The sequence below is a fragment of the Muntiacus reevesi genome, chromosome 18, assembly GCF_963930625.1.
Source record: "Muntiacus reevesi chromosome 18, mMunRee1.1, whole genome shotgun sequence".
In the NCBI taxonomy this organism is placed as follows: Eukaryota; Metazoa; Chordata; class Mammalia; order Artiodactyla; family Cervidae; genus Muntiacus; species Muntiacus reevesi.
Genome location: NC_089266.1, coordinates 12,881 through 84,099, shown reverse-complemented (window position 1 = coordinate 84,099; position 71,219 = coordinate 12,881). Strand labels below are relative to the sequence as shown.

General features: G+C 47.2%; 1 protein-coding gene and 1 long non-coding RNA gene across 2 annotated transcripts; one reads left to right on the top strand and one right to left on the bottom strand.

Moving 5' to 3' along the window:
- Positions 1 to 41,549: 41,549 nt before the first annotated feature.
- LOC136149553 (histone-lysine N-methyltransferase PRDM9-like) lies at positions 41,550 to 55,332 on the bottom strand. Its single transcript, XM_065909906.1, has 10 exons — positions 55,264 to 55,332; positions 54,730 to 54,853; positions 54,315 to 54,422; positions 50,301 to 50,350; positions 48,297 to 48,453; positions 47,378 to 47,479; positions 46,892 to 47,163; positions 45,968 to 46,035; positions 44,706 to 44,899; positions 41,550 to 43,024 (listed from the first exon to the last, which is right to left on the bottom strand). Exons 1-10 carry the CDS (start codon positions 55,330 to 55,332, stop codon positions 41,550 to 41,552), a joined length of 2,619 nt encoding a protein of 872 aa, XP_065765978.1.
- A 1,731-nt stretch (positions 55,333 to 57,063) lies between these two features.
- LOC136150011 (uncharacterized) lies at positions 57,064 to 66,857 on the top strand. Its single transcript, XR_010659732.1, has 3 exons — positions 57,064 to 57,092; positions 63,093 to 63,152; positions 66,689 to 66,857. It is a non-coding gene; the product is annotated as an uncharacterized lncRNA (long non-coding RNA).
- Positions 66,858 to 71,219: the final 4,362 nt, after the last annotated feature.

Here is a 71,219-nt window from a genome sequence, read left to right as displayed (position 1 = left end):
GTGCTTACCGTGCAGGCTCTTCAGACCAGGAAGGTCTAGTTTAGTCCTGAATTGTCACCTTTGGGGAGGGGCAACATGAGAACAACCAGGCTGTTTCTCTCACCCTCCTAAATACACCCAATATCTGATTTTTTTTCATCCAGCATTGTGCTGGCACCCACTCCTGGGCTCTGGGCCTCCCACAAAGGCTGTCTGGTCTGTGGGTGGTCATCCAAATTGGTTTTCTTTGGGGGAATGTAGTAGAAATCTCCTGTTCACCATTTTGATGTTGCTCCTCTTCCTTGTGATATTTTTTGTTGAAAACTAGACTTTTGAGTGCAATAATGTGGTAACTCTGGAAATAAGGTTCCCCCTCTTCCACAGGGTTTGCTGTTTGTGAAAGTTACTGATACTGTTTTTGTGCTTCTAATTGTTGTGGGCAGTCTCTGAGTAGAGGTCCAACCTGAAATGTAAACTTAAGATCTCACATCTTTTCTGAATCTTTCTTTGGCTTGTGTGGTTACTTCCTATTTTCCCCTTATATACACTTGTTTTTGAGTTACTGTCCATGTCCTTTATGCAAACCAGGCCTAGTGCTAAAGAACTCTTGTTTTGCCAGCCACAGGATTCTTGGTTGACATATTTTTTCCTTCAGTGCTTTGAATAAGTCAACCCACTGTCTCCTGGTCTCCCAAGCTTTCTAATGATGAACTCGCTGATGACCTTATTGAGGTAAATATGATGAGGGTGATCTTCTTTTCAGGAAGGCCACTAACAAGAGTCAGAACTCCTTCAGCCTCCAGAGACTTTTCTTGCAAAGTCCAGAGCATCAGGGTCTTGAAAGCTCCTCCAGGTGATTGACACTGAATAAACGTTACTCCTTGTCATGGAGCATGTGAGTGGACGAGATGTGATTGACTGTTTACTGGATGGTGGCTGCCAGGCAGATGAGGCGGCCAAGGCCCATTCCAGCAGCTGGCGCCTGCTGGGCAGTGCTGCCGCCAGAAGGTGTCACCTGCAGAAGAGACTTGATGCCAGAGACCCTACATCTTGATGCTGAACTGAGTATAAGCATCACGGACTTTCCCACTCAGTCAGCACCTTCTGTGACGGCCACTCACCTGGACGCGTGGAGCCTGGGAGCGGTTCTGTACTCCTGGGGCTGGGTCCCTTCATGGGACGGGACTTCTGGGCGCTGCAGCAGCGGCTCCTGAGTGGGCAGCACCATGTTCCCACTTTATCCCTTCCTTGAGATAGAAAAGTCTCTCTGAAACACTGACAATCCTTGACCCCAACAACGAAGGGGTCACTTGAAGTGACCCATGAGGCGTCTGTGAGTGAGGGTGGGCCAGAAGGAGCCGCTTGGGCCGTCCGTGAGCTGCCCTGTGACGAGGACTCCCCGGGCGACAGGTGACGACCATGGGCTTGGGGTGCGGCCATACGAAGGACTCTGCATGTGTCCTGCTTGCAGGATATACGGGGGATAGGAGCCCCAGGTGGGGGTCGTCCTGTCACCCTGAGGCCCTCCCCTTCTGCTGACCTCAGCACCACAGGCTGAGCCTCCTCAGGCCCTGAGGTGGGGGCCCAGTTCTGTGAGGGGGAGGGGCAGCAACCTGGAGGGTCAGAGGTCCACACCCCCAGTCCCGGTGAGGCCCTGGGGCTCCCCCTCCACCAGCAGGACTAAGGCCCCAGAGGAACCGGCTGCCCTTGGTGTGTCGCCCTCCAGAAGCTCCCCCAATGCTGGGCCGCCCGAAAGTGTCCCAGCCCCACTCTAGCCACAGCCAGAGACAGTAGGGGTGGTTGGGAGATTCTAGAACTTTACTTTAAAGCACTTATGTTGCAGACTGCCCAGCCGGAATCCTCACCACAAAGTGAGCCCAGGGTAATTCCCCATGGCTAGCGAGGCAGGAAAGTCAGGCTGCATCCCCTGCATTGAATTGGAGGGCAGGAAGATGCTGAACCCTGGGCCCCTGGAGGCCAGAGCTGGGTGCACCCTGGGGGCGGTGCAGGCAGTGCACCCTGTGTGTACCCTGATGCTTAGGGAGAGAGAACACGGTCCAGGAGAACACGGGGCGGGGGGTGTTTCCTGCCCCAGATTCAAATCAGGAGGATGTCCCACACCACCGCAGCCTTCAGAAGCATCGTATCCAAAATGCCTGGCCAGCTCAGAGGATGGCCTGGCACTGTTTGGGGACAAGAAGAGAGGCTGCCCTGATGCAAGCCCACCCCTTGGTCCCATCTGGGTGGGGGCTGGACTGTCAGAGGCTGGACGACCTTTCCTGCAGCACTTCTCCCCTCCCCTGCTTCCCTGTCCTTTCTTCCAAGTGAGTGGGGGAGGGGACGGTCCTTCTAAAGCACTGGGAATAAACATGATGCCCCAGGAAGCTGTATCACAGACACTGTTTTGCGTCCCCTGTGCCTGGGACTGGGGCCGTGTATGCTCCAGTTAGACTCGTGTAGGCATGTGGTCCTTGGAGTTATCAGAGCAACTAAACGGAAAAACGATCTAAGAAAATTATCATAGTGACTCCCGACACTGTCAGTGTGGTCGTGAAGGGGAAAGGCTTGAGCCGCATTGCAGGACTGGAATACACAAAGTGTGTGCAGCTTCCTGCACTCGCGTTCCAGAACACTTCCAGAGGGACCGAGGGGATTTTCGAGGCCCTTACTAGGAGAACAGAGTCCGTGAACCCGGCGGCGTCGGCAGGCGGAGAAGGCGGCGTGCGCATGGCGGTCCCTGCGCAGCTGTCTCCTGACCATCGCCCAGGGGGCCTTTCCACGCTGAGTCCCCTGTTTACAACGGGCGGTGGAGCAGCCCCTCTGAGAGGCTGGACCAGGTGGGAGCTGCTGAGCAGCTCAGGTCCTGGGGACGCTCCTGTGAGCCCGACGTCCCAGGGGGAGGAGTCAGGAGGAGACACAGCAGACCAGAAGGGCAAGGGCCAAGGAAAGGGCCTTTAAAAAGCTAAAGTTCCAGATTCCCAGGAACCAGGTGTTTCCACTTTAGGTAGTGAGTCTGTGTGTCAGATGTCTGTCCCTGCGCTTGCACGTGGGCTCCTGGAAGCCTTGGGCCACTGCATGTGGCCCAGGGGCCCTGTGTGCCTGGCTGTCACCACGCAGTGACGCTGCCTGTGGGTCCACACTGGACCAGTCGGAGAGGACCCTCCTCCAGGCCCTGAGAGTGGGCTGGGAAGCAAGAGGACTGGGATGGGATGGGGGTCCTGCTGTACCCCTTTATCGTCCCAGTTTTGGCTTTCTTTGCGCTAAGCAGCCCAGTGTGCAGTTAACCAGTGCTCAGTTCAGTTCTGTCGCTGAGTCGTGTCCGACCCTTTGCGACCCCATGAATCGCAGCACGCCAGGCCTCCCTGTCCATCACCAACTCCCGGAGTCCACCCAAATCCATGTCCATCGAGTCGATGATGCCATCCAACAATCTCATCCTCTGTCGTCCCCTTCTCCTCCTGCCCTGTCTTTCCCAGCATCAGGGTCTTTTCCAATAAGTCAGCTCGTGGCATCAGGTGGCCAAAGTATTGGAGTTTCAGCTTCAGCATCAGTCCTTCCAATGAATACCCAGGACTGATCTCCTTTAGGATGGACTGGTTGGATCTCCTTGCAGTCCAAGGGACTCTCAAGAGTCTTCTCCAACACCACAGTTCAAAAGCATCAATTTTTTGGCACTCAACTTTCTTTATAGTCCAACTCTCACATTCATACATGACCACTGGAAAAACCATAGCCTTGACTAGACGGAGCTTTGTTGGCAAAGTAATGTCTCTGCTTTTTAATATGCTGTCTAGGTTGGTCATAACTTTCCTTCCAAGGAGTAAGAGTCTTTAAATTTCATGGCTGCAATCACCATCTGCAGTGATTTTGGAGCCCCTCAAAATAAAGTCTGGCACTGTTCCCACTGTTTCCCCATCTATTTGCCATGAAGTGATGGGACCAGATGCCATGATCTTAGTTTTCTGAATGTTGAGCTTTAAGCCAACTTTTTCACTCTCCTCTTTCACTTTCATCAAGAGGCTCTTTAGTTCCTCTTCACTTTCTGCCATAAGGGTGGTGTCATCTGCATATCTGAGGTTATTGATATTTCTCCCAGCAATCTTGAACCCAGCTTGTGATTCTTCCAGCCCAGCATTTCTCATGATGTACTCTGCATATAGTACAGAGTAACTTACTCTGCATATAAGTTAAATAAGCAGGCTGACAATATACAAACTTGAGGTACTCCTTTTCCTATTTGGAACCAGTCTGTTGTTCCATGTCCAGTTCTAACTGTTGCTTCCTGACCTGGATACAGGTTTCTCAAGAGACGGGTCAGGTTGTCTGGTATGCCCATCTCTTTCAAAGTTTTCCACAGTTTATTGTGATCCACACAGTCAAAGGCTTTGGCATAGCTGATAAAGCAGAAATAGATGTTTTTCTGGAACTCTCTTGCTTTTTCTATGATCCATAGGATGTTGGCAATTTGATCTCTGGTTCCGCTGCCTTTTCTAAAACCAGCTTGAACATCTGGAAGTTCACGGTTCACGTATTACTGAAGCCTGGCTTGGAGAATTTTAAGCATTGCTTTACTAGTGTGTGAGATAAGTGCGATTGTGCAGTAGTTTGAGCATTCTTTGGCATTGCCTTTCTTTGGGATTGGAATGAAAACTGACCTTTTCCAGTCCTGTGGCCACTGCTGAGTTTTCCATATTGGCTGGCATATTGAGTACAGCCCTTTCACAGCGTCATCTTTCAGGATTTTAAATAGCTCAAGTGGAATTCCATCACTTCCACCAGCTTTGTTCATAGTGATGCTTTCTAAGACCCACTTGTCTTCACATTCCAGGATGTCTGGCTCTAGGTGAATGATCACACCATCGTGATTATCTGGGTCATGAAGATCTTTTTTTGTACAGTTGTTCTGTGTATCCTTGCCACCTCTTCTTAATACCTTTTGCTTCTGTTAGGTCCCTACCATTTCTGTCCTTTATCAAACCCATCTTTGCTTGAAATGTTCCCTTGGTATCTCTAATTTTCTTGAAGAGATCTCTAGTCTTTCCCATTCTGTTGTTTTTTCCTCTATTTCTTTGCATTGATCGCTGAGGAAGACTTTCTTATCTCTCCTTGCTATTCTTTGGAACTCTGCATTCAAATGGGTATATCTTTCCTTTTCTCCTTTGTTTTTCACTTCCCAACTTTTCACAGCTATTTGTAAGACCTCCTCAGACAGTCATTTTGCTTTTTTGCACTTCTTTTTCTTGGGGATGGTCTTGATTCCTGTCTCTTGTACAGTGTCACGAACCTCCATCCATAGTTCGTCAGGCACTCTGTCTATCAGATCTAGTTCCTTAAATCTATTTCTCACTTCCACTGTATAGTCATAAGGGATTTGATTTAGGTCATACTTGAATGGTCTAATGGTTTTCTCTGTTTTCTTCAATTTCAATCTGGATTTGGCAATAAGGAGTTCATGATCCAAGCCACAGTCTGCTCCCAGTCTTGTTTTTGCTGACTGTATAGAACTTCTCCATCTTTGGCTAACCAGTACTGCTCTCCTTGAAATCTGGCCACAGCTCTCATCCCCTCCTCGTGAGTCCCAGCTCCTCACGGGAGTTTTGGGCCGTCTGTGGCCGGCCCCTGCAAGCCCACCGTGGAGGTCCCAGTCCAGCTGGGAAGATGAGACGGACCCACTGAAGTGCAGTCGCCGGTCCAGGAACTGGGAAGGACACAGCACAGCACGTGCTCCCCTGCAGGGCGGGGTCAGGGCAGCCGCTTGAAGGAAGTGGGTCCCCAAGCACGGGTTTGACCACAGGGGCTGGAGAACAGGCATCCGGGCGGGAGGAAGCTGGAGTGTCTGGCGCACAAGACTGAGGCTGGGGAGTGGGTGCTGGGCTGGCCCCCTCTCTTCCGGGACCACTCCAGCTAGCGCTTTGTGCTCCGTGTCTCCAAACTGAAACACCCCTCAGTTCAGTGCTGGAAGGCAGTCGCCTCCCATGACGGACACTGGGCTCAGGAGACTGGCTGCTCCCCTATGAGCCTTGGGCCGGGCTGGCTTGGCCACGGCTGCCTCGGGTCACCCTCATTGTCCCCAGCTCTGTCCCACAGGGACTGAGGGAGCATAGAAGCCCCGAGCAGGGAATGAACATGGGCGCCTTCCCCTGGACAGGACGCCTCTGGCTGTGGATGCCCACGGGGGCTGGGGAAGCCTCCAGGTTCCAGTGTCACTAAGGCAACGCTGCCAGTAATCTGCAAGCAAAATTCATGAAAGGCACCCGCCAGCCCATGATTTTCAATTGCTTCCTGAATTATGAATCACTTCATGCAATTTTTTCTCTCATAAAACATGACCTATAGGTACAGAGTGGACCAGTTGTGAAGGAACATTGGAAGCAGTGTGGCCAAGGGGTCCAAGCGGCTTCAGTAGCCTCGTGCACGTCCCAGAGCTCTGCCCGAACTTTGGCAGGTCACGTGCCTGCCCAGGACTCCAGCGCTCCCACCTCCTAGGGAGGCTGGTTGTGCAACAAAACTCTCCCTCTGTACGGGAAGGGAGTGGTTTGCACAAGCTCTAGAATCCACCCTAGGAGAGAGAAGCAGACCCTCCTCCTCCTCCCTCTGTCCTGCGCGTGGGGATGAGGCGCCTCCTCTGGGAGGAAAGGGCGTCAGGGGCAGGAGCCTCCTGGACCCGCCCTGGACTGTCTGCCTCTGGACCAAGCGGGAGGGGTGCCAACTTCCATCTGCCTCGCTGCTGTGGGGCCTTGGTTCCAGCCGCGGAGCCTTGTGCTAAGCAGGATGGCAGTGCCAGGGGATATTTCTCATGGCTTCCTTGGGTCCTGCCGCTCCCAGGAGGCAGCTGCCTGACGTTTCCAGCCCCCGCTTGCGTGGGTGACAGCCGAGTTCAGCTCCAGCTCACTACCCCTCCAGGAGGCAGTTTCCAGGCAGGCAGCTGGCAGTCCAGGCCCGCGACCCTCGGCTCCACCCAGAGCCACCTGGGATGATGTGAACCCGGATCTGCAGCCTGGGCTCCCTACATCCTCGGCTCGTTCCCTGAAACTGGCGGCCCCTGGCAGTTATTTACCCCAGTCATCCTCACCGGGAGTGCCAGCCCCAGCCTACACCAGTGCTTCCCTCTCTCCCGAGTGGAGGGCATTCCCTACACAGCGCAGGCGGGAGCCAAGGGGCCAACTGAGCCTTCACTCCTGGACCCACCGTGCCAACTGTGCGCGCACTCAGCTCCCAGCGAGGGCGGGGCTTTGGAGGGAGTGGGGTGCCACCCTCCCTTTATCCTTGTTTGGACCAAAAGAAGGGCCCGAATCAGCCTGGCAGGGGCCAAACGGCGCCCCCGCCCGCGGTAGGCCGTGCGCACCCAGAGCCCCGCTCCGGGGCGCGCAGCCCAAGCCCCGTCCGCCCCCTGGCGCGCGTCCCTGGTGCCGCGGGCCCCCTCCCGTGCGGCGGGGCGCTGAAGAGCTGGGCGCAGGGAGCCTCGCCGCTCACCCGGGCCCGCCCTCCGCCCAGGGGAGGGTGTGTGTGGGGGGGTCCGCGTGGACCCGCCGCGGTGGGACTAGGCCTCCTAACCGCCGCTCTACCCCACCCCCCAACATCAGCTTGACTTCCGACGTTTTCATCTCCCTCTCTGAGCTGCTTGCTTCAGGGTTAAATTCATTTTACTGCCTTCCATTTGTAAAGACTTACATTTCCTTCTCCAGAAAGACTGACAAGGCCCTCTAACAGATTGGAGGGCTGCGCCCAGAGGTCAAAGGGGTCACATGCTGGGAAGGGGATCAAGACAGGAGGAGGGCTGCCGAGCACAGCCACGCTCCCGTTTGCTGCGCAGACTTGCTAACTGCCAGAATCTCCTCATCTGTCTCTGGTGGGCGGCTCTGCTGGCTTCACTGTATCTGGTTCAACAGGAGCTTAGCCAGACGATTTCCCCTGAACGTCCACCAAAGGAAGTATCCGTCCTTGGTCTGAGTGGCTGTTGAATCCTGGGCAATTTTGAATGGCCCCATGAGAAAACATGCCTAGAAGGGAATCCCTCTCAAGCTACCAACAGTATTTTTCACAGAACTAGAACAACTAATTTCACAATTTGTTTGGAAACACAAAAGATCCCAAATAGCCAAAGCAATTTAAAGAAAGAAGAATGGAATTGGAGGAATCAATCTTCCTGACTTCAGACTATGCTACAAAGCTACAGTCATCAAGACAGGATGGTACTGGCACAAAGACAGAAATACAGATCACTGGAACAAAATAGAAAGTCTAGAGATAAATCCATGCACTTATGGACAGCTTATGTTACACAAAGGAGGCAAAAATATACAGTGGAGAAAAGACAAAGGTCTGTACAGTCAAAGTTATGGCTTTTCCAGTAGTCACGTATGGATATGAGAGTTGAAACATAAAGAAAGCCGAGCATCGAAGAAGTGATGCTTTTGAACTGTGGTGTTGGACAAGACTCTTGAGAGTCCTTTGGACTGCAAGGAGATCCAGCCAGTCCATCCTAAAGGAAATCAATCCTGAATATTCACTGGAAAGACTGATGCTGAAACTGAAGCTCCAAAGCTTTGGCCACCTGATGTGAAGAGCCGACTCATTAGAAAAGACCCTGATGCTGGGAAAGACTGAAGGCAGGAGGAGACCGGGATGACAGAGGACCAGTTTGTTGGATGGCATCACTGACTAAATGGACATGAGTTTTCAAAAACTCCAGGAGATGGTGAAGGACAGGCAAGCCTGAATGCTGCAGTCCATGGGGTTGCAGAGAGTTGGACATGACTGAGAGACTGAAAAACAACATGTAAAATAATGAAACCAGAACATTTTCTAACACCAAACATAAAAATAAACTCAAGATGAATTAAAGACTTAAGTGTAAGACCAGAAACTATAAAACTCTTAGAGGAAAACATTGGCAGAACCCTCTCCAACACAAAGAACAGCAAGATCCTCCATGACCCACCTCTCAGAGTAATGGAGATGAATACAAAAATAAACGAATGGGGCCTAATTAAACTTAAGAGCTTTTGCAAAATGAAGGAAACTGTAAGTAAGATGAAAAGACAGCCCTCAGAATGGGAGAAAATATTAGCAAACAAAACAATTGACAAAGAATTAATCTCCAAAATATAAAAGCAGCTTAGGCAGCTCAATACTATAAAAGTGGACAACCCAATCAAAACGTGAGCAAAAGGCCTAGACAGACATTTCTCCAAAGAAGACATATAGATGTCTAATAAACACATGAAAAGATGCTCAACTTCACTCGTTATTAGAGAAATGCAAATCAAAACCACAATGTGGCAACAGCTCACACCGGTCAGAATGCCATCATCAAAAAGTCTACAAACAATAAATGCTGGAGAGGGTGTGGAGAAAAGGGACCCCTTTTACACTGTTGGTGGGAATGCAAACTAGTACAGCCACTATGGAGAACAGTGTGCAGCTTCCTTAAAAAACTGGGAATAGAAGTGCCATATGACCCAGCAATCCCACTGCTGGACATACACCCCGAGGAAACCAGAAATGAAAGAGACATATGTACCCGAGTTTCACTGCAGTACTATTTACAATAGCTAGGACATGGAAGCAACCTAGATGTCCATAGACAAATGAATGGATAAAGAAGTTGTGGTACACATACACAATGGAAGATTACTCAGCTATAAAAAGGAACACATTTGAGTCAGTTCTAATGAGGTGGATGAACCTAGCACCTATTATACAGAGTGAAGTAAGTCAGAAAAAGAAAGGCAAATACTGTATATTTATGCATATATATGGAATTTAGAAAGAAGGTACCAATGATCCTACATGCAGGGCAGCAAAGGAGACACAGATGTAAAGAACAGGCTTTTGGACTCTCTGGGAGAAGGCGAGAGTGGGATGATATGAGAGAATAGCATTGAAGCATGTATATTTTCATACGTGAAATAGATGACCAGTGCAAACTCAGTGCATGAAGCAGGGCACCCAAAGCTGGTTCTCTGCAACAACTCAGAGGGAAGCGGGTGGGGAGGGAGGTGGGAAGGGGGTTCAGGATTGGGAGGGGCATGCGCACACCTGTGGCTGATTCAGGCTGATATATGGCAAAGCCCGTCACAGTATCGTAAAGTAATTATCCTCTAATTAAAATTAATTAATTGGGAAAAAAGAAGAACACTGGAGTGGGTAGCCGTACCCTTCTCCAGGGGTTCTTCCTGACCCGAGGTTGAACCCGGGTTCTCCACACTGCAGGCAGACCCTTTGCCATTGGGGCCCCCAGGGATGCCCGAAAGGCGCTTCCTTAGTGGTCCTGATAGCGGCTGTTACCAGTCAGAGTCCAGCAGCACCAGAGAAGCATCCCCTTTCCTTAATTCCACTCTAGCATTTCTTGTCTGCACATTTTTGGTGATGGCCTCTGCTGACATTCCTGAGGCGATGCCTCATTGTCACTTTGAAGTCTTTAATAATTCACCATATTGTGCAAATTTTTATGAGTTTTTTTTTCTTTAAACATTGTGAATTGCATTTACCTATTGATGTTTCCTTCTGACAGTTTGTGGTTTTTTCCCATCTTGGTGTGATTGTTCCTCCTGAGCGTGTTTGAGGGCACCTGTTATCACAGTCCGCAGCTGTGATTATTGTGTTAGTCACTCAGTTGTGTCCGACCTTTGTGACCCCATGTATGGGAGTCCTCCAGGCTCCTCCATCCATGGGATTCTTCAGGCAAGAATACTGGAGTGGACTGCTATTTCCTTCTCCAGGAGATCTTCCTGACCCAGGGATCGAACCCGGGTCTCCTGCATTGCTGGCAGAGTCTTTACTGTCTGAGTCAGCAGGGAAGATTATTAAGTGCCCATAAACAATTATTAAGTGATTATTAAGTGCCCATAAGCCATGATTTTCACTTTGCTGTTGCAGGAACAGTGGATTGGGTTGCCATTCCCTTCTCTAGGTGAATAATAATAAGCACACAGCATTTAGCTTTCTGGAACCTGGCGCAGAGTAGGTGCTTGCTAAGTATCAGCTCTGCTGATAGATTAAATTAAAAGGAACTTTCAGAAATAATGGGAATATCGTTACAGTAAAGTGTGTAGAAGAAAGAAACGTCTGCTGTAGCACATTTCATCAGTTCTTCAGCAAGAATAGAAGCACTGCCTACAGGCACGGTCAGTGACTAAAGAGAAATGTGCTCTAATCGCCTTTAAAATTATCTACATCATGACTTTTATGGGTCTTTACACCTGCAAATTCTGGAGAAAGAAACCTTTGAGTGGAATCAAGAGTGATGACTCATGTATTTTGATCTAGAGTCCCAAAGCTGGGAGCACTGCTGCAGTCTGCGGATTTCAAGCGCACAGGGGCTCATCAAGAGTGCTTCTTCCTGGCCTTAGGAGTCTGGCAAGTTCCTGTCTCCAGAGAGCACCCAGATGGGCATTCTAGTAACTCACTGAGACTTAGGAATGTTGCCTGCTTAAGCAATACTTTTGCTTTTATATAGCGTGATATTATTTATCTAAGTATCACTTTTGAGGTTATTGGTTCATATAGTTCATTTTCAAGATTTTCACAAATTATCAGGGTCATAGCTAATGTCAGTGGCCCCTAAGATAAGAGGGCTTTTTAAAAAAAGGAATAATTCACACATCTGCCAACAAACATGATGCAAAGGTTAGAACCCTCCTACTGTTTCTTCTGTTGAGACTATGACAATGTGTTTTAGCATCATGGCTGTAAAATAACCAGTTACATAGTCAGCAGTGTAAAGGGCTTTTGTTTCTGTTCTTTGTGGGCTTTGGAATATAACGTGTCTACTCACCAAGCAGGCAGTTCTGTAGCAGAAGTATGTGTGGGTTTCAGGTCCACAGCGCCTCACTGCCGGGGCCACTGCCAACCTGCACCACCCGGAGCTTCACCCGTCGTCTGTAACTTCTGAGCACACCTCTCCCCTGGTTGCACCACCCGGAGCCTCACCCGGCGTCTGTAACTTCTGAGCACACCTCTCCCCTGGTTGCACCAACCAGAGCTTCACCCGGCGTCTGTAACTTCTGAGCACCTCTCCCCCGGTTGCAGGTGACGAATTGACGGTGGAGCCAAAGCAAACAGGCTCCAGGGAGTGGGAGGATCCTCAGAGAGGGAGGGCTGGGTCTTCTACAAGGCTGACGGGAGGGGCGAGCTTGTGTAATGAGTAAACACAATGTGTATCTTTTAATTAAATATTAAACCAAAATTGAATGAGTGTAGAAAAGTGTCTAACATGACTTAAACCCCAGATTTCAGATGGGGAAGAGCTGCTGTGTTAATCTGAAGGAGCAGAGCCGTGGTTGAGGGGCTAGGGACTGAGGGGTGGGCTGCACTCCCAGCCCCCTTCAATTGGCACCACCAGTTTTATCTATTTTATAGATAAGGATTCTCCTCAAAAAATAATTTAAACAGCTCAATCCAATTTCCCATTTTACCAGTGAAACGTGATGAAGCCCAGAGTGGTAAACTGGTCTGGTCACAGTCATCCGGGCCTCAGTCTCCTTTCATCTACAAATGTGGAAGAGCAGGGAAACCTTCTGCAGCGACAGAGTTGGATACAGTAATAACGCTGTCTCCCACCCTCTGTCCAGACATCCCAGTCCTGTGGGGATGGCTGGGAAAGGGCTAGTAACTCAGTGGTAAACAGTACAAGCCCTGGTGTTGTCGTTTTTGTCATTTGTCGTGTGACGGCCAGCAGCACATCAGGCACCACGTGGCTTTTTCTGTCTGGCTTCTTTCACTTCTTTCACTGTTTTCAGAGTTCAGCTGTCTGATAGCATGGATCCATCCTTCATACCTTTTTACAACTGAATGATGGTCCATTATATATATGGATATATATGTGGATAAAGCATATATTACTTATGCATTCATCAATTGATAGACATCTAGGTTCTTCTTTTGGAACAGTATGACTAATACTGCTATGCACATTTGTGTACAAGATTTTGTGTGCACATGTGTTTTCAGTTTCCTTGGGTATACACATGGAAGTAGAACAGGTGGCTCAAATGTTAATTCTATGTTTGACTATTTGAGAAACTGCCAGACTGTATTCCAAAGAAGCAACACTATTTTGGATTTCATTTATATTTTCTCCTTCCTGTTTTCCTTTGTCTCTCTTTGTGGAATTCTGTTATAAACTGTGAAGATGAATCAGCAAAATAAACACAGCTTCTTCAATAAGTCAACTGTCAAAAAAAAGAGATAGGAGGATAATTGATTAATTCAGTTCAGTTCAGTTCAGTCACACAGTCGTGTCCAACTCTTTGTGACCCCATGAATCGCAGCACGCCAGGACTCCCTGTCCATCACCAACTCCCAGAGTTTACTCAAGCTCATGTCCATCGAGTTGGTGATACCATCCAGCTATCTCATCCTCTGTCGCCCCCTTCTCCTCCTGTCCCCAATCCCTCCCAGCATCAGGGTCTTTTCCAATGAGTCAATTCTTCGCATGAGGTGGCCAAAGTATTGGAGTTTCAGCTTCAGCATCAGTCCTTCCAATGAACACCCAGGACTGATCTCCTTCCTTTAGGATGGACTGGTTGGATCTCCTTGCAGTCCAAGGGACTCTCAAGAGTCTTCTCCAACACCACAGTTCAAAAGCATCAATTTTTCGGTGCTCAGCTTTCTTCACAGTCCAACTCTCACATCCATACATGACCACTGGAAAAACCATAGCCTTGACTAGACGGAGCTTTGTTGGCAAAGTAATGTCTCTGATTTTTAATATGCTGTCTAGGTTGGTCATAACTTTCCTTCCAAGGAGTAAGAGTCTTTTAATTTCATGGCTGCAATCACCATCTGCAGTGATTTTGGAGCCCCTCAAAATAAAGTCTGGCACTGTTCCCACTGTTTCCCCATCTATTTGCCATGAAGTGATGGGACCAGATGCCATGATCTTAGTTTTCTGAATGTTGAGCTTTAAGCCAACTTTTTCACTCTCCTCTTTCACTTTCATCAAGAGGCTCTTTAGTTCCTCTTCACTTTCTGCCATAAGGGTGGTGTCATCTGCATATCTGAGGTTATTGATATTTCTCCCAGCAATCTTGATCCCAGCTTGTGATTCTTCCAGCCCAGCGTTTCTCATGATGTACTCTGCATATAAGTTAAATAAGCAGGGTGACAATATACAGCCTTGACTCAGCCGCAAAGAAGGATGAAGTAATGCCATTTCCAGTTACAAGAAAGAAAGTAGAGCTGATCAAATGAAGTAAGGAAGACAGTGAAAGACTAGTATCATATGATATCACTTTCAGGTAGAATCTAATAATGGATACAAAATGAATGTCTTTACCCAACAGAGACAGATTCACAGACCTAGGAAAGAACCTTATGATTACCAAAAGAGCAAGGTGAGGGTCCAGAGGAAATAACTGGCTCATATTAACATATGCACCCTGCTATTTATATAATAATCCACAGACAGACTGTATGACACAAGGAAGCTACTCGACCCTCTGTAATAAGCTATATGGGAAAAGGACCGCTAACGGAACGTATGTCTGTCTTTGTATAACTGAATCAAGTTGCTGCATATAGGAAAGGAAAACAAACAAACACAGCAATGTAATTCACCTACAAACTTCAATTCAAATTATACTTGAAAACAAAAAAAGAAAAAAAATGCCTACTCCAGTCCTCTTCGGCACTGACGACCTGAGCTGATGTCAGCTCTCTGGAGCCCGAGCAGCCTGGGGCCGAGGCTGGGAAGCCCTGTGTCCGAGGGAGCGGAGGAGGGTATCCCGGCCCGCGTGGCCAACCATCTGCTCAGGGACCGGAGCGCCTGCGACCTCTTCACCGGCCCGCGGCCTCCAGGTCCTGCAGAGGAAGCGAGCCCACTGCGCCCCGAGTACGGAGCAGCCTCTGGGCTGGCAGAGCTCTAGGAGTCCCCGGGGGTCCCACCTCCGCCTCCTTTCTTAGGGCCACACTGCGCAGAGGATGGTTTCAAGAACTGAGATGTGTCTCAGGAATAAACTGTAAGAGGGAAGATGTCATGAGGCACAAACAAGCCTTTGGTGATTCCTCCCCGACTTTCTGCTGCTCCGGTCGCCTGAGTGAACCAGAGCCAGACATGAAGAAATGCTGCCGCCTTGTGGCGGCTTCTAGAACAACAACTTTGAAACCAGAGCTGATGGGCTCTTGGTTGTTCAGTCGCTCAGTCATGTCCGACTCTGTGACCCCATGGACTGAAGCACGCCAGGCTTCTTGGTCCTTTATTGTCTCCCAGAGTTTGCTCAAACTCACATCCATCGAGTCGGTGATGCCATGAAGCCATCTTTTCCTCCATCACCCTCTTCTCCTCCCACCTTCAATCTTTCCCAGCATCAGGGTCTTTTCCAATGAGTCAGTTCTTCACATCAAGTGGCCAAAGTGTTGGAGCTTCAGCAACAGTCCTTCCAATGAATATTCAGGACTGATTTCCTTTAGGATGGACTGGTTGGATCTCCTTGCAGTCCAAGGGACTCTTAAGAGTCTTCTTCAACGCCACAGTTCAAAAGCATCAGTTCTTCAGCACTCAACCTTCTTTATGGTCTAACTCTCATATCCATACATGGCTACTGGAAAAACCATAGCTTTGATTATATGCACCTTTGTCGACAAAGTGATGTCTCTGCTTTTCAACATGTTGTCTAGGTTTGTCACAGCTTTCCTTCCTGGGAGCAAGTGTCTTTTCATTTCGTGGCTGCAGTCACCGCGCACCCTCCCCCATTACTACGCCTGGTGTTTGCCTGGTGGGTTAGCCTGGCTACCGTCCATGGGGTCACAAAGAGTTGGACACGACTGAGCAACTAAGCACACAGCACAAGTTAGACGCATGCAACAAAGTTTCCTTTTGACTCGATTGTGTGGTTCTGAAAGCTCTCTGATAAACCAGAATACAGGTATGGTACTTAAGGGTACAAGAGTACCTGGTATAAAGACTCGGAAAACTAATCTAGTTGGAAAATACTTTGATTTGGCTAAATTCCTGTTGATAGTGACCAGTTATGTCACAGAAGGTGACACACTGCTCGGGTTTGCCCAAGACTGGCCCAAATATTTGGGATATTGGCCATCCGGAAGGGCACAGTCATTCTGAGTACAGTGTAATTAGTTGAAATGTCTTTTATGTCTATATAATTAATCTATTTGATTTAGGTCATACCTGAATGGTGTAGTGGTTTTCTTTATTATCTTCAACTTAAGTCTGAATTTTGCAATAAGGAGTTCATGATCTGAGCCACAGTCAGCTCCCGGTCTTGTTTTTGCTGACTGTATAGAGCTTCTCCATCTTTGGCTGTAAAGAATATAATCAATCTGATTTCAGTGTTGACCATCTGGTGATGTCCATGTGTAGAGTCTTCTCTTGTGTTGTTCAAAGAAGGTGTTTGCTATGACCAGTGCGTTCTCTTGGCTCTCCCGGAGTTTACTCAGACTCTGTCCATCGAGTCGGTGATGCCATCCAGCCATCTCATCGTCTGTCATCTCCTTCTCCTCCTGTCCCCAATCCCTCCCAGCATCAGGGTCTTTTTCCAATGAGTAAACTTTTCGCATGAGGTGGCCAAAGTACTGGAGTTTCAGCTTCAGCATCAGTCCTTCCAATGAACACCCAGGACTGGTCTCCTTTAGGATGAACCAGTTGGATCTAGTCCATTAGGACCAGATTAGGTCCAACCAGTTAGGTTGGATCTCCTTGTACGTATTAACATCCCAATAAAGAATGAAAGATAATTCTGTTTTCCCTATGCCCTCTGCAGGACTTATTCCTAGTAGATCTTTTTGATGCTGGTCTTCCCGATCAGTTTGAGGTGATTTGTCATTGTAGTTTTGATTTCCATTCATTTAGTGAGGTGGAGTATCTGTGCAGGTGCTTTTTTGATCTTATACAGTTTGAGTACAATTTACCAGTTGAAATTGGTTTATTGAAAGTGTGTCCTGTTTTAAATTATTTTCCAATGATTTACACAGCGACATTACTTGATGGCAGGTGTCATACACAGCCCCACAGACCCTGTGAATTCTGAGCCCGGCGGCCCTGGTTTTGAAGTTGTTGTTAAGGGAAATGGCCACAAGAGGGCAGCACTTCTTCATGCCCTTCTCTGGTTTCTAGGGCGAGCAGAGCCTTAGGGAAAACCGCGTTCATCCAGGTTTCTTGGGCTCAGGTGGGCCCTGCCCTGGAGCCCTCTTGGTCAATTACCGGGCCGATTGCATCTTTACTCTTTAAAATTAAGCAACTGTCCGGGTGGATGGCATCACCGACTCAATGGACAGGAGTTTGAGTAAGCCCCTGGAGATGGTGAAGGACAGAGAAGCCTGGCGTGCTGCAGTCCATGGGATCGCAAAGAGCCGGACACACTGAGCGACTGAACAACAACAAACTGTCCAGGTGTGTGAGAAGCTGATCTGTGTATTTGGGCTTCCCTGGTGGCTCAGCTGGTAAAGAATCCGCCTGCAATGTGGAAGACCTGGGTTCAGTCCCTGCGTTGGGAAGATCCCCTGGAGAAGGCAATGGTTGTGTATTTAGTCCCTGGTTTTCCAATGTTTAGTGACAGCATGTTACCTTGGTCACCTCTTTAAAAACCCCATCTCCAAATTCAGCCATATCCTGGTGTCCTGGGGGTTCAGAATGTGAATTTAGGGGGACATGACTGAGCCTGTAATGTCCTGCTTCGGAACGAGCTGACACGTGCCTCAGTGCCTCGTTCCCTCAAGTCCCTCCGGGGTGATGTGATGGCCGAGGGAGGGGCCACACCTGCCAGGCTTGTGTCCCAGCTGGGCAGCCCTTCTCAGCTCTCCTTGACGAGGTAGCAGCAGTGCCAGCCCTCCTTGAGGATCGGTTCTGGGGTGCGGTGCTGTGACCCTTGTCCTGTTGGGGTGAGTGGTTCAGGGTGCTGTGACCCTTGTCCTGCTGGGGTGCTCAGTGTCCAGGAAGCCAGGAGCCAGCAGCCCAGTGGGGATGCCGGGAATGCTCAGGGTCCTGGCGAATGCCTCTCCCACCAGACACCCCAGCCAAAGGGGGAAGCCTTGGGGGATCACGGGGGAGTCATGATCTCATTTGTGCTGCAGGAAGGCAACATGAGTTGGGGTGTGAGAAGCCCCCTGGGGTCAGGGAGCTTGGTTGGGGCCTGTTGGAGGGATTGGGCTTGGGCCAGGGCTGTGGGGGTGAAAGGGAATTAGTCTGGGGACTGGCCATAGGCTCTGCAGGAGGAGCTGACAGTCCCTGGAGCACAAGGAAGTGGGAGCCTGGGAGGGCCTGGGTGGGGCTCAGCAACCGGGGAGGGTGGGACCCCTTTCTAGGGGTGGGAGCAACAGGATCCCGGCCCTCTGAGGGGCCTGTTAGCCCCCAAGATGAGATGTGGGTGCAGTGGTTGGGCCAGTGCATCTGGCCTGGGAGAGGGGTCCGGGCTGGAAATGTTGCTGGAATCATCACAGGAAGAGGAAAGGCCAGGAGGGGTCAGGGGTTACAGCAGACCACGTGCAGTGACTGCAGCCCTGTTTGAACCAACTCAGAGCCCAAAGGGGTGGTTGTCAGGAGCTCAACTTCACTTTCTTATTCCTTTGTAAAACCACTATGTCAGAATTAGGGACACCATCAGGAGACTTCAGGGCTCCATGGTGCTGTGGCTTCGTCAAAGGGTCCCAGGTGGAAACAGAACCACTGCAGGCCCTGCCCGCGTCCCCACTGGGGAGGAGTCCCATCAGGGTACCGGGGCTCACAGACTTCAGGAGCTCCTGCCCTTAGGACTGGTTTCCTTCTTCCCACCAGCTGCTGGTCCGAGGCCCAGGCACCCCCATCCTGGCTCCAGCCTCCTGGACCTGGCTTCTGGGACAGCTTAGGGATAAGTAAGACCCTCACACTCCTGTGCCTGCCTGGGGGTAAGAATGTCTAAAAATCTGCACCTCGCAGACCATGGGCTGAATGTTTCCAGCAGGTATAGGGGAAAGATGGGGCGTGAGGTTCCTATGTGTGCAGGGCCTTCCCAGTGCAGAGATCTGTGCATTTTCCTGGCCAGCCAGCTCCCCACGTCATCCTCCCAGGAGGCCCAGATCCAGGGTCGCGAGGACAGAGGCTGTCCCCCTGCTTGTCTGTAACTTCTCACCCCCACGGTGAGAAGCCTGGCTCCCACTATCTGCTGTTTATCTGTGCATTGCTTCTTTCCAGATGACACATGCAGAAGTTTCAGCTTTCTTAGCTACTGCAGTCTGGAAGGAACCCCATAAAATAAGCCCACTGTTTATGAAAGGTCCATTTTGCCTTTAATCTACAGATTCTGTTAATTTCCAAAGTTGAGTCAGCACCTTTTGCCCCGTCCCTTACACTGAGGCTTCTCTATGTCGTTTCTATTATTCCAAGTCCAAGCCCACTCTGCCAGATGCACAATAGGCCAGTGAATCTGAGAGATGAGGTGCTGAGGCAAAGAAGAGATTTTAATTGGGTAGTCATCAGACCAAGAAGTTGACAAGCTAGCACCTCAAAATAACTGCCTTATTGGGGTCTGGATGCCAGGTTCTTTTATAGATCAGAGAGAAAGAAACAATGAGGAACTAAAGTAAAAATGCTGACTATAGAGGGAGAGGCAGTGGGGAAGTAAAGTGAAGGGGCCTTCAGCCTTGCAAAGTACCTCCCAGGAAATGTCCAGCCTTGGAAGGGGTGTGGGCTGGGATAAACTATCCCTCCATGAACTGAACAAAGGCACTTTAGTTTACAGTCAAGCAGAGGGGTAGGGTCCTCCAGGCAAGCCACTGAGCATGATTATAATAATAAAAACAAAAAGCAAGTCACAAGTCACAGAAATAGCTTCCAACATGGAGTCGGAGTTGGCTGTCTCCCTGCAACACTACTGCAGCTAGATGCGATGTCACAGTGTGTATTCCACTGCTACATCCAAAATAGCTAAATCTGAGTAGATTATGTTTACCCCTTGGTCCATACAAATCTGTGGGCTCAGACAAAAACATAGGGACAGGCTTTCCATCCTGCAGTTGAAGAGGAAAAGTTAAAATTTTACATAACCTCCTGCTCCTTCTGCCTCTGTAACTCAGCTTGCTTCTTGCAAAGTCTGGATCATGTAGGTCACGTAGTCTCAGAAAGTGGGGACCTACAATACTAGGAACCGGAGCTTATCTCATTCACCCTTGTCCTGCTCTTTGCAATTGCCTAGCCCCTGCAAACCTGCTTAATCATGCCTGTCCAGGTCAAGCATCCCCCTCCCCATCTTGACTGCTGTTCCCACGCACGAGAAATCCCTTAGTTTAAACCAGCCTATTAACAGCTAGTGTTGCCCACTATAGTCTCTATAGAAACTCTGTACCCCTTTTGTTTGGGGCTCAGAGCTTAGACTAACTCCTCGGGGCCTGCCGGGGTAATAAACCTGAGTTCTCCAACTCTCTAAGTGTTGTCCTTGGTTTTTTGAGTACTGGTTTCTGCAACAATATGTCAGATAAGATTTACTCTTTTCTTCCCATGGGTTAATGACTCATTCCTTTCTATTGCTGAGCAGTATTCATTGCATGTGTATGGGAGGAAAAACAATTTTCCTCTAACCTAGGTGGTTAGTTGAGACTTTCACTGTAAAAAACAAACAAACAAAAGACAGATTGTTATAGCCACGCTTTCCGGGAAACAGACTCACTCAGAAGGACAATACAGATAGTGGAGTGCAGTTTATTACACCGGCGGGCCCAAGGCAGAGTCTCCTCTTAGCCAAGGACCCCGTCCAACATTTGTGAAAATCTTTTATACCCCATGTGTACGTGTCCAAACCCACCACCTCAATTCCCTTGAGACTTACATAAACAAAGGTAGGGTAAATACAACTACAATAACCCCATCATTCACGTGTTATGTGTTCAAACAGTCAATAATCAATAAGCCCGCAGTTACATTCCAACCAGTTAATAATCGATAAGTCTGTGATTACATCATGATAGATACGAAAAAAGTTTATGACCTGTCCGGAGACAGGGGTGATTACGGTATGCTTCCTCTTAGGCAATGAGTAACCTGGATGTGATCTTCAAGATTCCCCTGTCTGGAGGGGGTCTTATCCTTCCATTGTCATTCCCACAGGCACTAAGCAGAGAGTTCAGAGTCCACTGGAGAGGCAGCTGAGCACAATCAGCACGGACAGGCCTGAGATGGAGTCCTGGCCCTATGAATTCCTTCTTCAAGATTACCAGGAGAAAAACAGAAGTTAGGGTTAGTAATAGCATGGATACCTTCTGTATATATGGAAGTTAACAAGAAAACTGAGTCATTAAATGTCTAAAGCCATCACCTCAAATGCCATCTTCAGACACAAACAAAAGACCTGGGGGTGGGGGTGGGCAGGGGGAGAGGGAAGCCAGTTATGGCAGGCTATCATGCAAAACACAGTAAAGAAGGTTATGGTTGTTTGCAGATTGAAGTCAGGATTTGTCCATTGATAAGACTTACTTGAGATTTAATCATCTGCCTATTTCTGGTGGGAAAAGGGACAGCCCTTAAATATGGAGATTTCTCTATTGTAAATGTCCTTCACAAAAGGACAGTTACTACTTAGCTTTCCAAGATTCCTTTTTAAAGAAAACATTAGACTGAAATAATCTTTATGGCAGAGAGTCGTATTTTGGAGTGGCATATTCTGCTTGCCTTAGCATAGATGTACCCCACTTTGCTTGTGTATTCATCTATTGAAGGATATCCTGATTTGTTCAGGTTTTCAGCTGTTATGAATACTGCTGCTGTGCATAATTGTATCCTTGCTTGAATTTGGAAATAGATTTTCAAAGCAGTTGACTAAATAACGAAAGCGTGATTGTTGGATCCCATAGTCTAGCTGTAGGAAAAACTGCCCAGCTGTCTTACAAGGCGGCTGTGCGTGCACACCACCAGCAGTGAGGGGGTTCCTGTCATTTCCCACCCTCCAGCAGGTGGCGCTGTCCCACACCTGGAGGTCTGGAGTCCTAGGAGGCGTGGTGTGACATCTCATGCTTTCAATTTGTAATTCCCTAGTAGTGTTGAAGAGAAAAACTTAGAATTTTGCATAACCTCCTTCTCCTTTTGCCTCTGGAACTCAGCTTTCCCCTTGCAAAGTCTAGATCACGTAGGTCATCTAGTCTCAGAAAGTGGGGACTTGCAATGCTAGTGTTGTAACCCTGCGTTCCAGGAAACAAACTCACTCAGAAGGACAGTGCAGGTAGTTTTCGTGAAAACCTTATATACCCTAAGCATATGTGCTCAAACCCACCTCCACAAGTTCTCTGAAATTAGTCTGGAAAAAGGAAAAGAAGGATACAATCGAAGCTAACCTGTGATTTGTATGCCTTAAGCCTAGGCAGTTAACAGTGGGCAATTATCAATAGGCCTGTGGTCACACCCTAATAAGCATTATAGAATGTATGATTCTATCCAGTTACACAGATAATTAGGGTATTCTTTTAGGCAATGGAGAGTCTAGGTGTGAGCCCTGGGGCTCTTCCATGGGAGGGGGTGTGTGTGTCTGATTTTCCGTTGGTATGTCATTTCCATAGATACTGGGCATAGAGCTCAAAGCCCACAGTCCGGCCCAGTGTGCAGTCCTGCTTTCAGGATGGAGCCTGTTCTGTCTGTTTCCTCCTTCATTCCCCCGACTTGATGCTCTTAACTCAGAGTACGAACATCACTCATAGGGATATATTGCACCCTGGTTCTCCAACTGCCAATTTGGGATAGCAACACCAACCTTTGGGTTACAAAATTCATAATACATTGTAAAATGCAGGGTCCACACAGCAGAACTATCAAAGCAACTGTAAAAATGGTAAATACAGTTTTCTGCCAATCACCCTTCACCCAAGATAGGACCAAAGTCCAGAAAGGAATGTTTTCATTTGACATTGCTTTTACCTGGTTTTCATGTCATCTAAAGCAGCTGATACATTGCCAGATAAATCAGGAATATATATACAACATTCAACTTTGATTATAGCACAGGTCTCTCCTTGAGCAGCTGTGAGCATGTCCAAAGGCATTCTATTTTGAATTACCGCTTCTTTTCTCATTTGGATTTGTTCTTCGTTTAAGGCTTGGATGGTTTTAACACTATTTAGGAGGGCCTGTTTTGTGAATTTAGTCAAGGCTTCTACTTTAATCATAATATCTGTTGTCCCGATAAAAGGTATGAATAAGGCAGCAATATACTCATACCATTGAAACACAGTCCTTGTCCACCTAGCATGTAAATAAGGTAGATTTACCGGGTCTTGTTGTAGGTTAGGCTTTATGCTGCCATGGGCAAAAGTGAATCCCAGTGTGCGTGGCTTACCCAGCTGATGGGTAACCAAGGCCAAAGGTTAGGCCCACAAAGTCACTGGGTTCCGTTGGGCGCCATCCAGCGGATTCCAGGATTATATTTCCAATCAGAGCCTGGCCAATGGATGGACTGGTTCAGGTGGTATGTGACCTCGAATGTTCGTTTACATTGTTCAGGGGGTAGGTACCTCATATATTTTAGTTCTTTTAGGTCTAATGGATAGTCACCAAACCCTACTTTTTGTTCTTTTTGTTCCCAGCATATAGCAGAGTAATTAATTGACCCTTTTCTGGGGTCATCCAGAAATATTCATCCCAGACTTTGTAGAATCGCTCAACATACCTAGAGGCCTATCCTCCCTTGCTGGTCAGGGAGCCTTTTTCCTTCTTTTTCTTTAAATATGAGGTATAGGCTTTTGTTACTCATATGAAGCTGGTATTTACATCAAATGTAACCCCATGACCCAAGTCTATTGACTGTAGGTCTGGCTTACACCAAGAGAGCAGGGAGAGATTATGACTGACAAGAGAATGGAAAGTCTGTTTTTGTCATCTCAGAAAAGAGCAGAGTGGTTTAAAATCTTGGCGGAGTGGTGACATCCATCAAGGAAGTCCATCCACCACAGACAGAGGCATAGCCCCACATACCCAGCAGCTGGAGGTGTTGTGGAAGTCCACATAGGAATGTGCCCATGAGATGAAAACATTGTCCTGAGTTGAAATGGAAGTTAAATTCAAAATCACATTGATGAGGCCAAGCAGCAGGAGTTGATTATGTGGCTTCACCCTGAAGGGGCTCGTCCAGGATCTTCTTTTCCTTCTTCTTCTTGAGGATGATCTTAGTCTCTCGGGGGTCAGTGGGGTCCCTCTGTGCAGCCCACTCGGCGTCCTCCAGGTCTGCGTGGTATGCTCTCTTCATCCTCATGTGGTGGATCCAGGGAGTGACACCTGCAGCTTTAACTGCAGCAGGGGTGGTTAGAACAACAGTATATGGGCCCTTCCAACGTGGGGCCAAGGAGTCGTGTTTCCAGTCCTTGACCCACACCTGATCCCCGGGCACAAATTCGTGAATCTGTTACCCAAGGGGGAACGGCACCCTTTCTTGTACGAACCAAGTTCCCTGATTTGTTACCTGACCCAGCTGTTCCATCCGCTGTGAAATCTCGTCCCCTCTGACACCTGTTTTATTATGGGAGGGGGCCTCCCACACACAATTTCCCTTGGAGAATAGTCGTGGGACCGTGGGGTCATCCTGAGTCTGAGCAGAGCTGTCAGAAACAAGTCCACCCAGGAGCAGTCAGTCTCTAAGGTCCACTAGGAGAGTCTCCTTAGGTGTCCGGTTGGTCCGTTCCACCATCCCAGAACTCTGGGGCCTATATGCGGTGTGCAGTTTCCATTTGATGTTTAAAGTTCTGCTTACTTGTTGTACTAAATCAGCTATGAAAGCCAGTCCATTGTCTGATCCAATGCTGGTAGGAAATCCAAATCTGGGGACTGTCTTCTGAAGCAGGCACCGGGCTACTTCTGATGCTCTTTCAGTCCGGGTAGGAAAAGCTTCTGCCCATCGCAAGAAGTACATACCTTGACCAGCAGATAACAGTAGTGTTGGTGAGGTTTCATTTCAGTGAAGTCCACTTCCGGGTGTTCAAAGGGCAGTGTGCCTTTTAGCCAAATCCCCGGGGCTTTCTGTCTGTGCCGAGAGGCAGCACTGACCTGTGAGCAGGCAGTGCAGTTCTGAGATTCTGTCCTGCATAGGGAAGAGAGGTGGGGAACCACGAAATATTTTTGAATTAGCTCTTCCAGTTTATCGTGGCCTAGATGGGTCGCTTGGTGTGTTTGGCTTACCAGAGTGGGTGCCAGCTCCTCCAGTACCAATAATTTGCCACTTGGCAATTCCCACCACCCCTTTTCAGTCTTGATGGCCCCTTCTGCTTTGTCTAGTTGGTTTTGGGCTTCAGTGTATTTTGGAGAGTCCAGCGTTAGCTCAGGCAGCTCCACCAATATAAGAGCTTTAATAGAGGCTTCACTTGTCACCCCCAAGCCCTTGGCTGCTTGTTTAGTGGTCTCATCTGCCAGTCTGTTCCCTAGCCCGGGGGGTATCCTCTTTTTGATGTCCTCAGCAGTGTATGACTGCGATCCTTTCTGGTTCCCAGGCAGCATCTAATAGGGTCTTAATTTCTTCCTTATTTTTAATATCTTTTCCACTAGCTGTCAAAAGGCCTCTCTCCTTATACAGAGCCCCGTGTACATGTAGTGTGGCAAAAGCATACCTGGAGTCTGTGTAAATGTTTGTCTTCTTACCTTTTGGCAGCTGGAGGGCCCGGGTTAGAGCATGTAGTTCAGCCTGTTGAGTGGACCAGTGTGATGGCAGAGAGCTAGCCTCAACGATAGTTTCTTCCATGACTACTGCACACACCGACAGTCGTTGTCCTTGTTTCACCAGGCTGGTGCCATTGGGGTACAGGACCCAATCTGGGTCTGGGATTGGCTGGTTTCTCAAGTCAGGTCTGCTGGCATAAACTTCTTCTAGGGTTTCCTTGCAATCATGTGAGGGCCCACCTTCTCCCACAGGAAGGAGAGTGGCCAGATTCAGGGCCTGACAAGGCTCAATATTAACATGGGGGTTCTCACATAACAGTCCCTGGTACTGAGTAATCTGGGATGTTGACAGCCATTTACGGGGGTCCCCTCACAGGAGAGTGTTGACCTCATGCGGGACTTTTACGATCAAATCTTGGCCCAAAGTCAGCTTGGTTGCCTCCCGGACCAGTAAGGCAACCACAGCAACTGCCCGTAAGCATCCCGGCCACCCAGTGGCAACATTGTCCAGCCGTTTCTGGAGAAGCCACGGGTCTGTCCCGCATCCCCATGGGCTGGGACAACACGCCCATAGCCGCCTTGTCCTTTTCAGCCACGTAAAGAGTAAATGGCTTAGCAGGGTCTGGCAGGCCCAAGGCGGGCCTGACGTAAGTGTACCAGGTTTGAGTTCTGTTAGCATTGGGACTTGTTTTGCAAGCCTGGGGGTGTTGTCTTCTGCCCAGACCTGAGGGAATTGTTTCGTTAACTCTCTCTCTCCACTGTTTAGCCCATCTGGTTTCCCTTCTGGGAGATCGTGCAACCTCCATTCATCTTGAGGGGTTACCAAGAGGAAGAGTAAATGGGTGGTTGAACCCACTCGAAGAGTGGGCCTTTTGTGGGGGGGGGAAAGGTCACTTGTGCCCCCAATTTAGACAGCAAGTCTCTTCCCAACAAAGGTACTGGGCATTCAGAGATGTATAAAAATTCATGAGTCTCTTGGTGTCCCCCCACCTGACATTTTTGGGGTAGTCTAGAGACAAAGGCTGCATTTATCACTGTCTGAGACCCAGCAGCCGCTGGATCTATTGGCGCATGAAGTCTACAGGCCTCACAGTCTTTCCTGGAACTCAGAGGGTGATTCGCTTTCCCTTTGAATCGCTTCGGGGGGTTTTGCCATACTCATAGGTTTTGGGCCCTCCTTGAGGCCTTGTAAAATAGTCACCGGATGTCTGTCCAGGCGGCCCCTCCCTTCCTCTGGGTCACAGCCCCAGTTGGGCTTCTCATTGGGGGCGGCTGGTTCTGCCCACCGCTGCGGGTTTGCAGGACCCTCCCTTCCTCTGTGTCACAGCCCCAGTTGGGCCTCTCACGGGGGGTGGCTGGTTCTGCCCACCGCTGCGGGTTTGCAGGACCCTCAGGTGCCGTTCCTCTGAACCACTTTCTGGCCTCATTTAAGATCCTGTGTCTGTCTTCAGGGCTGAGAAGGTAGACTAGGAGTTGGATTATGTCACCTCATGTAGGGCGATGGGTTCGAACAATAGTCTCCATTGGCCTAATCATGGCTGTGGCTCCCCCGAGTACGGTGGAGCATGTCTCTGCCAGTTTAATACATCCATAGAGGAAAGTGGCTGGTAATAATAGGCTATGGGGGGCGGATGGTAGTGCCCACATGCGTCCTGACATGGAGGCTGCTGTAGCTCTCTGAGGGGCATCTGTAGTGGGGTTTTTTCCCCTTGTTCCTTGGAGGCGCGCAGCCTCTAATTCCTGTGTTTTCTTCCCCCTCCCCATCAGTACTCACCTGGAGAGGTGGATACAATCGAGGAGGTCCAGCTGAGGTGGAATTCTGGGGGCGTTGACCAGAGGTCTCCACCGCTGGGATCCGAGCCTGCCGAGCTGGCAGCTCTACAATCTCCAGGAGAACTGGCAGAGGAGCAGCGGCTGCTGCAGGAACTTCACCCGGCCCTGCATTGGGCGTTAGGTGGCCTCCAGTCCTGGTGGAACACTGGGTGGCGGGCCCGTCATCATCCAGTATGGGGGAGGGGTCAGGCCATCTCTGTCCAAATCGTGTACAATTTCCTTTTTTATCATCAATCAATTTTTGTGCCATTAATATTTTTCCTTTTCCCTTATGGATACAGAACCTTGTCCAAGTAGGAGGGTCCTGAGCTAACCCTGCTTCTGCTGCTGCTGCTAAGTAGCTTCAGTCGTGTCCGACTCTGTGCGACTCTACAGATGGCAGCCCACCAGGCTTCCCCGTCCCTGGGATTCTCCAGGCAAGAACACTGGAGTGGGTTGCCATTTCCTTCTCCAATGCATGAAAGTGAAAAGTGAAAGTGAAGTCGCTCAGTGATGTCCGACTCTTAGCGACCCCATGGACTGCAGCCTGCCAGCCTCCTCCATCCATGGGATTTTCCAGGCAAGAGTACTGGAGTGGGGTGCCATTGCCTGCTTCTGAGCTAACCCTAGCCGCGAGTCAATATATGGACACTTCACCTGGCTCTCCTGTGACTCCTGTGTAGACTGCTTCCACTATTTTTAAGTTCACGGTGTTCTCTGGTGGCCATCCTACTCCCATCGGGGGCCATTTGACCTCACAGAGTATGTGGAGGTGGTTAGGCATCATCTTCACCCCATAGTCTCCTCCAAATCCCTTCTTTAAATTTTTAATCATGCACTCCAATACAGTTGCCTTAGATTCCCTTCCCCCCATCTTACTTACCTTCTCAGATCTTCTTCTACTTTTCCTTTTCGTTCTGTCTATGAAGTTCTCAGTACCCTATGTACTTCTGATATTTCCACTCAAAGAAACACTTAAATTACCATTCTGCCTCCTTCCTAATTGGGGTGAGAAGAGCCTTACCTGCCAGATCCCAGAGGCTGAGGGGGATAGGTGTGTCTTCACCTGTCGGTCAGCATGACCGAACCAGAACACCCGTGATCCAAGACTGCTTCTCCCTTAACTTTTAAAGTCCGTTCTGCCTTGGTGGGCTTGATCAGACATGGATGAACACAGATGTGTTAAATATCCCACGTCCCAGGCAGTCTCCGGAAAAGCCAATTTGTAGTCACTTATGTATCCCCCTCCTTCTAGTCTGACAATCCCGAGGGGGTCAAGCATTTCTCAGCAAACGGGACCCCTCAGGGCGGGGGGCAGAGTACAAGCGCACAAGGGCCCAGTCTCTCCTAAACACCCCGGCGATCGCTCCGGAATAATTTTCCCCAAGAGGGCATGGACACGCCTCCTAATGATCTTCACAGGTTTCCTTCCTAAGCCCTAACACGCTCGTCGACCTGTGTACCAAGCAATCACTGCCACCTGCCTATTCCAGGCTCCTGTGGGTCCGAGCCCCTTCCAGTCCCTCCCGGGGCAGTGATCAGGCCCTCTCTTCCACCCTGCGGGGGGCGGGGGTTCCTCCTCACCCCAGCGCTCAGTTCCCCTGCTGCTGAACACTACCCGCTAACGTGAAAGGTCCAGGCGTTGAGAAGCAGAATCCTTCCAGAAGGGCGAGGAGCCTTCCCCACCTCTAGAAGATTCAAGCTGCAAGGACTCGGAGTAGTCCCAAATGGGACTTGTCTCCTCAAAGTGAGTTTGCTGGCCAATGCACCAAATGTTGTAGCCACATGGTCCAGGAAACAAACTCACTCAGAAGGACAATGCAGATAGTGGAGTGCAGTTTATTACACCGGCGGGCCCAAGGCAGAGTCTCCTCTTAGCCAAGGACCCCAACCAGTTTTTTGTGGAAACCTTATATACCCTAAGTGTACGCAGTCAAACCCACCTCCCCAAATTCTCTGAAACTAGTCTGAACAAAGGAAAAGAAAGATACAATCAAAGTTAACCCATGATTCATATGCCTTAAACCTATGATTCATATGCCTTAAGCCTAGGTAGTTAACAGTGGAAAATTATCAATAGGCCTGTGGTCATACCCCAATAAGCATTATAGAATTTGTGATTCTATTCGGTTATACAGATAATTACGGTATTCTTTTAGGCAACAGAGAGCCTAGGTACAAGCCCTGGGGCTCTTCCATGGGGAGAGGGTGTCTGGTTTTCCAGTTGGCTTGTCATTTCCAAAGATATTGGGCATAGAGCTCAAAGTCCACCGCCCAGCCCAAGATGGAGTCCTGCTTTCGAGATGAAGCCTGTTTTGTCTGTTTCCTCCTTCAATGCGAGAGACTCAGACTTGATCCCTGAGCTGGGAAGATGCCCTGGAGAAGGAAATGGCAACCCACTCCAGTGTTCTTGCCTGGAGAATCCCAGGGATGGGGGAGCCTGGTGGGCTGCCGTCTATGGGGTCACACAGAGTCGGACATGACTGAAACGACTTAGCAGCAGCAGCAGCAGCATCCTCCTCCTCCTCCTCCTCTGTTTTATATATAAGTCAGAATACGTAGTTGACTTGGTTTGTAATTGATTCACTTGAAGTGTAATTTTTACTGCTTTTATCCTTCAGTTTTTATATTTAAAAATAAAGATACTTGATTTAGTTTATAGTTTATGTCTGATTCTTTCCTCTTCTCCATGCAAAATGAATTTGGAGTTAAGGAGCCCTCTGTTGTGAGGGGGGAGCTGGATTAACCGCCTGACTAGGCGGAGACTTGACTGATGCGCCCCTCACCGAGGCTGTCTGCTGCTTCAGGCGAGGCTGCTGTTCAGGCACCTTCTGCCCTTGTTGGTGCTGAGATGAGGGAACGCTGAGCAGGACATGTTTTAAGCCCCCTGTGACCTGGGCTGGAATCAGTATGTTTGTCTTACTAAAAATTAACAAAGGCAGCTCCATACTCCTCTCCACAGTGATTCTCAGCAGTCACATCTCATCAGCACCGTGCATGCTCTCTTTCCTCTGCGTCTTCTCCACCATTTTCCTTTGTAGACTGAGGGTGGCCTTTCAAACAGCTGCAGTGCTCCCGCACTGTGGTTTTATCTGCACGTCTCTAACAATTCTTGGTGTGCAGCACGTTTTCATGGGCTTTGATTTTAACCAGTGTGTGTGGAATTGACTGGAAATTTTCATCTTCACAGTCTACCCAGTTTTTGTTTTCAGTTAGTTACCCATGGAAACTTATAAAGTGCCGGTATCATTTAGAGCCCAGCAGTCCTTGTGATTATGAAGTGTTTTTAAGTGTGGCAGTGAAATAAGAAATAGTTTTTTCTCTTTTGCCTTTTGAGTCCTTCTCTACTTTAGCTGTTCCTGATCTACAGCCAGCATTGATAGTTAAGTCTCTTTCTTTACAGAAGACTAACCTGTTATGTAAACTATATCCTGCATCTGTGTGTGTGTTTGTGTGTGTTAGTCACTCAGCTGTGTCTGACTCTTTGTGATCCCATGGACTGTAGCTCACCAGCCTCTTCTGTCCATGAAATTCTCCAGGCAAGAATACTGGAGTGCGTTTCCATGCCCTTCTCCAGGGATATCCCACACCCATCACCCTCTAACTCTGCATGAGCCATATTTCACATCTATTATCTTTTAATTTTATGCTAGTCACATCCTGATGCTTAACTTTATGGTACTCTCTATGCAAACCTCCCCTTATAATTTGTTTTCTCTTTCTGCATTACAGAAAGAAAGCCTCAATGCAATCTGCGAAAGACAATGGCCCCAACTCCTGAGACTGCCTGCTGGACCCGTTACTGAGCTCCCTGACACCAGCATATTATTGTTTTGAAACAATGCAAAAAGAAAGAATATAGGATCCTTATATGTTTGCTCTTTATCTCCAATCTCTGACTATGAGCCCCAACTGTGTGATCCCCTCGATTCCCTATCAGGGGAGACACAGTTCTTGAGGCACAAGTCTATTGTTTTCTCTCCTCTTCCAGCTTGGGGATTAAAGCCATCTTTCTATTTCCTCCATAAAACATTTCCACAAAGGTATAAGGTTCCTATGTTCTTGTTCCTTTTTGCATTGTTTCAAAACAGTTAATAGATTAATCTTCTGAAAAGAAGGAAACAGTTATCAAAACAGACCCTAGATCAGGTACAGCTAAAGTAGAGAAGGAATCAGAAGGCCAAAGAGAAAATTTTTTTTTCTTATTTCACTGCAGCATAAGCAATTGCTTTCAAGTTTCTGTAGTGGGAGATGGCCACAAGGAGACAGGATTTCTTCATGCCCTACTCCTGTTACTACAGTAACCAGAGCCTTAGGGTGACTCCTAGCCTGTGGTTTCTTCTGGCACATACCGGAAGCCTGTGGCTCATTAATCATTGTTTTTCCTTTTTAAAGTTAGTGTTTACTTATTTTGGAGGATAGCTGACTTACAGTGTTGTGTCTGTTGGTGGAGAGATTCGTCATCAGTTATCCCCATGAACATTCTGATTCATCTTTGTTTTTTTTCACATACATTATTATAGAGTGTGTAGTACGCCACCCTTTCTAAAGTAGGTCCATGCCGACTCTATATTCTATATGTATTTGTGAGGATAAACGAACCCCAACCTCCTAATTGATCACTTCCACACACCACTCTCCTTCTGTAACCATGTTTGTTTCCTGACTGTGTGTGTATCTCACTTTTATAAAACAGTTCATTGGTATCAGTTTCTCCTTCTGAAGTACTTCACTTACTATGATTGTTCTAGTTCTAGATTATCCCTGCAAATGGCATTATTTTTTCATGGCTGAATCATATTCCATTCTATACATATATGATTTCTTTATTCATTCATCTGTCCATGTACATTTTGGTTACTTCCATGTCTCAGCTGTTGTAAATGCTGCTGCAGTGCATGCTTGTGTGCTTTTGGTTGCTACTTCTATCTTGCAAAACTCAGACAGTCCCATGAGACACTCAGTCCCCTTTCCCCTCCCTCAGCCCCTGGCACCCACCATCCTGCTTTCTGTGTCTATGGAGCCGATTGCTCTAGGTGCCTTGTATGAGTGGACTCAAATATCATTTGTTCTTCCGTGTCTGCCTTATGTCACTGAGCATAATGTCTTCGGAGTCCACCCATGCTGTAGCCTGTGTCAGAACTGCCTTCCTTTCAGGCTGGACAACATTCATTGTGTGGATGGACCATGTTCTGCTTGTCCATCCTTCTGTTGAGGGACACACCGAATATCTTCATTCATCTCTCACCTCTTGCAGTATTTGTGGAATAACTTCAGAAAGTCCCATGATCTAAAAGTCACTCACCATTAACTACTGTATAAACTTTTTAATTTTGGAAACCATCAAAGCTCAGAAGAAGGGAAGAATGCATGTGAGCTTCACTTGTGTTTAGGATTGAGCACTTTAGGGTATTCATTTTATTCCCCGTGTGTGTGCTATGCGTGTGTGTGCCTGTTGGCGGACATGTGCTGTTTGTGTGCACGGTGTAGGTGCACAGAGCATATGTGTGTGGCATGGGAGCGTGTGTGTGTGTGTGCGCGCACGCGCGCTATGTGTGTGTGTGCATGTGTGCTATGCGTGTCTGTGTGCCTGTTGGCGGACATGTGCTGTTTGTGTGCACGGTGTAGGTGTACAGCGCTTACGTGTGCGGCGTGGGAGTGTGTGTGTGTGGTAACGGGTCATGGGGAGGTGGGCAGGCGGGCGCAGTTGGGAGCTCCCCGCAGGCGCTCTGTTCGGATGGCGTCTGTGCCCCGCCTCTGCCCGCGTTCTCTGCTTGGATGCAGCACGGTGCCCTGTGGGCATCAACCCCGGCAGGAAGTCACTTGACCGGGAGCCTAGGAGCTGTCAGGCCCACCCCCCACCCTGCGGGGAAGTAGGACCTGAGCACACTCCATCCCTAACTGACCAGCAGGATGGACGGACCCACTTTCCCCATGGACCCTGTAGGACTGTCCTGCCTGGGTGACCGCCCCCCGCCCCCGCCCCGGGCAGCACCTCCTGCTGGGAGCCCGGAACGCTGCCGCCGGGCCACTCCCGGTCAGTCCTGCCTGGGCGACCCGGGCAGCGCCTCCTGCTGGGAGCCCGGAACGCTGCCGCCGGGCCACTTCCCGTCTGTCCTTGCAGGACGCTGGGCTGCGCTCCACCAGGTTCCTGGCTCTCCCCGGGCCGTGACCACCACGTGGCCGCAGAACCTGCTCACAGTTTTGTTCTGCCCGCTGAAATGTTTAGTGACAAAGCTTTTGTTCCGTTTCCTGATGTGGGTGAAGTGTGGAGCCAGTGATGATTTCTTCTTCAAGAAAGGTACGTCCCAGTTCTCACAGGCGGGCGAGCCCCTGTCCAACGATGAGAGACCCGGGGGTATGACCTGTGCCTCCTGGGAGCGCAGCCCTAGGCGACTTTGAACCTGGCCAAGTTCTGTCTACACGGTGGATTCAGACCTCTGCAAGTCCTGTCTACACTGATTATGTTTAGGTGAGACTTCTACAGGGAGGACATTCATGCCTGGCGGTGTTCTCTGTGCAGTAGGACGTGGAGACCTGCCTAGAGACCCGGCCTGGCCTCTGTCCTGGAAAACTCCGTGCCTGTGTCTGCATGTCAGTGCTCAGAGGTCTGGGGTCTGGAGCTGAGGTGGGTTTCCCTGGGTAACCGTGGGGTTCCATGGCCCTCCCGGGGGTCGGTGCTGAGGCAGGGCTCTCAGTCTTTCCCTCTGACACGTTCACCTCCCCGGGGCTCATCGAGACACAGATAGGCTATGTGGTTGTTGTCGTTCAGTTTCCAAGTCGTGTCCAACTGTTGTGACCACATGGACTGCAGCACGCCAAGCTTCCCTGGCCTCCACTATCTCCTGGTGTTTGCTCAAACTCACGGCCATTGAGTCGGTGATGCAATCCAACCATCTCATCCTCTATCGTCCCCTTCTCCTCCTGCCTTCAATCCTTCCCAGCATCGGGGTCTTTTCCAATGAGTCAGCTTTTCCCATCAGGTGGTCAAAGTATTGGAGCTTCAGCTTCAGCATCAGTTCATCCAAAGAATATTCACAGTTGATTTCATTTCAGATTGATTGGTTTGATCTCCTTGCAGTCCAAGGGACTCTCAAGAGTCTTTGCCAACACCACAGCTCAAAAACATCAGTTCTTCAGTGCTCAGCCTTCTTTATGGTCCAGCTCTCACATCCATACATGCTTACAGGAAAAACCACAGCTTTGACAACATGGACCTGGCTTGTTTACACATTAGGGGCCTGCCGACCACAACCATGGTGCCCTGATCAAGGGAATGTGTGACCCCCAGGTAGGGGGGTCTGGGAACTGAGTCTCACCCCATCTGTGTGGGCCAGAATCATGTGCAGAGGGAGACCAACTAAGAAAAAGAGGGAGACCAGCTAAGAAAAAGGGAAGAATACATGTGAGCTTCACTTGACTTGTGTTTAGGAATCAATGCTTTACAGTATCATTTTATACAAGCCTGTGCCTATTCCCTCTTTACCCCTGAGTGGTTCCCCATCCCTGGGGCTCCTGAAGACTCCTCAGGTGAGCTACCTGGTAATTATTCCAATTCACCAGCACGAGCATCGGGAAAAGGGAGCAGGTTTATCTGGGCAATTGATTGCAGGGCACATGGACCAGCAAAAAGCCAATGAGCAGCAGGTGAGGTTGCAACTGTGATCTCCTTCCAGTAGACGTCCATACTTAGTAGAGACCAGACCTGCCCCTCCTCTTCCAGCCCAGCATCTGGTGTGTTTTCATGGAATCTCAGTGGGACAACAAAAGACCGAGACTGCCAGCACGAAGGCAGTGTGTTCAACATTATTATGACATCTGTAAAAACAGTTAATATCACACAGAACCAAAGGGAATGTGGGAGAGCAGGAGGGGGAACCTGGGTCCCCAGTGAGACCCTCTCAGCAAAGCTGGGCCTGGGTCAGGCTTGGAGGGTGTGACCGAGAGTTTGCTGGACAGGACGCCACATTTAGAGGGCCTCCTGCAGTGCAGGTTTCAGGGCTACATAGCAGCTAAGTGCAGAGCATGGTGGCTGAGCTGATGGCTGTGGATCCTGCAGCTGAACGCTGAACCCTGAAAGTTGGAAGATTGTCTGGAGCCACAGGACGTGCTTGCTCTCTCTGCTGAGACGATCACAGTGGGGACCCAGGTTCCCCCTCCTACTCTCTAGCAGCCATCAGACTGCAGCCACTCCCCACAGGGGTCCCTGAGGAAACTCGGGAAGGAAAAGACAGGATACTGGCCCCAGATGATGAGCTATGTATCAAAAGGAATAATTTCAGTGAGATGACTCTTGCATCTTCCCATACATAAAAAGTGCTAGAGTCCTTACCTTTAGATGCTGCCTGCATTTTTGAAATCCTAAAAGATTCTTGCTGAAAAAACTTAACTCTCAGCACCTAGATTAAATATATTTTTATGTCTACACATATGAAGTAGACACTTTCCAAAGAGCAACAAAAGAAGACAAATCTCAACATTTAGAACACTGGCACCGATGGTGGGCACTCCCCAAAAGATGCAACTGATGGAGCAATTAGAACAATCATCACCCCCTTTCCCGTAAGATTGTGGAATGAACACTGAGAGTGGGGAATTGTTACAGGGAAGAACAAAATCTGACTCCATGTTTTAAAAATTTTTTTTTCAAATTAAATCTTCTATTTTAACCTTTGCTTCCTGTGGTTTGTTTGCTATAGGATTACTGTCCATACATAATGGCCTGCTCCAGGAAACCCCACTCCTCTGCCTTTGTCCAGGACCTGTCCACCTGTGGATGGCTACAGGAAGGGAGAAAGTAACACATCTCTTCCCGAGACTGGCCATTCCAGGAGATATTTGCCAGATTAATGGCCTTTTCACTTTATTTCCTCACCTCCCAGCTCTGTGTTCTATAAAAGATACTGACATCTAGACCCTGACAAGATGGTTTCTTTGAGATGTTAGTCTGCTATCTTCTCAGTCTGCCGGCTTTCCAAGTAAAGTCATATTCCTTGCCTCAGCACCTCGCCTCTGATTTATTGGCCTGTTGTGAGGCATGCAGAGCGAGCTTGGACTTGGTAACAATCCCACATGCCTTGCAGTCAAAAAATCAAAACATAAAATAGAAGCAATATTGTAATAAATTCAACAAAGACTCTGAAAATGGACCATATAAAAAGATCTGAAACCAAACACCAAAAGGAATTCAGTGGTTGTCTGAAATATTTAAAAAGGAGTTAGTGCCCCTCTTGCCCGTACCCCCTGAAGCCACACTGGACAGTTAGGCCCTGTCCATTCAGGACACCCTCTCCAGACCCCAGGTGGAGGTGCTCTGCCCCCAGCACCCACCTGGGTCTCAGGAGTAGAAAAGACACAGCCTAGAGGGTCTCTTCTCTGGTCCAGGGGAGCGTCACACCAGCCACCCTGTCTCGCTGCCCATAATAAATGAGGAGGGTTGTCGGCACCTGGGTGAGTGATGTTGTGGGCACCTGGACTGCCTCGTCCTTGTGATTTGATGTGAAGACAACACAGAAGGAGAACCAGCCAAGACGGATCCAGGCAGCAGTAAACCCCTTTTCACAGGGACCCTGTGAGACCCAAGACTCACTCTGCCCACCCTGCTCCGACTTTTGGGAACTGGCCTTTGTCATTCTCTGGGCAGGAGGTGGGAAGGACAACCCGGTCTCTCTTCCACCTCCTGAGACCCAGGTGGGCACTGGGGGCAGCAGCACCTCCACCTGGGGTCCAGAGAGGGTGTCCTGAATGCACAGGGCCTAACCAGTCAGTGAGGCCGGCCCTCATCCACAGTGCACTGACTTGCTGCAGGATCTTGGATTCCCTGGCATCCAGTTCACTCATCACCAACCCCAGCTTGGTGCCTTGGAAACCCCTCACTGGCAGGCACCCAGGAGGTGAAAGCCGCATGCCCAGAGAGAAGGAGGAGAAGCTGTTGGGGCAGGGGTCCTGCTCCCCCAGGAACAACCAGCTCCACCTGCCATGGCCTTTTTCCTCTTTAGTACGTGTCTTTGTGGCTGATGTTGCCAAACACCTTCCTCTGGAAGAGAAGACTCCATGACCATGGAAGGGGTGGAAGTTAGGAGGTGCTGTAGCCCTAAACCCAAGGAGCTTGAGGACTAACTTCCCTGAGCCCTGAACATACTGCCTGTTCAATCTGTACCAACAGAGGCTGAGATCCAGAGAGATCCTCTGTGGAAACACTTTTCACGTCCAACAAGAGGACCAACTGAGGCCAAGATCTGGGTAGATTCTCTGTGGAAACATTTTTCCATCCAACAAGAGAGGATTTGTTAGCCCACAGCTGAGCCCCGAGATGTGGGACGTGCTGTAACTGTGGAGACTGCAGGAAAGGCATTTGAGAGGCTTCTTCCCGGGAGGCTCCCCTGAGGCCCCTGGAGTTACTGGACCCAGAGGCGGCACACTCACGTTTCTCTCCTCACTGCAGGCCAGATGGTGCCCCCAACCACACAGCCCTGCTCCTCCGCCTCCCTGAGTTCAACAGAAACCCCCGAGTCATGAGGCCAAAGCACAGTCTTCTTGGTGGGCAGAGCAGAGGCCGGTGGGAAGGGGGGTGGAGGCTGAAAGCTTTTGTAGAAGAAAAAGATGCACATGTATTCCTGTGTGTGGTGGCCAGATGCTTCAGTAATTGCTGTTCCCTACACATTTATGGGTGGGTTTTAGTTTCTGTATTTTCTAAATTTCTTTTTTTTAAACAGCTGCATATTATGAGAAAATTTTTGCAATCAACCACGAGAACTTGCAAAATAAGATCTTTTTCTTTTCTTTCGCTAAAATGTTATAGTTTTCTCTTGGTGACAGATGAACCTCCTACTTTTAAATGTTCATTTAATCGGCTGCACTGGGTCATTTGGCATGCAGGGTCTCCAGTTGTGGCATGTGGGATCTAGTGCCCTGACCAGGGATTGAACATGGCCCCCTGTGTTGGGAGCTCAGAGTCTTAGCCTCTGGACCAGCAGGGAATTCTGCAACCTCCTACTTAGAAAAAGATTATTTATTTATTTTTGGCTGTGCTGGGTCTTCGCTGCTGTGCAGGCTTTTCTCTGGTTGTGGGGTGTGGGGGCTGCTCTCTCGTTTCTGTGCTGAACTTCTCCCTGTGGTGGCTGCTCTGGTTGGGAAGCATGGGCTCTAGGCACTTGGGCTGCAGTACTTGTGCATGGACTTAGCTGCTCCATGGCACGTGGGGTCTTCCCAGATCAGGGAATGAACCCGTGTCTCCTGCATTGGCAGGTGGATTCTTAACCACAGCACCACGAAGGAAGTCATTCCCCTTGCCCCTTCCTGCCAACATCCCACTTTAAAAAAAGACTAAAAATAATCTGTTTAGTAAGTTATCAGGAGTCTGAGCTCTGAGGTCAGCGCCTGTGGTGTCATTCTCCCAAAGGCTTCAGACACCAGTTGGGCTCATGAGTCTGGCAGCCAGGGCGGGTCTGACGGCTAAAAACAGGCTTGGCCTCTGGAGCTCTGCCCTCACCGACTCACCCAGGGTCCCCAAGTCCTGGTAGCCAAGCAGAGCCACGCGCAGGTGGGGCTGGTACAGCCATGGGGCCGCTGTGGTCAGGGTGGAGTGTGCAGCGGAGGCAGCTGGCTGTCTGTCCCCATGACTGCTGGTGTCCTGTGTGCCCATGCAGGGCAGTCATGGTGTCAGGTGAAGCCTGGCCGCTGTCATGGGGACAGGATGGGACTTCAGACTGCTCGCATCCCCACTCCCCATCCCCCAGCTCCGCTTCAGATTGTGGCTTGTGGCTGCTGGCAGCTTCCTGGGCTGGGAGGCTGTGTAAAGCACCAGCCCCCTTGCTCAAGGTCAGCTGAGACCCCCAGCTCTGGGGTCACACACCATCCGTGCCACCATCCAGGTCATCCCACTTCTGTGAGGGAGGGCCTGTGCGGGGCTGTGGGTGATGGGGGATTTGGGGATGTTGTGGGCTGGCCCAGGAGCCAGCTTTTTGAGGGAAGGGGAGGGGAGGGAGAAGCTTTGACCTACTCAGCCTTTCAGGGGATTCCAGGCCCAGCTCTGGTGGGAGGTGCAGGTGAGAAGCCCCTGCAGGTTTCTGGGTCCCCACCGTTTTTCAGTTGAAGCCCCTCTGCCTGCACCACCCCTAACTCTCCCTTCCGTGGCCCCTGCCTCAAGCCACAGAAGATGGAGAGTTTACGTGGCTTCCCTTCCTATAGGGAAACGTGTTCCCTTAAGAAAGCATGACAGAAAGAGGAAAATAATAGTGGGTGGTTATTACTGACACGGTTCATGTAGAGACGCTTAACAGGCCTGGAACATGGAGGGAACTGAGAGCCGTTGCCCCGAGTCCTGGAGTTCGCACCCTCCGCCCCCCGCCCTGTGGCCACTCTCCCCTTGGTGTCTTCTGGTGGCCGGGCGGACTTCAGCCTCCAGAACCCCTTCTGGAAGGATCAGGCCAGGGCAGAGGTCATTCACAGAGGGGAGGGTGTGGTAGACCTTAAGAACCCCATTGCCCCCACTCTGTGTCGGAGCTCAGTTCCGGGTCTGAGCAAGCGTGGCTTCCTGGGGCTGTCCCCACCCTCACTCACCCAGGGTGGGGGGCTTTGTGTCCACCTTGTCCCCTCGTGCAGCCTGGTCACCCTGGGACCCGTGCTGTGTGAGCATCTGCTCTGCTCACAGCGCACCCCGGGGCCCATCAGACTTCACTCACGAAAGGGAAGTGTAAGGATGAACTATTCCATGGTTAAGAATTTCAAGGTCCCGACAGCATTGACCAGAGTGCACGGGCACAGGTACGAGGCCCATGCATAGAGAAGCTGCGGTGTGGGCTTCAAGGACCCTCCGTGTGGGGGTGGGATGGGGGCCGGACAGGGATTTCCTGCAAGCGCAGCTCTAGGCTCTGTTCTCGGCAGGGGGACGGCTGTCGGCACTGCCTGTCTGTGGAGGGCCCTGGGGCTGCCCAGCTCAGCAGGAACGGCAGGGGTGCGAAGGGAGGTCGCCCTCCCTTCGCACCCCTGGTCTCACACCCCTCCCTCAGGTCAGCCCAGTGCCTAAACAGCCCCTTCCTCATCTAGCTCTGAAGACCTGGAAGGTGTGGGGGCTGGAGGACATGCAGAAAACAAATTCTGTAAAGCGATTTTCCTTCTATTAAAAAAAAAAAAAGATTAAACACACACACACACACAAAGAACAGCAAAGGCGGGGCTTGCATTCTCAGCCAGCCTCTGCCAGATTCCGCCTGTGCTTATGCATCAGACCAAAATGCTGGTGCTCCCACCCTGTATCACAGATGAGAATAGAGACACAGAGAGGTTGAGCATCTTGCCCCAGGTCACACAGCTGCTGAGGGCAGGGCTGAGAACTGGACCCCTGTGGTTGAATCTGGAGTCCAGATGCTGTGATGACCCTGAGGGAGCGGCAAAGACCAGATGGCCCATGCTGAGCCAGGCACACACATGCACATGCACACGTGCACAAGGCCTTCACTCTGAGGCTACAGAAGTCAGAGGAAACCAGAGGGCAACCAGGAGAGGCCAAAGGAGAGCCGGGGTCTATAAGGAGGAGAGGACACACTTCCCAGGAGGCCGGGGAATCCCTTCCCTGGTGAGTCTGTCTCAACCCCTAGATTCCTCTCCCTGGACCCAGGAACTGACTGTCCAGTGACCTAACTGAGTTGGCTCCAGAATTATGCCTTCCCAAGTGTTCAGCTAACTGGACCCCACTGCTGTCAGTGATAAGGGGCGAATGAGTACATAGTCTGGGCTTCAGATTTGTGTGGAGACAAAATTTCTTAGAAGAGGAGTACTAAGAAACCACAAAGGCAATTGGCATGAACATCTCCAGAACACCTAAGAAACCCTCTGTGGTTTATATACCTCCTCTCCTGTCATGAAAGTAGAAAGTCTATTTAACAAGTAATTCTGTGCTTATCACACTCTTTCTTTAAAATATTTATTATATATTTATTTATTCGGCTGTGCTGTGTCTTAGTTGCAGCATGTGGGAGCTAGTTCCCCAAGTAGGTATTGAGCGTGGGTCTCTGCATTGGAGTCTTGACCCCTGGACCACCTGGGAAGTCTCTCCTCATTCTCCTGGGGACAGTAACGGGTCACAGGCCTCCTCTGAGGCCCCCTTAGAGCTGAGGCATGGGGTGGCTGCAGAAATCCTCCTGTGGCTAAGGTGTGGTTTGTTCGTCATGACTCACTCACACTCCCTGCAAACATAGGGCTACTCTGTGTGTGTCCTCTGGTGTGTGATGAGGAGGGACTTCCGATTGAAGCTTCGCCCACACTCCCTGCAAACATAGGGCTTCTCACCTGTGTGTGTCCTCTTGTGTGAGATGAGATTTGACTTATCACTGAAGCTTTGCCCACACTTCCCACAAACATAAGGCTTCTCCCCTGTGTGTGTCCTCTGGTGGGTGATGAGATGGGTCTTCTGACTGAAGCTTCGCCCACACTCCATACAAACATAGGGCTTCTCCCCTGTGTGTGTCCTCTGGTGGGTGATGAGGAGAGACTTCTGACTGAAGCTTCGCCCACACTCCCCACAAACATAGGGCTTCTCCCCTGTGTGTGTCCTCTGGTGGGTGATGAGGAGAGACTTCTGACTGAAGCTTCGCCCACACTCCCCACAAACATAGGGCTTCTCCCCTGTGTGTGTCCTCTGGTGGGTGATGAGGAGAGACTTCTGACTGAAGCTTCGCCCACACTCCCCACAAACATAGGGCTTCTCCCCTGTGTGTGTCCTCTGGTGGGTGATGAGGATGGACTTCTGACTGAAGCTTCGCCCACACTCCCTGCAAGCATAGGGCTTCTCCCCTGTGTGTGTCTTCTGGTGGGTGATGAGGATGGACTTCTGACTGAAGCTTTGCCCACACTCCCTGCAAGCATAGGGCTTCTCCCCTGTGTGTATCCTCTGGTGGGTGATGAGATGGGACTTCCGATTGAAGCTTCGCCCACACTCCCCGCAAACATAGGGCTTCTCTCCTGCGTGTGTCCTCTGGTGTCTGATGAGGTTTGATTTATCACTGAAGCTTTGCCCACACTCCCCACAAACATAGGGCTTCTCCCCTGTGTGTATCCTCTGGTGTCTGATGAGGAGGGAATTCCGACTGAAGCTTTGCCCACACTCCCTGCAAACATAGGGCTTCTCCCCTGTGTGTGTCCTCTGGTGTGTGATGAGATGAGCCTTCTGACAGAAGCTTCGCCCACACTCCCCGCAAACATAGGGCTTCTCCCCTGTGTATGTCCTTTCGTGTGTGGTGAGACTTGTCCTGTCCTTGGAGCCTTGCCCACACTCTCCGTACGTGACTCTCATAATCCCTGAGACACCTGCCCCCATGAGTAATGTGCCTGTGTCCTCTGGATTCAGTTTATGGCTTGTGCTGGGCTCTTCTGTCATTAGCTCATGCACCCCAGAACCCCCCATTTGTCCTCTGGGTGAGTAGGAAGAGGCCCTTGAAATCCTCTTCAGCCTTATGCTTTTCAGCAAAGGTTGGGGCCTGTCGCTTGGGCGGTGTGGATCTGAAAATCGCTGATTTTGATTGCCTGGGCAGGGATCCTCTGGTTGGAGGAGGTCTCTTTCAGATGGTCTCAGGAGGGTCTGAGAGGGGTGACTGCGTTGGATGTGTTGGCTGAGGAATTTCTGACTGGAGAAGGCCAGAGAGCAGGAGGCACATGGGTGGATCTTGGGCTTCGGTTCTCCTGAAAGAGGAAGCTTTTGGTCAGGTAGCTGGTTTGCCATGGTCAGGGCTGTCCCACTAATCATCTAAGTGTTGACAGTGCACGATTTGTCTCCCATCGAGTGTGTCTTTAAAGTCCACTTTTCCATTCCACTCTTATTCTCTACATCTACAGAAATCCAGGAATCTTGTGTCACGGGCCTTTTCTACATATCACCCAGATAGGGACCTTCCAGCAGCATCAGAGGCAGCATCTCTCCTGATAGAGGTGGATCTGTAGGGACTTTCCCTGTGTGTAAGTGTCTGAAAAGTCACGTCACAGTGGCCACAGGCATTTACCCTACTGAGAGATAAGACTTGATGACTTAGGTGGAATCTCCTGAGTGGCTCCCTGTGAGGGGAAAGGGTCTATTAAGTTAGAGGCGCCTGGCCTGGAGCTCTCTGCATATGGGAGGCAGCACAGGGGGGTGGTTAGGGCAGGTGTGAGTAAAGCTGAATTTGAGACTCCTTGTTCAAAGAGCAGCCTTTGTGCCGATCTCTGCAGGAAGCGGGTTTCAGACTGGACGAGACCGAGCGGCCCAGGTCCCACTGACTACAGGTCTCTGGCTCCTGCTGCCCCAACTGGTTCACAAATTGCTCCTCTCTCAGTTTTCCATTAATCATAAAATAAAGGCATGTCCTTTCTCAAGCCTCACTAGTATTCGTATCTCATTTCTTTGATTCAGTCTTAGTCCATTTAACATGCACTAGGAAGCCCTGTTAAAAAATACACCTTCAGCCAGACTCTTCACACCCTCACTCCCAAACATCTTCAGCCAACCCACTCTCCCCTCATGTCTGGCAATGAACTGACCTCTGAGGGGACTCCCCGCTGCTGTCTCTTCCCAAAAATGAACCAAAGTATCATCACAGAACAGAGAACATGCCGCTTGCAGCTGAAAGCCTCAGGGTTGTTCTATGTCACCCAGGAGGACCCCTGGGGCCTGCACGTGGACACAGGCCCTGAGGCTTCCGTGTCCCATCCAGCCTCCTTCCCCTCCCTCTGTGCTTCCTCCCGCGACCCCTGGCATGGCCTCTCTTCCTGGCCCTGGGCCTGCGGCACTGGCTGCTCCCCTGCCTGGAATCCTTCCCACGGGTGTTATCTCTGCAGAGACCCTGCCCCACCGTCCTGCACCACACCCCACCCTCTGCTCACGCTGACCCGAGGCACGTTCCCTGCGCTGGTTTTCCTCAGAGCACCAGCCCCTGTCTGGTATGAAGCCCCTGCTGCCTCAGGGCAGTGGTTCTGTCTGTTTCGGTGCGTGGAGCCCCGTCTGGCACAGAGCGTGAACTCACATGACAACAAATTGGAACAGTAACTGAATGCAAATCGCTGTACACAAGTCGCTTAGAAATGGGAGGAAATGAGGAGGAAACAGGTAAAGGGGAGAGAGCTGGTAGGTGCTAGAAAACTTGCTTTATGCTTCTAAGCCTTTCAGCAGAAGGTGATGTTACATATTTTTTTTTGCATGAAATATTAAAAATTAGAACTAACATTTTTAATATAAAATTTTTTTCCTAACAATCATATGAAAAGAATCAAATTCTGAGGCATTTTAATTGCAACTCAACTGACTTTGGACTGGATTGTACTCTGCTTCGAAATCAGACCATGAAGCTCCCAGGATGGGGTGGGGTGCTGGAAGAGGGGAGACACTCACCTCTCCCGGCCGCGAGCTCACTCTTCCCCCTGCTGTTCCGCTTGATGCCAAGGTCCTGGCCATACTCGTCCCCATACCAGACCAGCAGCTCACAGCCCGGCCTGACCACTTGGCAGGTTCGGTAGAAGGTCTGCCCGTGATACTGGAAGGCCACCAGGTTCTGCTCCTCGTCGTCCCGGGCACAGTTCACATACCTAGGGTCGAGGCCGGGAAAGGGAAAGAAACCTCAGGTGATGAGTGCCCTCCACTCTCCGCCCATGCCCAGCTCCTTGCCTTCCGCCTTTGAGGCCGCCCCTCATGTGGACCTTCTGTTCACACCTTTGACCAGGCCATGTGAATTCCCATGCTTTTCTCTCCTTACCTAATTAGCCATTTTCCAGAACCCAGTTCCAGACTCATCTCCACCTGGACTGTCCATGAGGCTGGTGACCTCCAGCTCCTCTAAACTCTGAATTGAGTTCTCTTTCATCCACAGGACTTGGGGCTCCTTGGCTAGCACGCAGCCCTCAGCACTCACCCCAGCTTGCCTTCTCTCCTGAGGCTTTCCTCCCATCTTCCCACATGTATCCAGGGTGCTATTCGCTTGCCCACCCCCTCCCATGGAAACTTGGAGAGAGCTCTGATATAGCTTGAGACATGGAACAGTAATAGTTTGTTCACTGTCTGCCTGCCCTGATGAAAGGAGAGCCATCAGAGAATGGCCCCGCCAAGGGCCATGCTGCCCCCCATTCCTTCTGAGGCCTCAGGGCCCGCTTCTCACTGGAACCAAGCCTGCGGAGGTTGTTGCCCACATAGAGTCAAGGTCTCCTGTGTTAGGTCATCCTGGTGTGTGCACTTACTCAAAGATAGAAAAAGTAAGGTTACTGCTCCTAAAATCAATTGACTAATGTCTGTTTGCAGTATGTTCTCCAAAAGGACATGGCTTGTGTGATCTGCTTCAGTAATGAAGTTCACTGTCTAAACCGAAACATAAAGTGCATGGTAAGTGTCAATTAAGCGAGTTGAAGTGTCCCTGGTGAATCTAGACTCCTCAAGTTGTTTTCAAGTCCCCCACTTTTGTTCAGCATATAGACTTGTATCTTGACGACACATGCTATATTTTTATTTCCTTCTTTCTAGTGTCTTTTGAAATGAAAGAGCATGATATGGAGGGAAAAGAGCAAAGAAGATGTGAAAGCTGTTGAGGGAGCCAGGTTGAGAAGGAAAGAGTGTGGGACTGAGGGAATATCAATGTCTACACACTGCAGACTCATTGCACTCACCTCATCCAGTTGGCCCAAGACGTGTCCTTTCCATCCACATACTCGTAGCAGTTTCTCCCTTTGGTGATCTGAGTGTCAGAAAAAGAGTTACAAGCTTTCCTCTCTCTTTTATTTTTTTCCTGTAGGAACTAATAGAAGAGCTATTTCCCTTTGCAGTCATTGGTGCTCTTCAGCCTGCATGGATTCAACTGCCAGTCAGACCACACGGTAAGCTCCTTACTCATCATTCCAAGTCTGAGTCTTGGTTCATTGAAGGCAAGGGTTCCACAAAGGAGGATTCACTTCTGTGTGTCTGTAACTGTGTTCCCACCTCTCCTCTAACCTTTAGATAGAAGTCCTGTGAGTGTGTACCAAGGTGTTCCCACCTCTCCTCTGATCTTTAGATAGACGTCCTGAGTGTCTGTACACTGTGTTCCCACCTCTCCTCTGACCTTTAGATAGAGGTCCTGAGTGTCTGTACACTGTGTTCCCACCTCTCCTCTGACCTTTAGATGGAAGACCTGAGTGTCTGTACACTGTGTTCCCACCTCTCCTCTGACCTTTAGATAGAGGTCCCGAGTGTCTGTACACTGTGTTCCCACCTCTCCTCTGACCTTTAGATGGAGGTCCCGAGTGTCTGTACACTGTGTTCCCACCTCTCCTCTGACCTTTAGATGGAAGACCTGAGTGTCTGTACACTGTGTTCCCACCTCTCCTCTGACCTTTAGATAGAGGTCCTGAGTGTCTGTACACTGTGGTCCCACATCTCCTCTGACCTTTAGAGGGAAGTCCTCTGTTCACGCCCAGGGCACACAGTACCCAGGGGTGACTGTGTCATTGCCGACCGTGTTATCACCAGCTGCATCCTCGCATGTAGCCATGAAGTACCCCCCACCACACACAAGCGGTTAGAGGCCAGAGGACAGGGAAACAGGTGCTTCTCACCAGCCAGGCATATCCACTGTTGGCGGCCTCTTCATCGTCTATGATCTGGCCCTCGTAGGGGCCAAAGTGCAGGCCCAGTGGCAGATCGGACTCCTCGTTCCACACTCCAAGCCCAGCATCAGGGATGCCCGACAGTCTGATGCTTAACCCAGGGGGCAGAGTGAGGGCTGAGCGATTGGCATGCCCCTTTTCCACTGCACAGTCCTTTACAAAGGTTGGGAGCCCATGGGCAGCACAGCTGTCGATGAAGAAGTTCTGACACTCCTCACAATCTGGAGGTGAGAACAGGGATGAGGGGAGGTTTAGTGATGTTGCTGGTCGTAAAGACCTTCAGAAAGAACTGGGGCACTCATGGCATTTGGCCTTGATCCTGCACTCCAAGTCATAGAGGAAGGGGATGACCGGGGGACCAAATGGTGAGGTGAGGTTAGTGGACCAAGGCCTCGTAGCCCCCTTCTCTGTGAGTGGGCCAGCGGGGTCACTCACAGAGGTAGTCGTCATCCTGGGGCTCGCTGACCTCTTGGTACACGTGGTCCTTTCTTTCTCGTAGACTGTACCTCTTCACTCCAGTCTCCTTTCTTGTGAGTTCTAAGATGGAGAACAGAAGCTAAGCAAGGCTGGTGGGGCCTGGGGAGTTAGTCCCTGTTTTATCAGAAAGTGTGAGATCTCCTACCTGTCCATCTATACACTTTGTTAAAACTTGCTTACATGTATTTTTCAAACTTTTACTTTTGTAATTTTATGTTTTAATGTTACATTATTTATTTCTTGGCCACACTGCATGGCTTGTGGGATCTTAGTTCCCCGATTAGGAATGGAACCCACGCCTCCTGCAGTGGAAGCGTGGAGCCTTAACCACTTCTCCCCCAGGAAGTCCCCTCTCTATAGTTTGTTACTTCTCCCTTTAACTACAGGTTCAGGAGACTGAGGCTCCACTGACCACAGATGCCCAGTTCAGTGATAGCTTCCTGCACTTCCCGTTAGTAGGTTTAATTTCCCAACCCTCTTACTTAGGAAATAGCTCACCGACACATCTACTCAGAAAATACATGTTTAGGGCACATGTCATGTAAGGCATTGAACAGAAGTCTGGGTATAAACACTAACAAAGCACGGTTCCCATTATCACAGCTGGATTTATTTACTTGTAGGTATCAGACTTTTGCATTTAATGTAAGGCTTTCAAGCACTGTATGAGTTATGTATCCTTATCTTCACTTTACAGATAGCAATCAGGAAATGTATAAGATTTTCCCAAGGCCCCAGTGCTAACTTCATGTCTCAGATCAGTCCAGCTTAAATACCCACCTACCCAAAGTCCATGCCACACACCTAGGCCATGCTTATTAGTTTTTCTACAGGGATTAGAGGAACTAATTAGAGGAACTCCCCAAATTTCTCTTACCGACTTTTTGTCTGGGGTGCTGTCCAGGGGTCCTTGCTTTTCTGGGATGGGGCACTGGATTCTGAGCCTGCTTGGAGCCACTTGTCTTCATCAATTTTGCTGCTCCCAGCAATTCCTTCAAACTAGATTCCTTAATTAATGGTGCCCTGGACATTCCCTTCCATGTGAGTAAAAGAAAACATGCATTTCTTTAGTTCTTTAGGACTTTATGAAGTGTTTTCACATGCATGATTTTAGTTAATACTTCAACAATTCTTGGAAATACCTGGTGGAGTTGGGGTCTGAACACTGGAGTGTAAAATGAGGACCTAAGTGGGTAGTGAATAAAAACTGGAATTCATATCTTAAGGTTCTTTCCCTTCAAATTTCTGCATAAAAGTGAGAGCAAGGCAGGGAGAATAGTTGGAGGTCAGGGAAAGAAGAGGGTAAGGGCTCATAGAGAAATCCAGGGGGTTTTCTATTAATTAGTGGTCCTTTGATGGACGAGGAAGTATGGAAAATTACAGAGGGGACAGAACACATCTGGAAAATAAGGTGACAAAACAGTGAGATTGAGAAGAGAAAAGACAATCGACAGAAACACATTTAGACAATAAAGAAAATGAGCTGGAAGTTGCAGGTCGCCATGTCCTCTTAGAGACAATGTGTGGACTTAAAGTGGCTGGTCTCATCAATTCTGCTTGAACAAGGCTCTATGACCAGCTGGTTCTCCTCAGTTCCTGATCCATAAACTGGCATACATGCTAATTTTTAATGTTACAGTGGACATGAAATTTAATAACATTTCAACAAATTGTTGTGTGAGCTATTTAATATAGTATGAATGTGAGTGTACATCCCTGCCATCAATTTATCCCTTCAACTGCATCTATATTTGAAGTCTAGCTCACAGATACTATCTTCAGCATTCTTTGACCTTCCTACTCCTAGATGAATGTTTAAATGTGGAGTCATTCATTCACAAAACATTCAGGGGGCCCTCAGGGGCTTTGAACTGGGCCTGGAATTAACAGGTATGGGCTAGGCTCTCAAAGCTCACAACACAGGGGTAGGCTAAACAAATGATTCCAAACAGGAGAGTTGCTTAATCAGAGCTCAGGAGAAGGACTTGTTACTCCCTCCTGCAAGAATGAGCATTTGAAATGATGCCCAGATGATGAGTTTCTACTCAAAAGTGGGTAATCTATGTGAAGTCCTTCAGTTATTTTCTTATTTGTTGATTTTCAGTCATAAACCTGAGGCTTGTCAGGGTTGTGAGTTGCTTCCTCTTATTGGAGTGGGAGGCTCTGAGGTAGGGATCCTGTCACCTTCTTCATCCTGGACTGTTCACTTTACACACTGCCCAGCATGCCCTTAAGCATCTTCATCTTGGACTGCCCACTCTACAAACTGCCCAGCATGTCCTTAAGCTTCTTCATTTTGGACTGTGCACTCTACAAACTGCCCAGCTTGTCCTTAAGCTTCCCTTAGTCAAATGTCTTAGCATATCCCTCCCTAGCATAGCACAAAAGAACTGAGGTTGAAAACATCTCTCAGATGGATGATATAAAGATATATGAATAAACTTCATAGAACTATGGAAGTTTTAATCATTTTGTAAGGAGTTTAGAAAAAGTGCTTTGGATTAGATTGCACTACAAGTGATACTGTGATCTTGGGCATATAATCAGTCATTTTTTTTTTTTAACCTCAGTTTTGTGATTTATAATGGTGATAGCTATATACCTACTTATAGGTACTGTAGGATTGTTTTAAGGTTTAAGTAAGTTTATTCACATAAAATGCTTGAAGTCTGAAATATTGTGAAAATAATATACCAATAGAACAGGCTACTATGGTTGTTGTTCTTACTAACTATAAAGATGGGGGTGATATCAGACAGTGTGCTAAAGATTCAGGACAGGAAGGCAGCAGTCTCCAGGATCTCTGTGTTTTCTCCTATTCTCACCTGTGACTGGATTCATGAGAAGGACATTTTTGCAACAGGATTTGGGAAATACTCACCTTCTGGTGTTTACTGTGCTTCACCCTGAAGGCCATCGAAGAAGGTTTACCTAAAAAATGATGAGAATCAGTGCTTTGGTTGGCAAATGTTTCCAAACTATGGGCATTCTAATTAAGGACACATTATCCTGAGCCAGAGAGTGACAAGGACAAGGACTACCAAAGGAGGAATGGAAAATGATTTCTGTATCATCAACTCCTATGCTTCCACTGGGAGCATTACATAATTTTCTTAAAATTAAAAAAAAATATGAAACTTCATCTGTGCCTCACCTGATGTCCATAAATTTTCTAATAACTTTACTAGCCTTTCATGACAAAAGTACTCAACAAAGTAGAAATAGAAGGAAGTGACTGCAATATAATAAAGATCATATATGAAAAGTCTACCTCTAACATCATAGTCATCAGTGTAAAACTGAAAACTTCCCTAAGATCCAGGAATAAGGCAAGGGTGCCCATTCTCAACATTTCTATTCACCATAATGCTAGAAGTCCTATCCAGGGCATTAGGTTAGAAAAGGAAACAAAAGGCTTCCATTTGGAAAGAAAGAAGTAAAATTATGTCTGTTCACATAGGACATGACTTTATGTACACAAAAATCTTTAAAATTCCACACACACACACAAAACCTGCACAGAAAGTTGCACGGTACAAAATCAACATTCAAATATCTTTCCATGCATGAACAATGACCATTCCAAAAAGGAAAATAAGAAAACAGCCCTAATTATTTTTTATTTTTCTACAGCTATAGTCAAGATCTAAATTTAAATTTAAAAAAATATTTATTTTTATTTATTTATTTGTGCCAGGTCTTTGTTGCGGCATGTGGGATCTAGTTCCCTGACCAGGGATTGAACCCAATTTCTCTGCATTGGGAGTGTGGAGTCTTAGCCTTTGGACCCCCAGTGAAGTCCCAATAATCTTATTTATAATAGCATCAAAAAGAATGAAATAATTGGGAGTAAACTTAAGGAGATGAAAGACTTATACATTGAAAACTACAAAGTATTGCTGAAAGGAATCTGATACAAGTAAATAGAAAGGCATCTCATGTTTATGGATTTGGAGACTTAAAATTATTAAACTGTTCATACTACCCAAAGCAATTTAAAGATTCAATGCAATTCCTATTAAAATCCCAGTGGAATGTTTTTCTGGTACAGAAAGCCCATCCTACAGTTAATACTGAATCTCAGAGGACCCCAAATAGGCAAAACAATCTTAGGAAAAACAGCAAAGCTGGAGGCCTCTGATTTCAGAACATGTTACAAAGATACAGGAACCAAAAGAGTGTGGTTTTGGCATAAAGTGTGTGCTTAGTCGCTGAGTCTTCTTGACTCTTTGTGACCTTGTGGACTGTAGCCCACCAGGCCTCTCTGTCCAGGGGACTTCTCAGGCAGGAATACTGGACGGGGTTGCCCTTCTCCAGGGGATCTTCTTAACCCATGGATTGAACCTGAATCTTCTGTGTCTCCTGCATTGAAGGCAGATTCTTCACCTGCTGAGCCACTGAGGAAGCCCGTTGGCATAAAGACAGGCATGTCAATCAATGGAACAGAATAGACAGCCAGGAATAAACAGAAATACACTCTTGGATACATGGTCTAATGATGCTCATCAAGAGTGTCAAGACAACGGGGAAAGTTTAATCCCTATAACGAATGGTGCTGGGGAAACAAAATATCCATAAAGGACACAGTGAACAGAGTGAAAAAGCTACCTACAGGACAGTAGAAAATATTTGTAAAATAGGTATCTGATAAGGGGTTAATAAGCATACACCAATATGAAGCCTACCTATAAGTCAGGAAGAGAACCTGATTGACCATGATGGCACCCTGATATCAAACTTCCATGCTCCAGCATTGTAAGAAAACAAATTTCTGTGGTTTAAGGAATGCAATCTGTTTTGCTATGGCAGTCTGAGCTGACTAACACAGTGGAAGGAGGAATTCAATAGACATTTCTCCAGAGAAGATACACAAATGGCCAACAAATATATGAAAAGATGATCAATATTACTAATCAATAGGGAAATACAAATTGAAACCTTCTTTGATGGGCAATATGAATAAGAAGATAATAGCAAGTTTGGTAAGGATATGGAGAAATTGGAACCCTTATACACTATTGTTGGAAATGTAAAATGTTGCAAGCTTTATAGAAAACAGTATGGAGTTTCCTCAGCTGTATGATCTAGCAATTCAACTCAAGAGTGTGTTTCCATAAAAAACTGAAAGCAAGATCTTGAATAAACAGTGTGCACATCTATGGTCATTGCAGCATTATTCCCCATTGGCAAGATGTGGAAGCAATCTAAATGCTCTTTGGTGGATAAACAGATAAAAATTATATATGAGATATATCTTATGTCTGTTGTATACACATGCACACAATGGAATGTTTTTAAGCCTTAAAAAAGAATTCTGTCCTATGCTACATCAGGGATGGGTCTTGATGATATGCTAAGTGAAATGAACCAATCCAAAAAAGACAATATTGCCTGATTCCACTTCTATGAGGTATCTAAATTAATCAAATCCATGGAAACAGAAAATATAATCGTGGTTGCCAAGGGCTATGAGAAGGAAGGATTGGAGAATTGTTACTCAGTGGGTTAGGGCTTCAGTCATGCAAGATGGAAAAGTTCTACAGATTTGTTGTAGAGCAATGTGTATATATATCCCAGGTGGCTCAGTGGTAAAGAATCGCCTGCAATGCAGGAGATGCAACAGACGCAGGTTCGATCCCTGGGTTGGGAAGATCACCTGGAGCAAGAAATGGCAACCCACTACAGTATTCTTGCCTGGAGAATCCCATGGACAGAGGAGCCTGGCGGGCTACAGTCCATGGGTACGCAAAGAGTTGGACACGATGGAGTGATGAACACTATGGCCACTAACACTAATGTGTACATACTTAGGAAGAGTGTACCATACACTCAGAAACTGTTAAGAAGGTAAATTAAGACGTGCAGAGGTATGGTGAATCGTGACATATATATTCTCTATGAAGACTCTCTCTTCATGTAAAAACCTTTGCAGACAACCAAATGTTTGTTTTCATGTCCCTTTCACTAGTTTTAATAACCTAAGAGAACAGAGGGACTTCCCTGGTAGCACAGTGGTTGAGAATCTGCCTGCAGATGCCAAGGACACAGGTTCGATGGCTGGTCCAGGGAGATGCCACTTTCTGTGGGGCCACTAAGCCTGTGTGTCACAAACTGCAGAGCCTGCATGTGCTCTGCAATGAGAAGCCACTCACCACAGCCAGAGAAAGCCCGTGCACAGCCACGAAGACACAGTGCAGCCAAAACTAAATAAATAATTTTTAAAAATTTGGGAGAACAGAAATTCATAGATGGAGAATCATAGAGCTATCTAAATTGTTTTCTCCAATCTAGGAGTATTAACTCGTCTAAACTGTCTGAGCAGTTAGAAGAGGAAGTGAGCTGCTCGCTTCTATTTTATAATGAGTGTACTTCATTTTATTTACCTGATGCTGTTTCTAGTCAGTGAAATGTGGGAAAGATCAAGGAGAATAAATAGTTGTCTCAAACCCTTTCCCAGAATTAAAACAAAGAATTAGTTTCACCTTAGGGTAACAAGATCATGTGTTGTTTTATATACATACATAAATAATGTATCTTGACATAATATGTTAATCATTTCCTCTTCTAAGAGATTTAATCCAATAACCAATTATGAGATTAGTATTAAATCTGTTTGGTAAATTTATTTCTAAGGTTTCTTTAACTGCCTTTCACTAAGAATGTTTAGCAAAAATAATTCTTTTTAAAAAGAATGATAAATTTTAAACATAAAACTTTTGAGAATCACACTGGAAAACCTATACATTCATCTTCATTCAGGCTGATGTCAATATTCAGCCACAACCACTTTGGAACGCTGAAAATTATGTTTTCCTTACTAATGGCTGAGATGTAGTTGAGACCTAAGCCCAGGCTGGTTTCAGGAAGACACCTCCAAATCCTCCTGGCCTCTTACCTTGCTGCCTTGGTGTCCATTCTTCATCAGAATCCTCAGTGTCATCTACCTGGGGTTTGATGACCTGCCTGCAGTGATGCATGAAATCTGGTCGAGTGACTCTGAAACCTGGAAAGAAGCAAAATATTTGTCCTAAGAAGGAGAAACAAAACACAGAAGCAATGGGAAGTGTCACAAAGTCAGGGAAATCTGTAGGACGGGCTGGGGGAATCTAGAACAAGGCAAGAGGTGAGCTCTGCACTGCAGGGTCGCCCTCCCTCTGGTACAGAACTGTGAACATTTCCTGCAGTTTAGTCTCCACACAAAAGGGAACTGTGAGCAGGTGAGGCCACCTAAGAGCGGGCCAAGTGAACACTGAGGGTGAAGACCTGTTTCATGTTTCCTAGGCTCACAGGCACCCAGCACTTCCTGTTACCTATAGCAATCAGTGCTTCATAGTTCCTTTTCACATTCCTGTAACGAATTTTTTCCCATTCTCCCATCTCTTCCCATTCTTCCTTGGAGAAGTATACGGAGATGTCTTTGAAAGCATCTTTGGCCTAAGGAAAATAATAGATTTCATCAGTGATTTACTAATATAAGTCAGACCTTAGGGCTGGGCCTTCTCCTCCACCTTTTGTGCAGGGAGTAGCCAGAAGTTACTGGATGGTCTCTGTGAGACCATCCTTCCTGAAGACTTTCCTTCCTGACTGTGTCCTGCTTAATTGAACAAACACTGAGCATTTTCCTAACTCTCCCTGGACACAGAGCAGTTGATGAAGCTAGTGTCCTGTTTTGTCCCACTCCACCCCACCATCTCAGATAGGATCAGGCATTCCCATCCTGTGTACGGCCACAGGGAAGTTCACTCAGCTGCCCAGGCAAGCAGTCTGTGGTGCTTCAGGGACCATCACCATGTCCTTCCCATAGAGCTGGCTTAGAGCCCAGCTTTGCCGCCTCTGCCTCTCACCATGGGCTTCCACTCTATTCTCCCGGCATCTCCATCAGTGCTCTCCTCTTGAGACCTGTTCGGCCTCATGGCCATTGGCGTGCTCAAGGCCAAGGTGCCTGTGGAAGAAGAAGATGCTGAGACAGCCCAGACCACTGTCCAGAGCCTTGTCTGTCTTCCTTGGGTGGAGTGTCCAGGGTAGGAAGGTGAGGGGAAAGTCGGGGTGAGGGTATTGGTGGGATGGAGGGATCCTGACTAGATATGACAGATCAGCCTAATGTGAACTAGATTTGGCTTCTTTGGATCCCCTACAATTCAGCCCCTCCGAGGAAAGGCACTGGGAGGGACGTGTCTGTGGGTGACAGGTATTCCTGAGGAGACCTGGAAGCCCCTAAGTGCTGGACTGGGGTCAGGCTGAAATCAGGGCTCTGTTCCAGTGCAGGAATGGAATTACTTCTCCAAGAAAGGTTTTGAGGATCTCCGCCTGGGGACTCAGAAAAATCTGGACATAATGTGGGTTCTATATCTAAGGGACAGGTCAATCGGCTTGAGGAGATCTGGGTCCGATGGGCTGAAGGAACTCGGGTCCTCAGGCAGAGGGGACTGGGGATCTTTTGTGTGATGTAGAAAGTGCAGGGTGAGAGAACTTGGGATCTTTCAGGCTGAGGAAATCAGGGGTTTCTTATTAAGGTGCTTTAGGTCTCCGACAGGCAAGACAATTGGGGTCTTGAGGAGGAAGAGTTTTAAGAGCTCCCAGGCTGAGGTATTCAGGGTCTCTGCGGTTAAGGAAATTTGGTGTGTCTGCGGGTGCTATTTTTAGGATGCCTCAGGCTGAGGGAGACTGGGGTTACTCTAGGTATTTGAGGGTCGCAGCACCAGAGGATTCGGTGTTTCTGCGGATGAAGGGACTTGTAGTCCCTGAAGCTGACGAGACGCAAGCTTCCTTCAGATTAGGACTCAGGTTCCTCAAAGCTAACGGGATTTGGGGCCTCTCACCCTGGAATTTGAAGTCGTCAGGCCAAGGGTTTATGAGGGTTGTGCAGGGTGCGTTCCTGTCAGTCTCCCCGCTGTCCTGCAACCCTGCTCAACCCGGCCTCGGGTGCGCTAGTAGCTCAGCGACGTCCAGTCCTCCCGCGCTGAGGCGAAGTGAAGGGCCAGCAGCCCGCCTGTACCCTGTCAGGCACGAGCGACCAATCGGCCTTGCGACCGAGGCAGTCTGGCCAATAGGCGCTGGGAGGGTGAGGAGCGCGATGGAGGCCCCGCCCCACTGCTCAGGGATTGGCTGCTCTGAGGGCGTGTCTGTCAAGTAGCTCCAGTGCGCAGGCGCATCTTGGCCGTTTTCTTTGCTTGTTTTCAGGCATGGCCTCTTAGGCCTGGATCCTCAAGTGAGCGGGTTGTCCTCAGGCTGGATGTTTCCTTCCAGTGCCCTCAACTAGAATCTCGGTTCCACCAGAGTGTAGTCGTGCTCCCGGACTTTCTCCTAGGCCCACCTGTGCCCTGCCTTGCCAAATCCAGTTTTGGCAAGAACTCTATGTGATGATACTATATTATTCAGGGGAAAATGGTGTAACTAACTAAATTCTGATGAGACACAGGGTAAACAACGTATGGTCAAAGATTTAAATGCAAGGCATGGAATAAGTATGTTAGAAAAAACTCGGAGGATTTTAAACCTCAAAGTAGAAGTGGCACTGATGAGTCATTTGTATATTTATTGTAGGTATTAAAGGCCTTCAGAAATGAGGTATAAATAAAACCTCAAAGCCTTGCACGTGTTCTCTGTAAAAGGAGGCATCGAACTGGATGGAGCCACAGAGCTGAGTTTGCTTGACACCTACTGGCTTCACAAGGTAAAATTAGGGACATTGTTTCTGGCCTTTAGCTAGATTTGCTCACAGAAAAATAACGTGATTTCCATGTATTGGAAGCAAGACAACTGACTGTAAAATTAGTATCAAGTGGTGGTTGGGAGTCTGGACGGAGAAATGTTACCAGGAAAGTGAGTTTACCTCTTGGTGGGTGTTGAGCCAGAAGATACAACCTAGCCAAAGCTCATGGGAAGGAAAAGTGTATTTACTTCCAGAACCATGGGGAACACCGCGTAGCTTTCCAGAGCAGTATCTCTCTAAACTGCAAAGTTGGGGAAGCTTTAATCTATGGGTACAGGCGTGTTCAGGCTTTCACGGTGGCTCAGATGGTTAACAGTCTGCCCATAGCAGAAGACCCAGGTTCAATCCCTAAGTGGGGAAGATCCTCAGAGGAGGGCGTGGCAGTCCACTCTCATATTCTTGCCTGGAGGATCCCATGGACAGAGGAGCCTGGTGGTCCATGGGGTTGCAAAGAGTTAGACAGAAGTAAGTGACTAACACGTTAACTTTACAGGCATGTTCATTAAGGGTCTTGGGCTGTGGGAGACTCCAAGCTTCAACTGTATAGTGTGATAGCTCATGACATTAATTTTTAATTTCCTAATGGTGTATGATGTTGAGGGTGTTTCTGTTTTGTACTATCTGTATAACTTTTTTTGGCTGGGTGTCTGTTCAGATCCTTACTTATTGTTTATAAGGTTGTTCAAGAGGTCTTTGTCTATTTTGTGTCCAAATCTTGTATCAGATATGAATTTTCAAATATTTTTCTTCCAGTTTGTGGCTTGTATTTTGATTTTCTGAATGAGTTCTTTCAGAATAGACATCTTTATTTCTATAAAGTCCACAATATTTTTCTTTTGTGGACTGACAGCTTGTGTGTTAAAACTCAAAGCTCATGATATACAGGTCAAACCCAGGGGCATGTAGATTTTCTACGTTTATGTCCACAATTTTGATAGTTTCAAAATTTAAATATCTGTTAATAAATTTGAGTGAATTTGGTGACTACATTTCATTCTATACAGTTTCGAGTTAATTATTCCTTAACTATTTTGGAGAAGTTTTGGGTATTGGCAATATTTCAGTTTGAATTTCCATAGTTCAATGAACCTAGCAGAACTGCCCTGAGGGGCGGAGTCTTCATTTGGCTATGCCTGCGCGAGTGAGGGAGGCTTGATCTGCAGTTCTCATTGGCTGGCAGGGAGCGAGAGCCCGCCTCCCTGACCCACCCCCACCCCAAGCGGAAATCCCACTCTGACTGAGCACCTGGCTGCTTGTGGCTGCTGACAGGAGTCTGGTCTCCTCAGGACCCACTGGGATTTCAGATTTGGGACGTTGTGGGATTCAGTTCAGGAAGACAGGGAGTCTGGTCTCCTCAGGACCTGCTCGGGTTTTGGCTTTGGGACATTGTGGGGTTCACTTCAGGCTGACAGGAGATGGGTCTCCTCAGGATCCACTGGTGTTTTGGCTTTGGGACATTGTGGGGTGAGTTCAGCCTGAGTGGGTGTCTGGTCTCCTCAGGACCTGCTGGTGCTTCAGCTCTGGGACTTTATGGGCTTCAGTTGAGGGATATGGGAATCTGGCCACTGAGGACCCACTGGGGCTTCGGCTTTGGGACATTGTGGTGTTCAGTTCAAGCTGACAGGAGTCTGGTCTCTCAGGACCCACTGGCGTTTCAGCTTTGATACATTTTGGGGTTCAATCCAGGGTGATGGGAGTCTGGCCCCTCAGGACCCATTATGACTTTGGCTTTGGGACACTGTGGGGTTAGTTCAGACTGATGGGAGTCTGGTCTCCTCAGAACCTGCTGGTGATTCAGCTCTGGAACTTCGTGGGGTTCACTTCAGGCTGACAGGAGTCTGGTCTTTTCAGGACCCACTGGGATTTCAGCTTTGGGACATTGTGGGATTCAGTTCAGGGAGTTGGGAGTCTGGCCACTGAGGACCCACTGGGGCTTCAGCTTTGGGACGTTGTGGGGTTCAGCTTAAGCTGATGGGAGTCTGGTCTTCTTGGGACCCACTGGGTTTTCAGCTTTGATACATTTTGGGGTTCAATCCAGGGTGATGGGAGTCTGGCCCCTCAGGACCCATTAGGGCTTTGGCTTTGGGACACTGTGGGGTTCAGTTCAGTTTGACATGAGCCGGTTTCCTCAGGACCTGCAGGGAGGTGGTGCCGCTGAAGGAAAAGGTGAGGAAAATTGGGAAGAAACTTTCTGTGTTTGGCTGTTGCTGAGTGTCTGTCTTCAGAGGACCCAGGACAGTTAGGGCTTGATGTGGAAAGTTGTGGGTTTTTAGTCAGTTTTTGTCTGTGGTACAGAATGGTGTCCAGTGTTGTTCCTTGGTATGGTGGCGTCCATTTTTCCCAGCATGGCTTATTGAGGGGACTGTCCTTTCCTGGATGTATGCTCTTAGCTCCTTTCTTGTAAATTGATTACTGTGAACCTGTAGATTTATTTCTGGGCTCTCTGGTATCTGTGTCTGTTTCTGATACAGTTCCACATGTCTTGTGGTGCCTTTAGGTGTGTAATGCAGATTGAAGTCAGGGATGGAGATGCTGCCAGCCTGTTCTTTTTTCTCAGGGTCACTTTGGCTCCTCTGGGTCCTTTGTGGTTCCACACGGATGTTAACATTATTTTTGTTTCTGTGAAATATGTCAATGAGATGTTGGTAGTGATTGCATGAATGTGTACGTTACTTTGGTTAGAATGGAGATTTTAACGGTATTGTCACCCATGAGCATGGGATGTCTTTTCATATCTGTTCAGTTTAATTGAGCACTGTGTCTTGCAGTTTTTTAGCTTGCAGCTCTTTCAAGTCTTTGGTTAAATTTCTAGTTTTGAGGGGATGCAATTGGACAGGGGATTATTTTCTTAATTTCTCTTTCTGGTAGTTCATTATTAGTGTAGAGAATCACACATGATCTTGCAGTTCTACTGATTAATTTTTTGGCCATGCAACTCAGCATGTTGGATCTTAGTTCCCTGACCGAGGGTCAAACCCAGACCCCCCTGCAGTGGATGTGCAGAATCTTCACCACTGGACTGCCAGGGAAGTCCCTGAATTCACTCTATAGTTCTGACAGTTGCTTGGGTTTAGTGTTACATGGAAAACTGGAATTCAGACATCTCACAGTTTCAGTTCCATCAGGGCCATCCTCATCACCCAAGGCATGGTGGCTACTCTTCCTACGGTGACTGTACAATGTGGTATGCCGTGTGGATACCACGTGGACTCCTACAAGGCAACTAGCGTCACTACTTTAGTTGAATTTGGTCTGGTTAAGTCTTGGACTCTTTTGCAATGTCTGATGCCATCTCTGATTTTCTGGCATGTGACTTACATGGTTGTACTGAAACTTTCTAGTAAAATTTCAAAAACTTCAAGTTTCAATAGAGGTACAAAGTTTCCTATATTCACACCAAAAAATGCAATGTTTTACCCCAAACAGGGTCGCTTTTCCAGGGGACCAGCCTATAACCCCCAAATGGGGGATTGTTATGGTGTCCACATTACAATCTTATCCATAGGACCACTTCAACTTGCATCAGCTGCCGAAACTTTGTCAAATGTCTTTCTCCATTCTAATGCAGTTTTCTTTTTCTGGGAACACCACTGGGGCTTTCCCTCATGTCAAAAACTTTCATGGATTTAAAGTGACAAGATGACTATGATCTGCATGGCTTTTTCTGTGTGGCTTCTTTTACTGAGGATGTTTTCAGTGCTTTTCCATGTTATAACCTGTATCATTTTTTAATTGTGATTACAAACATATAGTATTTATCATTTGAGTCATTTTAAGTATATACTTCTATAGCATTAACTGCACTCGGGTTGTAAAAATATCCTTACCATTTGTCTCCAGAATCTTTTCTTTTTCCCGAAGTGACACTGTAACCATTAAACTCTCACCACCCTCAATCCCTGGCTACCTTATTCTACTTGGAATTTGTCTTATTTGGATATCTCGCACTGGTGGAATCATAGAGCACTTTTCCTTTTGTGTCAGCCTTGTTTCACTTCACATAATGACTTGAAGGTTCATTCACATTAGAGCATGTGTGACAGCTATCTTGTTTTTGAAGGTTGAATCATATTCCACTGTGTTTATGCTACACTGCGCTTATCCATTTATCTGTTGAACGCTTGTGTTGCTTCCATCTTTTGGCTACTGTGAATAATGCTTCTATGAATATGGGATACAAATATACATTTCAGTTCTTGGTTTTAAATATTTTGGGTGCATTCCCTGGAAATTGATGGGTTCTATGTTAACTCTGTGTTTGTTTTTGAGGAGCCCCCTACTGTTTTCTGCAGCTGTGGCTCTATTTTACTATATGGCATATATTACTGGATGCCTTTATATGGCAGGGTAATGCATTTTATGGATGAATTTACCTTATTTTGCTTATTCATTCACCTGTTGGTGGACATTTTCATTGTTTTTACCTTGGGCTGTTAAGAACAGTGCTGCTATGAATACTGGTGTACAACTTAATATTTGAACATCTGTTTTAAATTCTTTGTATGTATGTCTAGGAGTGGAGCTTCCAAAACATATGATAATTGCATTTCTATATTTTTGAGAAAGTGCTGAAGTTTTACATACATTGATTGCACTGTTTTACATCTCCACAAGTAAAACTGGAGTTCCAATTTCTGTACATTTTTGCCAACATTTGTTATTTGTCTTTATTGTTGATTTTCCCCATGTCCATCCTGTGTGCCTTATTAAGGAGGAAGTCATAATGCAGGATCCACACTTGAGGAGAGGGGAGTTAGCTTCACATACTTAATGGACAGCTGAGTGTCTGTATCAATTGTTTAGAGTCTTCCTGCATAGAGATTTTTATTCAGCACTACTCATAAAACCTATGTAACTTTTTAAAAAACAAATTTGGACACATGAAAATTATTTTAAACTTTTAGTTATAATCCAGCACTATCTCATTAGGCTGTTTAGTTTATTCTTGCTTTGGCTATTGAGAGCTTTTCCTATGCTCTCCTGTTTTTATTTTACATAATTCACCTTTCATGGAGTTTTTTGGTACTTTCTTCTCGTATTTTAAGATTATCTTGCTTTACATATTTACTGTCTCAGTCCTAGTATCAGCCACATATTTAAAGAACACTTATTCCTTTTTACTAGAGAATGGTAATAAAAACTTGCATATGGGAACTTACTATTCTTAGCAGACAATGCATGAAAATACATATGCATGTATCCCAGACTATGCATACACACAATTATGAAGATTTTCACAGGGAGCTATGTGTTTCTGTATTAGGCTAAAGATAGTTTACAGTTATGTCTCCAACCTGATCTATTTTGACATAGGTATTGTAATCTTCTCCCTTTGTCTGCCTGTAACTTCCTTCTCCAGTGGTAAGAAACCTGGCTTCCACTACTTGTCATTTATCAAATTCAATGCTTGTTCCATTCGATGACTGATACAGTAGTTTCAGTCCTGTTAGCTGCAACCTCCCATAGGAAAGAACTTACAGAGTCCATTGTTTATGCATGGTACATTTTGCCTTTGGCCTGCAGATTCCATTCATTTCCACAGTGAACTTAGGTCAGCTCATTTTGTCCTACCCACTAAGAGTGGGTTTTTTCCTTTTTCTTCTTTTTTAAAAATTTCTTGGCTGTGGCATATGGCGTGTGGGATTTTAGATCCTTGACCAGGAATTGAACCCACCTTTCCTGCATTGGCAATGTGAGTCTTAACCACTGGACCACCAGGGTAAGTCCTGAAGTTTTACATACATTTCTCAATCAGTTAGATCTTTGTTAAATTCTGCATTCCAGTCTGGAATAAATAAATGAATGTGAATAGGTAATAATTTACTTGTTGGGTTCTAAAAACAAAAATCTATGTGCTTAGACAAATGCACAGTGGCAGGTATTCATCACTACAATACCATGTGAAATATCTCAGCCACATATTCCATAAACTGTTTATCATGTCTGTTTTGCCTTTTCTAGAATGTCATATAAGTTTGTACAGTGTGTAGCACTTGAGGCCGGATTCCTTCACTTAGTAATGTAAGTGTTAGATTCATGCTTTTTAAATAAATGGGTTGGTGGTTCATTCCTTTGTATGTCTAAATACTACTGTGTTGCATTATATGAAAGAAAAGATAATTTTCCCTCTACCCTTTGATGTTCTTTATTGAGATCCTCATAATGAAAGGGAGATGAACTGGAGAAAAACAATCGGAGGTTTAATATATGCCATGCATTCGTGTATACTTGAAAGATACGTGGGAAAACTGAATCACTTCCTGAAATGGTGCAAGTTCAGTTCAGTTCAATCACTCAGTCGAGACCAGCTGTTTACAACCCCATGGACTGCAGCACATCAGGCTTCCCTTTCCATCACCAACTCCCAGAGCTGGTCAAACTAATGTCCACTGAGTCAGTGATGCCATCCAACCATCTCATCCTCTATCATCCCCTTCTCCTGCCGTCAATCTTTCCCAGCATCAGGGTTTTATAAAATGAGTCAGTTCTTCACATCAGGTGGCCAATGTGTTGGAGTGTCAGCTTCAGCATCTGCCCTTCCAATGAATACTCAGGACTGATTTCCTTTAGGATGGACTGGTTGGATGTCCTTGCAGTCCAAGGGGCTCTCAAGAGTCATCTCCAACACTACAGTTCAAAAGAATCAATTCTTCAGCACTCAGCTTTCTTTATAGTCCAACTCTCACATCCATACATGACTACTGGAAAAACCATAGCTTTGACTATATGGACCTTTGTCAACAAAGTAATGTCTCTGCTTTTTAATATGCTGTGTAGTTTGGTTATAGCTTTTCTTCCAAGGAGCAAGTGTCTTTGAATTTCACGGCTGCAGTCACCATGTGCAGTGATTTTGGAGCCCCCCCAAAATAAAGTCTCTCACTGTTTCCATTGTTTCCCCATCTATTTGATATGAAGTGATGGGACCAGATGACATGATCTTAGTTTTTTGAATGTTGACTTTTACGCCTTTTTCACTCTCCTCTTTCACTTTCATCGAGAGGCTCTTCAGCTCCTCTTCACTTTCTGCCATTAGGGTTATGTCATCTGTGTATCTGAGGTTATTGATATTTCTCCCAGCAATCTTGATTCCAGCTTGTCTTTCATCCAACCCAGTATTTCACATGATGTACTCTGCATATAAGTTAAATAAACAGAGTAGCAATATACTGTCTTGATGTACTCCTTTTTCAATTTGGAACCAGTCCCTTGTTCCTTGTCTGATTCTAACTGTTGCTTCTTGACCTGTGTGAGGCGAGCAGAAGTAACGTAACTTAGATTAGGAGGAGGCCTTCCTACTATCAGGTAGCTTTCGCTTAACAATGACCACTGTTTGCCAATTAGGACCAATTAGCTTTCACCGATGTTTGCCAATTAGGAAATTAGGAATGGGGCGGAAACCCCCAGGAAAGTCCCGCCTGCGCGAAAGTATTGACCAATGAAATTGTTTTGCAAACGTGTAACCAATCCGCTTCTCACTCTATAAATTTGTGTAACAGCTTGGGCTCGGGGCTCTCTGACCCGCACCACTGCGTTGGTTGCGGCAGGGAGTCCTGACTCGAGTCAGTAATAAACTTCCCTTCCTGCGAGTTGCATTGTCTCGGAAACCTTCTCTCTTCCCGCTCGGGGATTCGGACATCGGGCATAACAACCTGCATACAGATTTCTCAGGAAGCAGGTCAGATGGTCTGTTATTCCCATCTCTTTAAGAATTTTCCAGTTTGTTGTGATCTACACAGTCAAAGGATTTGGCATAATCAATAAAGCAGAAGTAGATGTTTTTCTGGAATTCTGTTATTTTTTTCTGTGATCCAGCAGATGTTGGCAATTAGATCTCTGGTTCCTCTTCCTTTTCTAAATCCAGCTGAACACCTGTACGTTCATGGTTCATGTACTGTTTAAGCCTGGCTTAGAGAATTTTGAGCATTACTTTGCTAGTGTGTGAGATGAGTGCAGTTGTGTGGTAGTTTGAACATTCTTTGGCATTGCCCTTCTTTGGGATTGGAATGAAAACTGACCTTTTCTAGTCCCGTGGCCACTGCTGAGTTTTGCAAATTTGCTGGCATATTGAGTGCAGCCCTTTCACAGCATCATCTTTTAGGATTTGAAAAAGCTCAATTGGAATTGCATCACCTCCAGTAGGTTTGTTTGTAGTTATGCTTCCTAAGGCCCCCTTGACTTTGCAATCCAGGATGTCTGGTTCTAGGTGAGTGATCACACCATCACGGTTATCTGGGTCATGAAGATCTTTTTTGTATAGTTCTTCTGTGTGTTCTTGCCATCTCTTCTTAATATCTTCTGCTTCTGTTAGGTCTATACCATTTCTGTCCTTTATTGAGCCCATCTTTGCAAGAAATGTTCCCTTGCTATCTCTTATTTTCTTGAAGAGGTCTCTTGTCTTTTCCATTCTATTGTTTTCCTCTCTTTGCATTGATCACTGAGGAAGGTTTTCATATCTTTCCTTGCTATTCTTTGGAACTCTGCATTCAAATGGGTATATCTTTCCTTTCTCCTTTGCCTTTAGCTTCTCTGCTTTCCTCAGCTATTTGTAAGACCTCCTCAGACAAACATTTTGCCTTTTTCCATTTCTTCTTCTTTGGGGTGGTCTTGGTCACTGCCTCCTGTACAATGTCACGAACCTCTATTCATAGTTCTTCAGGGACTCTGTCTATCAGATCTAATCCCTTAAATCTATTTGTCACTTCCACTGGACAATCATAAGGGATTTGATGTAGGTCATACCTGAATGGTCTAGTGATTTTCCCTACTTTCTTCAATTTACATCTGAATTTAGAAGTAAGGAGTTCATGATCTGGGCTCCAGTCAGCTCCCATTCTTGTTTTTGCTGACTGTATAGAGCTTCTCCATCTTTGGCTGCAAAGAATATAATCAGTCTGATTTCGGTGTTGATCATCTGGAGATGTCCATATGTAGAGTCTTCTCTTGTGTTTTTGGAAGAGGGTGTTTGCTATGACCAGTGCATTCTCTTGGCAAAACTCTGTTAGCCTCTGCCCTGCTTCATTCTGTACTCCAAGGCCAACTTTGCCTGTTACTCCTGGTATCTCCTGACTTTTGCATTCCAAGACTGGTCCAAGAAATGGTCCAAGACTTTACATTAAACACTATCATCAACTAAGAATGAACGAAGGAGGTTAGGGAGTGGAAGAAGACATTTAAGGGGATTTATTAGGTGAGTCACAGTAAATAAGAGTATGGTGGTTTTGCAGATTAACATCCATCTTAGACAAGCTTTTCTTGACTTTTATCATCATCCAATTCCTGTCCCAGAGAGGGACATACCCTTACAGATGGAGATAGCCTTAATAAATGTAAATCTGCTTCATAAAATGCCATTTCTACTTGGTTTTCTAAGATTCTCCTGGTGCCGCTGTTTTCTAAAATTAATCCAGAGTAATCCTTTTGTCAAACGGTGTGCTGTGCTGTGCTCCCCTTGACGTGTGTGTGTCCTAGTTTACTGATGGATGCATCTATGGAAGGACATCCTGATATCTTTAAGGTTTTAAATATTACATTACTTGATGCTAGTTTTTATTTCACAGTTTTGCAAAGCAGTGGTCTAAATACAAGCGATGCACTTCTTGGATCCTGAGGTGAGACTGTTTAGATTTGGAGAAAAGTGCCAAGCTGTCTTCCAAATTTGACTGTACATGCATTCCACCAGCATCTTGAGTGTACTCTTGTATGCTTATTTACTATCTATCTTCTTTGGCCAGGCGCGTATTTCAATCTTTACCAAATTTTAAAGAGGTTGTTTGGTATAATTCAAGTCAGATCCTTTTTCAGATATGTGTTTTGGAAATGGCACTAGTGGTAAAGAACCCACTTGCAAATACAGGAGACATAGGAGATGCGGGTTTGATCCCTTTCCTGGGAGGATCCCCTGGAGGAGGGTGTGGCAACCGACTCCAGTATTCTTGCCTGGAGAATCCCACGGACAGAGAAGCCTGGCAGGTTATAGTCCATAGGTTCCCAAGAGTCAGACATGACTGAAGTAAGTGAGCATACATACAGTATGTGCTTTGTCTTTTGGTGTTCTGAATAAGGTCTTCCATAGAGTAGAAAATTTTAAGTTTATAAAGTCCACATTAGTTTTTCTTTGTTGATAGACTTTTATTAAAAGTTATTTTATTTTTATTTTTGGCTGCACTGGGTCTTTGTTGTGCATGGGGTTTTTATAGTTGTGGTTGTGGGGCTTCTCTTGGAAGTGGCCTCTCTTGCTGTGGAGCATGGGCTTCTAGGCTCTTGGGCTCAGTAGAAAATATTTTAAAAATATTTTTCCTGATGCATGAGTATAGGATATTTTTTTTCTGTTTTCAATATCTTTATCAATGCCCTATAGTTTTCTGATTATAGGTCTTTTATGTCTTTGGTTAAATTTATTCCTAGATAGTTTTTTTTCCTTGAATTTCGAATGGGATTATTTTCTTATTCTTTTTGATGGTTTGTTATCCATGTATAGAAAAAAATTGATTTGTGTGTTTTTTTTTTTTTTGCTGAATTTATCTTTTAATGTATTTTTTGAAATAATGTAAAAGATTGTGAAGCTAAAATCTCACTGTTTCTCCTGCAATCCAGATTATCTATAGGACCCATGACTTAGTGGCTACAAACACCCTCTTCCCACGATGCCTCTTAATACTAACAACGTATGGACTCCTACAAGGGAAATAAGTGTCACAACTTTGGTTGAACTTGGTCTGGTAAGTCTTGGTCTCTATAACAAAGTCTGATGCCTGTCTTACCTGATTTCTTGAATGGTACTATCATGGTTGTTTTGAAAAGTAACTCACTTTCCACTAATTTAAAATGTACAGAATATTTTTATAATGCTAAAAAGTACTCATATTTGCCAATTCACACAGTTCAGTGTGTTTTACCCAAAACAGTGACACCCTCCTGAGGATCCAACACCTAGTCCCCCATGAGGAAATCATGACTTCTGTGTCATAGTTTAATACACAGGCCCACTTGCACTTTCACCTGCTGCCCCAACTGTGTGAAGATACCTTTTTCCATCCTGATCCAGTTTTCTTTTCCTGGAGCCATTCCTGAGTTTGCCCTCATTTGGACGGCCTTGATGGATTTAAAGCAGACAAGATGAATATGGGATCTGGTGACCTTTTATGGTATGGCTTTTCTCACTAAGGGTGTTTTTACTATTCATTTATGTTGTAACAATTACGACCACTACACTTTTTTCTCATTGTCATTAAAAATACAAAATGTGGCATTAACCTTTTAATTCATTTTAATTATGCAGTTTTGTGATATTAATTACTTTCACATGGTTGCACAAGAAAGTTAAATAATGTGTGTACCTCATGAAGTGAAGTTGCTCAATCGTGTCCGACTCTTTGCAACCCCACGGACTGTATATATATATACACACACACACACACACCACAGCCACACACACTCATCTTTATCCATTCATCAGTTGTTGGACAGGTAGGTTGTTTCACATCTTTGCTGTTGTGAATAGTGATGCTGTGAACATAGTGGTGAATGTATCTTTTTTAATTATAGTCTTGTCTGGATATATGCCCAGGAGTGGGACTGCTAATTCATATGGCAGCTTTTTAGTTTTTTGAGGATCCTCCATACTGTTTTTCACAGTGGCTGCATCAATTCCCACCAACAGTGTATGCGATTTCGCTTTCTCCACCCCCTCACCAGCGTTTGTTATTTGTAGACATTTTATCGATGCCATTCTGATGACTATCAGGTGATACCCCAGTGTGGTTTTGATTTGCATTGCTTTAATAATTAGCAGTGTGAAGGGTCTTTTTATGTGCCTGTTGATCATCTGTGTGTCTTCTTTGGAGAACTGTCTATTTAGACCTGCCCATTATTTATTTATTTATTTGTTTTAGATGCATGTGCTGTTTGTGTATTTTGGAAATTAGACATTTTTGGTGGCATCATTTGCAAATATTTTCCCAAACAATTAATACAGGTGCTGGGACAACCAGATCCCACATGCAAAAGAACAAAGTTGGACCCCTACTTCCCTCACTATTCAAAATCAACTCAAAATGGATCAAAGGCCTAGATGTAAGAACCAAAATTATACACCCCATAGAAGAAAACATGAGAGAAAAACTTCATGACTTTGTATTTGGCCATGATTTCTTAGATCTGCTACCAAAACCACAAACAAAAAAAGACAAAAGAGATGAATTAGATTTCTTCAAAACAAAAGGTGTTGTGCACAAAAGGAATAAGGAAAAAGATCTGCCATCCAAAATGGCACAAGATGTTTGCAGATCATGTACCTGAGAAAGGTCTGTAGCCTACAAGCCGAGAACCCGCTGGCCCAGTGGGGTGCTCGTGGGGCCCCTCCCACCCCAGATGATAAGGGGGTTTTAGGCCCACAACACCCTTGGGCTGGACACTGGTCATCCTCAGCACCCTCAAGGAGTGAGTGCTGGATGGTTTTGAGCACAGTTCCTTCTCATAACTGCCCTCAAAGACTGGAGGCTTCAACATGTCTCCAAAACAACATGGAATCTTTGCAAGTCTTTGACAACCAAGGGATCATCCTTCACTTTCTGGAAAAGTACATCTTACTTCATAGCAGCGACCTTCTCCAATGTGGCTCACGTGGCTCCCTTGGTGTTCTCCTACCTTCTTTATTTCTCTGAAAGTGGCCAGGGCAATTTGGGTGGCTCCAGTCCCCACAGCAGGTGACAAGACCAGTGGGGCCAGGTCCTGGTGACCCTTCCTTTCACTGGATACTAATTCAGACTCTCAGGTTGACTTTGAATGTGGATGCCCCTGCTTCTCCATCAAGAATTCTCATCTCCTCACCTTCTCTTTTCCTCTTGCTTTTCAGTCTCAGATTTACCTGACATCACCAGTCACAGTTCCTGAAGAGCCCAGAGATTTCTCCTGAAGGAAAGGTTCTGAAAGATTCAGAGGGATAAATAAAGAATGCAGATGATTCCTATCTCGTGCTGATGCCTAGAGGGTGACGAGAGTGAGTGTTTTCTGATGAGAACTGTAAAATCATCCATGTAATAGATCATTGGGGGGCATCCTTTGCCTTCCTGCTCATTATAATAATGTTCCTGAATTTTATTTCAGTAAAAATTTATCTTATAAATATGCCAAGGGGAAGATCCATTTAAAAATGTTACTGAAGTAACTCCAAGGGTTTTACAACAAATAGCGACACAGAACCTGAGGTCAGACACTGGCTGAGAGATTCCCACCCCGAGTCACTGTCCCTTGGAGGGTGGGATGGCCGTGACCGTCCTCCGGCAGGTAGGCCTCCTCAGACACACCCTGTGTGGACCCACCGCATCGCAGAATCATAGAATGGCCAATGGCTGGCAGCTGGCGAGAGATGAGGAAAACAGAAAGCTGCCCAGCAGCCTGGGACAACTCCTGGGCAAGGACTTAGTGAGGGTCAGCGTCAGGCCGTTAGAGCCAGCATCAGGGCCTCAGAGACAGTGTCAGGACCTCAGAGATAGCTTGATGGCCTCGGCAAGAGTCAGTTAAGGCCGTTCATTAAGGGGCACTTAGGGGACTTTATTAGGGACGTATTCAGGGCCTTGGTTATGGACAGAATCAGAGGGATATTTAGTGACGGCATAGACTATGAGGGACAGCATCAAGGCCTAAGCTAGGGACAGTGTCAAGGCTTCAGGTAAGGCTGTTCCTTAGGGATATCTCAGGGCTTTCAATAGGACCAGCATCAGGGTGTAGTTAGAACCAGTGTCAGGGCATTAGTTAGTGACAACATCAGGGTGTTACTTAGGGAAAAAGTCAGGTCATTTTTATTGACAGTGTCAGGGCCTGTGTGAGGAGGAGGTTCTTGACCTTATGAAGGAACAGGATCAGAGAAATAGGACTATTGTCAGGTCATGAGTTAGGGCCACAATTAGGGTGTTATATAGGGAAACAGTTAGGTTATTAATGACAGTGTCTGGGCCTTAGGTAGAGTCATCATCAAGGCCTTAGTTAGGAAGAGCTTCAGTTCAGTTCAGTATCAGTTGTGTCTAACACCTTGTGACCTCATGGACTGCAGGACGCCAGGCCTCCCTGTCCATCACCAACTCCCAGAAC

What these genes read in the sequence shown, in the direction of transcription:
- LOC136149553 (XM_065909906.1), bottom strand. Translation starts at nt 55,332, where the DNA reads ATGAGGCCGAACAGGTCTCAAGAGGAGAGCACTGATGGAGATGCCGGG. An exon ending in AGCACAGTAAACACCAGAAG is followed by an intron (nt 48,454 to 50,300) that starts GTGAGTATTTCC and finishes CTCACATGGAAG; the next exon opens with GGAATGTCCAGGGCACCATT. An exon ending in TGAGCTCGCGGCCGGGAGAG is followed by an intron (nt 43,025 to 44,705) that starts GTGAGTGTCTCC and finishes CTCTTTCAGGAG; the next exon opens with AACCGAAGCCCAAGATCCAC.